This window comes from Pantherophis guttatus, chromosome 2 (genome assembly GCF_059756535.1).
Source record: "Pantherophis guttatus breed Tessera chromosome 2, ASM5975653v1, whole genome shotgun sequence".
Taxonomy (NCBI): Eukaryota; Metazoa; Chordata; class Lepidosauria; order Squamata; family Colubridae; genus Pantherophis; species Pantherophis guttatus.
The window spans coordinates 257137910-257194753 of NC_142064.1; the positions used below are offsets into that span (position 1 = coordinate 257137910).

Below are 56844 nucleotides of genomic sequence, written 5' to 3' on the forward strand. Positions count from 1 at the left end.
ATCTCGCTTCTTATTGGAATACTGGTCATCTGGACACTTTTCACAATGGGCTGCATCTGAGAAAAAAAATGGTTAGCATGAATCTGTTTCTGCAGCTGTAGGAGCATGAAAACTGCATCTGAAATCAGTTATTTCATATTCAAAGAATATTTCTGCCCAGTGATATTATACAACATTAGTTAAAATAATCAATCTTTTTAAAAGCTGAAGATGAATGGGATTATCAGCTCTCAAAACTTGTCCTCTTTTCCAAAACTAGGAAAAAAGTAACAACTCAATAGAAATCAGCAACCTTTCATTATATACTTTAATGCTCTCAACATCATCCAAATTTGGTGATAGTGCCCAATCTTGGAAGTTTGTGGATGCCTTCAAGAAATTTAATGTTTTTCTTGCTTCTTTATCAAATATCCCCTTTATCGAATATTGATTGTATCTTGATTTTTTTGGAGCCACCTACTGTACCTTCTTGCCCAGAGAATGTTCCTTCCATACACAGAGAACAGTCATAGCAGCAAACTGGGGCTCCCTCTCTCACAAGCTTGGCATAACCGGGGCGGCAACTTTCTGTACATCTTGAATAAGGCACCATCTAAACATAAACAGAAAAATTAGTCAGGGTGATATATGAATTAGTAGGATTTACTGAAATCAAGTGGCTTACAGAAGCTCAGGAGCACATTGAGCAAAATCAGTCAAGAAGTAGTGGCATGAACTTTAATTACTCTACTTGCAAGGGGCAAATGAAAGATCATTCTCTTTCTCTATCAATCTCCATTGTAGATCTCAAAACAGTCTCATTACGTTATTTTTCCCCCAAAGGAAAGTAGTTCCATTACAAAAGGTGTTACTCCTGAGGGCATGTGTAAGAATGCTGTAATTTACCATATTTTTTGGAATATAAGACATACTCCCCCCCTCCAAAAGAGTGTGAAAATTTCGGTGCATCTTATATACCGAACGTAGCCAAAAATGCAAGGCACAGAGGAAGCAATGGTCTTCAGCAATCCCTGCAGTCTGGAACAGTTAATTGGGGGTGTTCTGGGAGACCAATCTACCCGCCAATCAGCTGCTCATACTGAATCAGACTGCAATAATGTGCTGAAGCTGACCTGGCTGTTTGTGCAAGGATTGTCAGAGTTTGTAGCAGCAAGGAAAACACAAGCAGAGGAGAGGAGTTTCAGTTTCAGAGATCAGCACAGCATGCAGCTTTAGAACAATTGACCTAAACCCCTCCCAGGCTCCTTCCTTATTGCTCCCACAGCAAATACTGTTTCAGTTTCCAAACAGCTCTCAACTCTCTCACAGACTGACAGGATGCTAGCCAGCTGAATCCTGATGGATGCTGGTAGGCAGATTTTTCTCCCCCTATTTTTCTCCCCGAAAACTAAGGTGCGCTTTATACTCTGCAGTGTCTTATACTCTGAAAAATACAGTATATATTTTTTTTTCTCCATCTTTGCTTTTCAGGAAACCTCCAACATCTACCTTTTTCTAGAGTCCCTACCTTTCTCTCCTACAACTGATCATTATATCATCATATGTAAATGACTTTTTTAGCCTCTTATGCAATTCAGTGGGCTAAACCTTCATATTCTGGATTTTTCTTCCAAAGGTGCTTTTTCAAAAGACAACTGATCTTTCTTTTCCCTTGAAGATGTTTCCCTTCTCATTCCAGGACTTTCTTCAGTTCTGACTGAATGGTGGAGTATGGAAAGATTTATATTCCTTGCAATCATTTGGTCATTAGCAGTCTTTCTGAAAGTTGTTGAGGCCACTTGGAATTTAATTGTTTAGTTTAGTTTAGTTTAGTTTTATTATATTTGTATACCGCCCTTCTCCTGAAGGACTCAGGGTGGTGAACAGCCATGATAAAACAACATACAAGACAAAATTTAAAAAAACATATTAAAACAATTCAAACTTTGGTCAAAATTAAAACTTCCAATTAAAACCATTTTACACCACTTTTTAAACCCAATTTAAACTCATTTATCCTGTTAGACCGGCTTGCTAAAATAATAGGGTCTTCAGAGCACGATAGAAGGCGCAGATGTTGGAGATTCTTCATATGTCCGGGGGCAATTCATTCCATAGGGCATGAGCCCCCACAGAGAAGGCTCTCCCCCTGGAGGTCCCCAGTGACATTGTTTGGCCGACGTCACCCTGAGGAGGCCCTCTCTGTGGGAGCGTGTCGGTCGGTGGGAGGAACACGGTGGCAGAATGCAGTCCTGTTAGTAACCAGGTCCTAAGCCATGGAGCACTTTAAAGGTGGTAACCAATACCTTGAATCGCACCCGGAAGACCACCGGCCAGTGAAGCTCGCGCAACAGGGGTGTTACATGGGAGCGACGAGTCGCCCCCAGTATCAGCTGTGCAGCTGTGGACCAGTTGGAGTTCTGGATGCTCCTCAAGGGGAGCCCCATGTAGAGAGCTTTACAATAGTCCAGACGGGAAATGACAAGGGTGTGAGTGACTGTGCGCAAGGCATCCCGATCCAGAAAGGGATGCAACTGGGAAATCAGGCGAACCTGATAAAAAGCCCCCCTGGCCACGGCCTCCTGGCCACGGTCCCCTGGCCACGGCCAGGGGCCATGGAATTTATCTGTACCCTCAGGGTCACGTGAATAATGCAAATGGGTGTGGAACCTGCCTGCAATTGCTGAATCTATATCCTGTTTACAACACAGTCTTTTCAGCAGTTCCAAATCTTTCCATTCTCCACCATTCAGTCAGAACTGAAGAAGTTTCTTGGATGAGAAGTGAAACATCTTCAAGGGAAAACAAAGTCCAGGTGCCTTTTGAAAAAGCACCTTTGGCACAACTGTGACCTGGATGACTGAGAATCTCCATAGACATTCTGGATTATCTCTTTCTGAAAACAAGATAATTTCATGTACTATAAATTGTGGCAATATATTCCAGTTTAATAATGTAGATTGTGAATCCCGCAATACAATGCAGCAGGTTCCAGTGTGTGTTAGATTATTGTAAAACCTCTGAAGTAAAATAATATCTAATGAATTAATGAGGATTAAGGTCTCTTATTTGGAAGTTAGCACAATTGGCCTCAATAAGAATTACTTCTGATCAGATGGAGATAAATAGATGAGCAAAATCCAAGCAGCCTCAACTACTTTGTTAAATAAAGTTGGCCATTGGATAGCACTTTGATTGACAGAAATCTTGACTTCCGAGGAGGCTTGTCTTTCTACATTCCCAATTTTCACCCCTGCGTCTGATTTGTTCAAAACTGATGTCCACTGCATGATATCAAAGTCACCAACAGGAACTCCATTTTCATCAAAAGAAATCCCATCTTGGGAAATATTGTGATGTTGGAAGTTTCTCAGGAACTTATGAAGCTGCAGAAAAAAAAACATTTCAATTTGAGCCTTTATTCAATATTTTTCTTGCTATTATTTCAGATTAGAGGTTACTCTGAATAATTCAACTTCTTCAAATCACCACTACAGTCTGAAACAGATTGATTCAGCATTTCATGGGAAGCTTTTTTCATTCTCCTGTATTTTACAGTTCTTTTTCAAATATTTATAGAATAGAATAGAATAGAATAGAATAGAATAGAATAGAATAGAATAGAATAGAATAGAATAGAATAGAATAGAATAGAACAGAGAAGAGAAGAGAAGAGAAGAGAAGAGAAGAGAAGAGAAGAGAAGAGAAGAGAAGAGAAGAGAAGGGAAGAGAAGAGAAGAGAATAACATAGTTGAAAGTGACCTTGGAGGTCTTCTCGTCCATCCCTCTGCTTAGGCAGGAAACCCTACACCACTTCAGACAAATGGCAATCCAACATCTTCTTAAAAACTTCCAGTGTTGGAGCATTCACAACTTTTGGAGGCAAGTTGTTCCACTGATTAATTGTTCTAACTGTCAGAAAATTTCTCCTTAGTTCTAGGTAGCATCTCTTCTTGATTAGTTTCCACCCATTGCTACTTATCCTACCCTCAGGTGCTTTGGAGAATAGCTTGACTCCCTCTTCTTTGTGGCAGCCCCTGAGATATTGGAACACTGCTATCATGTCTCTCCTAGTCCTTCTTTTCATTAAACTAGACATACCCAGTTCCTGCAACCGTTCTTCATATGTTTTAGCCTCCAGTCCTCTAATCATCTTTATTGCTCTTCTCTGCCCTTTTTCTGCAACATCTTTTTCACATCGTGGCAACCAAAACTGGATGCAGTATTCCAAGTATGGCCTTACCAAGGAATTATAAAGTGTTATTAACACTTCCCGTGATCTTGATTCTATCCCTCTGTTTATGCAGCCTGCAACTGTGTTGGCTTTTTTGGCAGCTGCTGCACACTGCTGGCTCATATTTAAATGGTTGTCCACTAGGACTCCAAGATTCTCCTCACAGTTACTACTATTGAGCAAGGTACCACATATACTGTACCTGTGCACTTTGTTTTTCTTGCCTAAATGTAGAACCTTACTTTTTTCTCCATTGAATTTCATTTTGTTAGATAGCGCCCAATGTTCAAGTCTGTCAGGATCCTTCTGTATCTTAAGCCTATCTTCCGGAGTGTTGGCTATTCCTGCCAGCTTGGTGTCATCTGCAAATCTGATGAGTTTCCCATCTATCCCCTCATCCAAGTAATTCATTATCTCACATTCTTGAAAACATGGAATAGATAACACCACCATCAGGTGGCTTTGTAACTGGCTAACAAATTATATTCAACATGTAGTCCTCTGGGGAACCTCATCCACATGGAGGAAAGTAAGCAATGGGGAACCCCAAGTTTCCATTTTAGGCCCAGCACCCTTCAATATCTTCAAAAAAGATCTAGGTGAGGGAATTGAAGGGGAACTCATCAAATTTGCAGATGACAGTAAGCTGGCAGGAATAGCCAACACCCCAGAAGAGAAACTCACGATCCGAAAAGATCTTTACAAATTGAACATGGGCCCCTACCTAACAAAATGAAATTCAGCATAGATAAAAGTAAGGTTTTATACTTAGGCAAGAAAAAACAACTGTATAGGTACAGACTACGTGAAATTTGGCTTAATGCCAGTAATTGTGAGAAGGATCTTGGAGTCCTAGTAAACAATCACTTAAATATGAGCCAACAATTTGTGGCAGCAGACAAAAATGCCAATGCAATCCTAGGCTGCATTAATAAAGAGATAGAATTAAGATCACATGAAGTTCTAATATAGCTTTACAAAGCCTTAGTAAGACCACATTTAGAATACTGCATCCAGTTCTGGACAACACAATATAAAAAAGATATTGAAACACTGGAAAGACTGTAGAGATGAGCAACAAAAATGATTAGGGAGGTGAAGGCTAAAACATACCAAGAACAGTTACAGCAGGGGTAAAATCCTTCTGGTTCAGACCAGTTTGGGAGAACCGGTAGGGATGATTGCCATCAGTTCGCAGAACCATAGCAATCATCCCTGGTTGCCCGCTTGCCTCTTCTGGCTCACTTGCTACTTCTAGCTGTTGGGCCCACCCACCCACTCCCACCCACCCACTCCCACCCACCCACTCACTCCCACCCACTCACTCCCACCCACTCCCACCCTATATAAATTCCCTTTGCCATGTGGCCCAGCAGCTTGCCTCACCATTCGCCTCACCTGCTCAGCTCACCAAAGGTACGCAATGCATGCCGCCTGCTTGCCCTTCGAATTGGGTTGGGTGCTGTGGCCCAGGTCCGGGCCCAGGGACATGCGATTCCCTGAGACCCTGCAGCTGCCACCCACTCTCTGCCCACCGCGACCGGGTCATGGAAATCACCATTCCATGTCTCCGGCCTTTCCATAGAGCCACCACCTGCTTGCCGCCCACCTTGACCGGGTCAGGGAATGCATCATTTCCTGGCTCCAGCCTTGTCCTGGAGCCGCTGCCTACATGCTGCCCACTGCCTGGTCTCCCTTTGCCATATTATGTGTCCTTAACTTCCTCTCACGGCTTGCTGCCAGGGAAGGCAAGCCAGGGCTGAGACATCGCCGCTGGGCTGAATGCCAGCTCGCATCTTGCCTCACCCCCCCCCCCCCTTGTTGCAAGATGCCTGCAGCCGCAGCCTTTTTTTTTGGTGCACCTGGAGATGCTTCTTGTCCAAAAAGATGCAGCAGCTGCAGGCTTCTTGTAGCGAAAGTTTACAGAGCCGCTGCCCTTCTTAAACATGTCGCTGCCATCGCCACTCTGTTCCATGTGCTGGGTGTAGATGCACACACATTTACTTATTCATTCATCATGTATCAGCTGCAGCAGGCAATGGTGTGCGCATGTGAATGGAACAGGATGGCGATGGAGGTGGCACATTTAAGACGGGGAGCAGCTTCCTGTAACTTTTCCTACAACAAGCCTGCAGCTGCTGCATCTTTGTCTGAAATGGTGCAGGGTCTCCTGCTCAATTTGTGGGTTGGACTAGAAAAACCTCTGAGATCCTTTCAAACTCTTATTATTCTATGTTTTATGTTCTATGTTTTGCTGCTTCACCATCACAGCCCCATCTGAGGCAAGACCATTTGCAGATATGGGAAAACATGTAGTGGGAGAAGAGGGAGAATACAATTTTGCCATCAGACCTGATCAAGATGAAGTTAGCGGAGTTATCTAGCAAAGTTCAATCTTAATCCAGAACAAAGAATCCAGTTGAACTCCTTAGCTTGGAGACCACTTTGTGATCACAATAACGGGTTGAGGATTGCTGGAATATTCTGATGCTTGTTTGATTTGGAAAATTGTCACTATAGAGTTAATTCTGTCACAAAACCATCCCAAACTAGCACAGGTTGTTTAACTTTGGAAGATGTTTCTCTATCATCTCTCTCTATCTCACCTTCAGTTTTCCAAGTAATACACCCATAGCAACAGGACTCTGAAGCAAGCAGGTTCCTCAAATATCAATTTTATTGGACATATCATAGAGGCATAGGCTGGTGAAAACTGACTCTAAATGTTCCCAAAGTTTTCACCTAATTAAAAGTAAAAGTTTTCCTCCTCTTTCCAAATAATCAGTCACATGGTCCAATTAAGGTGTCATTCGGTTGCCTGGTGACTTCATTCATCCTCCTTCTGGCCATTGGTGGGAATGTCCTTGGTTCCCAGGAGAAAGTATTTTGTTTTGGCTACAAAACTCCAGCTATGTCTATTTCCAACTCCCTCTCTATCCCTCAGCTCCAATGTGGCAACACTGAAGCATCAAAATGGCCTTGGTCAGGTCAGCTTCAGGATTGACACCCACTCTCAACTACCACAAACTGGGCAACTGGTCTTTGGAATCTAATTTAATTTAATCTACATCTAATTTAATATTGAGGAATTGGAAGGGGAGAATCAATGGAACCTCAAAGGAGAAGACTTACCTGCCATGGCTGTACAATCTGGGGTGGTTGATGGTCTCCAACTTGCATTCTCCTCTTACTCCGTTGGGAGGAAGAGGCAGCACTGAGGACCCAGGCCACAATTTGAATTATTTTGGAAATACTGGAGGAGTCCTGAGACAGGATTCTTGCAATCACATCATGAGTTGGGAATTCCCAATTCTCTTTTTCTCTGCATTTTTTCCAGACTTTCTTAGATAACACAGGACTTGAATAAGAACATTGGAACGCTTCATTTCCATACGATAAGAACATAGATTCATAAGATTTAATGTCGTCATACTGAGTCCTTCTCTTTGTCTGGATGAGGAAGGAAAACAAAGCATATTTATTTTGGAGATCAACCAAGAGGTCAAAAATATCTACACTTAAAGCTGTCAAAGTTGTTGCAATCCACACCCTTCCCACAATGGATGTATCAATCGTTTTTATTATTGTTGCTAAAATTCCTGAGGCCTGAAAATCCAGTTGGAATACTATAATTTTTATTTGACTCTTGATAAGAGAATGGAACTTTTCCCTTTTTTCTTGCGTGAGAGTTTTTCCAGCACTTGTCGGCACATTTGCTTCTGGGACAAATCCTGAGAGGACAATGCAAATCCCATTTTTTAGAGCGAGAACTTCCAAGCGTCGTTTGAATTTTTCTCCTCTTTCATTGTCCTGAGAAAGGAGGCCGATCCATGTCCATTGGAAGTGCAGGAGCAGCTTGATGATTGCTGAGTAAGGAGGTTCTTGGTTTGGGGTCATCCGATATGAAAAAGGAAAATGATGATTTTGCTCAGCCATCTGGTTGATGACATTACAGTTAATCTAAGATAAAAGAGAAGGTATTGGTAGTGTAGGAAGTTAGCACCCACCCCCTCCTAGGAAAATGAGTTATTTTAGGAAATATTAAAAGGAAAGAATATTTCCCTTAAAAGGGAGGCAGAAACTCACCCCCCCCACACACACACCTTTGTCAATGAGCCATTAAGCCCTGAGCCAATCTATTCTACACTCTGATTTATGACTGTCTGACTGTAAGCTTGTTGCGGGTATCCTTAAGATTTATATTGACTGTTTCCCTATGACTATCATTAAGTGTTGTACCTTATGATTCTTGAGGAATGTATCTTTTCTTTTATATAATCAGAGAGCATATGCATCAAGACAAATTTCTTGTGTGCCCAATCACATTTGGCCAATAAAGAATTCTGTTCTGTTCTGTTCTGTTCTGTTCTGTTCTGTTCTATTCTATTCTATTCTATTCTATTCTATTCTATTCTATTCTATTCTATTCTATTCTATTCTATTCTATTCTATTCTATTCTATTCTATTCTAGCACCATCCAGCAAGGCTCAACCAAACTTGGACTCAAAACACATCCTACAGAGTTGCCTCTGCATGGCCCCATGGGAGTCTAACAACCAATCAGAACACAAGCTCAAATTCAAAAGCCCAGAGAGGGCATAAAACTCAGGCACTCTCAGCATCTCTTCCCTTTTTTTCTTCACCCAACATCATCAAGGCATGTGATCCTGTTCACCATTAAAGCCATCTCTCCAAGCAACTTCCATGAATCCAGTGTCTTTCCCCCCACTTGGAACTGAAGAAGGAAGAAGTTGTAAAAAAAAGTGCTTCTAAAAGGGAAAAAAAAGCCTCTGATGATTGTGCGGTTCAGCTGGGCATGGTGGTGGTGGTGGGGTGTTAAGGATATTGTTGTTGTGTTACCAAACAGCAGAGTGTAGAGCACAGAGAAACGTTGCTGAGAGCAATGAATAAGAGATGTGCAAACTGGTTTATCAAAAGCTTAGTTTATAGTGAAAAAACAATCTCATAGTCTTTAAATCAATCCAAGTCTTTGCCAGTTAAATCAGTCCAGTGATACAGAAATCTTCTTACCACACAAACAGTAGTTGGTTAGAATAACAAACTCACTCTGGTTCACAAACCACAAAGGTAACAGATCCATCCAACGATGATAGCACAATGGATAGCACTCCTCACACAATGGTAGCTTAGCATCAATTGAATACTTTACAGTACCTTCCTTAAATACGTTCACAACTAATTACAGCATGACTCAGCATTATAATGAATCAGCAGGAAAACTTTAAAGTCACACAATACATATTCATATTAAAGTCACAGAACACATATATTGCCTGGACAACTTGTTAGGCTCAAACCATATCCTAACAGGGGGAGCAGGGATTTTCGGGCGATCCAGTCTGAACTGGGAGCATCTCACCCCTGTGTCTGACTCATCGTGACCCCATGGACAATGTTTCTCCAGGCCTTCCTGTCTTCTACCATCCTCTGGAGTCCATTTAAGCTCACGCCTACTGCTTCAGTGATTCGATCCAACTACCTCGTTCTCTGTCATCTTCTTCTTCTTCCTTACCCAGCATTAGGCTCTCCTCCAGTGAGTCCTTCTTTCTCATTAGGTGGCCAAAGTATTTGAGTTTCATCTTCAGGATCTGGCCTTCTAAAGAGCAGTCAGGGTTTATCTCCTCTAGGAAAGTGGTCACCAACTGATGGAGAAAATTTAGGTGGTCCTCAGAAAAATTATTTGCATTTTTTATATTGCACTAAATCAGGGGTCCTCAAACTACGGCCCCTTGGTCAGATACGTCCAATGAAAGTTTGTGTTGCTGCAGAATCTCCCCCTTTGGGGTCTTGTGTGGGTCAGAGGGGGGAAGAAATTCTGACTTGGGGTCTGTTTCAGCCCCCTGGTGCGGGGCTTTGGGTGAAGGCATGAAGGAAGTGCTGCTGGTGGCAAAGAGCCGGAGGGCCTTGTTCCAGTGAAACTGCTTCATGGCCTGGAATTGGCTGACCATCTCAGTCTGCTGAGCCTCCAGGTACCAGTAACTGGCCTTGTACCCCCGCAGGTCTTTCCTCTGCTTGGAAAGCCTATGCTCGTAGTCCTCAGTGAGGTGCTTCTGCTGAGCCTCCTTCTCGGTCAGATCCAATTTGAACTGAGCCAGATGTTTTGCCAACTCTTTCTCATGGTGGCTGCTTAGCTCCAACAACTGCTTCCTGTTGGGGCCCTAAGGAGCCCAGGCGGGTAGGTGAGGAGGGGCAAGTAGAGGCTGGCAAGGTGCCCCTCAATGTGAGTGACATCAAGTTGGCCACACCCACCCAGCCGGTCATTAGGCAGATCATATTAGTGGTCCGCGGGATTTAAAATTATGAATTTAGTGGTCCCTGAGGTCCAAAAGGTTGGGGACCCCTGCTCTAGGACTAACCGGTTGATCACCTTGCAGTCCAAGCAACTCGCAGGAGTCTTCTCCCACTACCATAGTACAAAGGCCTCAGATCTTTGGCGCTCAGCTGTTTTTATGTACACTATTTTTTATATATATACTAGAGAAAATATGTAAAAGCTGCTTTCTGGAGGTGCCTTCTACTTATCTTGACCTAATCATTGTTTTTTCATATCTTTCTTTTGAATTTTTTACTTCAGTCTCAACATTATAAAAATGAGGAATTCCTCACTGTGAGAGTTATGAAGAGTTGGAACAGCCTGCCTCCTGGAGCTCCACTGCTGGTTATTTTCAAGGAAAATTTGGACAGCAATTTGTCTGTAGTGGTCTGACCATTCCTCCTCTGTGTAAGGAGTTGGACTTTTTATTCTATGGTTCCATGAAAAAAAATCTCTTTTGTATTGGTCACTAAATTTTCAAAACGTTTAAAAGTCACTGATTCAACCCTCATACATTCTATGACAAAGTCTTACTTTTCGAAAGTCATAATTTTCAAAATTCCCAATGGTCACACCCAGACTTTTTCTACTACCAGAGGCCTGCTGGCCACATGGCCCAAAGCCAAAGTATGTATATACATACAGTGGTGGACTGCAACCGGTTTAAAAAGTGGTTCTGTGAGCTCACACTTTGCATTTGTGTACAGCTCTCAAAATACACCAATATCAAGCTCTATAGCTTACCTTCTAGTGCTGCCTTCTAGGCAAATCTGAACATTTTACAACCCATAATTAATTTCATTTGGCTTTATACCTGTGGAATTTTATAGATGCTCAGGACATTGGAAATATGATCAAAGAGTTCAGAATCCATCTCTTCAAGAATCGCCAGCAGATTCTTTTTTCTTCCACATCTGTAGTTTGGGATGTTCTCCTGTCCTGTAGACAGCACATCCAGCATGGCCTCATATGTCATTCTTGCACTGAAAAAGGTCTCATAGAAGTTGTAGCCCAGGGTGATGTTGGGTAAGAGCCTTGAATTCTGGTTGACTTCATGAACAGCCAATAAGAAGGGCAGAATGTGGTAGAAGGTGTTCTCACTGCAATGTAAGAAATTTCATCATCTTTTTTTTTGCTCTATATCAACGATTTATGTGACCAACTTAAAAGGAATTGCATTCTTTTTGCTGATGACATAAAATTATTCAATTCTACAGATAATTCTGTTGTTTTGCAAAGTGATCTCAATTATGTTTCTGAATGGTGTCTGAATGGTCATCTATTTGGCAACTTCAAATTTCGATTCATAAATGCTCTGTCTTATATATTAGTAAACATAATCAGAATGTCAAGTATAAGAAAAGTGGCATTGATCTAGCACAGTGGTCACCAACTGGTGGTGGCTGCTTAACTCCAACAACTGCTTCCTTTTGGGGCCCTAAGGAGCCCAGGCGGGTAGGCATTGAGTGGCAAGTAGAGGCTGGCAAGGCGCCCTTTGACGTGAGTGACATCAAGCTGGCCACCCAGCCAGTCATTAGGCAGATAACATTAGCAGTCCGCGGGATTTCAAATTATGAATTTAGTGGTCCCTGAGGTCCAAAAGGTTGGGGATCTCTGATCTAACAGATGACCCTCACCTTGTTAAGGACCTAGGTGTACTTACTGTATCTCTGACAATTTATGCTCCAACGCTCATTGTAACAGCATTGCTAAAAAAGCATTAAGAGTTGTAAGGTTAATTTGATGAAGCTTTTTTTTCTGGAAACATTGTATTGCTCATTAGAGCTTATAAAACCTATGCTAGACCAATCTTAGAGTATTGTTCAACTGTTTGGAATCCCCACCATATATCTGACATCAGTACAATTGAGTGGGTTCAGAAGTACTTCACGAGAAAAGTCTTGTACAATTCTTTACACAATAGAATTCCCTATGCTACTAGGCTCAAAATTCTCAGTTTGGATAATTTAGAACTGCGTCCCTTGTGGCCAGGCCTAGGTATTGCATCCAAAATTAAACAGTAATATTTTACCTGTAAATGACTTTTTCTGTTTTAATTGCAATAATATGTCTGCGAACAACCACTTTAAATTCCATGTAAATCATTCTAAACTTTACTGTAAAAATATGATTTCTGTAATAGAGTTGTCAAAGTCTGGAATGCTCCACCTGATTCAGTTGTTTCAGCTACAAATTTTCACAGTTTCAGTCACAAATTGACTTCCATGGATCTTACTTCATACTTAAGTGGTCAGTAGAGAGAGCATGTATAAGTGCACTAATGTGCCTATCGTCCAGGGGTAAAATCCAGCAGGTTCTGACAGGTTCTGGAGAACAGGTAGTGGAAATTTTGAGTAGTTTGGAGAACTGGCAAATCCCACCTTTGGCTGGCCCCAGGTGTGGCGTGGGAATGGGGATTTTGCAGTATCCTTCCCCTGCCACACCCACCAAGCCACACCATGCCCACCAAGCCACGCCCACAGAACTGGTAGTAAAAAAAAATTAATTATACCACAGCTATCATCCCTGTCATTGTATTTTTGTTCTCTTATTCTTGTTCTCAATTTTTTTTAACAAATTCCAATAAAGAAATAAATAAATCTTCAGTTTGGATTTTCATGAAAGCATATCATATTTACTGTAGCTTTATATCTATATCTATATAGTGCAATGCCAAAAAGATAATCAACTTCTCATTATTCACATGTCAGGGATCTGACTGATGCCTAATTAAATCATGAGCCTTGAGCCAAGCTTCAAAAGAAATCCAGTTATTTATTATGAGCTTTATGTCGCCATGTTCCCAAGTGAAGCCAAATCTGACCCCACATAATTTACATCCCAATCATGACCCTCCCCCCAGGGTGTGTCATCAATTACATTCACCAATGGAGCAATTTCACGGGTTGTAGAGATCACTCCTCTCCATCCTCTGTGCTAACACTGGGATACAGCCTTGAGAGGGATAAGTCTGGAATGTACATCTGTCTTTGGCTGCTGTGCTGTTTTGTCGGTTTCCCATCCCTCTTGCTTATGGCAACTCAAGAGCAGTCCAGGGATGCTTTGCGAGTTGACATTTCAATTAAATTATTCAATTTATTTGAACTTTGCAACTGATAGACATTTTTGAAATTTCTATGAGAAGAACAGTCCCATGGACACCACTAGGAGCTTCTTGCCAAAAGAAATATCAGGGAGAGATAGCATGCTTGTTATCTCAGGATCAAAGGAATCCTATCAAAATCACCAGAACTGATTCTGCCTATCATTTTCTCCACATTATGACTTGGGAGGAAAAAATGAGGAAAATTATTCTTATAGTTCAGTAGCCAGGTAAGGAAAATGGTTACAATAGTAAGAAACCTCCAGACCTTCTTCTACTCAAAAAGAAAGTGTGAAGGTTTCTTACTATTGTAAGTGTTTCAATCTGCTTAGAATAAACTTTTTGCAAAACCAAAGCATTTATTTTATTTACTTACCTATTTACAAAGCTAATATATCTCTCGTATCAATTCACAAAAATCCATAAAATGTAATTAAAATCATACCACTCAGGTAGGAACTAAATCATATCCCTGATGAATATACAGTAGAGGTGAAAAATCAGGGGTGGTTCTAAATTTTTTTACTACCTGTTCTGTGGGTGTGGCTTATTTTGTGGGCATGGCTTGATGGTCATGTGATAATGGGCATGGCTTGATGGTCATGTGATTGGGTAGGCGTGGCTAACTCAATGTCACTCACGTGAAGGGGTGCCTCGCGTGGCCTCTCCCCTCCCAGCCATTCCTTCTTACACCCAGCCTCAATGTATCTATAGTTCTCTAAAAGGTTGTTCACCTTTTTTCAACTTTATTATCTACATACTATAGATGTACTTTCATGGACCACTGAAAGGAGGAAATGGCTCACATGCTTTGCTCAAGAGTGTGATAGGCTTTTAAAGGGCTCACAGAAAGAAGGGAGGGGGGAGGAATGTATTTTCCAAAGCACTAGAAGGCAAAACAAGAAGTAATGGATGGAAACTGAACAAAGAGAGAAGTAAACTAAAACTAAGAAGAAACTTCCTGACAGTATGAACCAATATAGGTGCAGAAATATTTCAGTCATAATTTCATATATAAAATAGCCATTTGTGTAATACAACCTGCATATTGTTCAAAACAGTCATTAGGATTATGGCTGATGTTTGACAACAAGCCTAAAAGTCAAAGATTACAAGAGTGCTTCTTTCTCTGTATGTATACAAAACACCACATACCAGGAATAGCATATTAAGGTGGACTTATGCAGTGGTGGGTTTCAAATTTTTTTACTACTGGTTCTGTGGGTGTGGCATGGTGGGTGTGGCATGGCAGGCATGACAGGGGAAGGATACTACAAAATCCCCATTCCATCCCCACTCCAGGGGAAGGTTACTTCAAAATCTCCATTCCCTCCCCACCCCACTAACCTGCTCTGAAAAAGAATCAAACTCCCCCCTCTTCGTTTCCCCAAATAAAATATTACTCATAAGAAAAGCAAGGAAAAATCAATCTGCTAACCTGCCTGATACTCATTCCACATTCCTGCCAGCTGCATAAAGGAAACTTTGCAAGAAGAAAACAGCTACCGGTGCTTAGAGATAATAGAAAGTGGAAGCCAGAAGTTCAGTTCCATTTACAAGCAGACAGAAAACTCATTCAAGACAGGATATTTCACAATGGAAATCGCCCAAACCATTTTAGAAACACAAAGTCCATGTTGCACAAACCCCAAAACTTCAAAAACATAGAAACATATAAGAATCCCTCCTTTTATGCAGTTTGTTGTTCAGTTGACCCAGAAACAAACTGCTGAATGTCATTTCGCTTCTGAAAGCAAATACCTCCCTCCAGCAGCTGCTTCTTGGCTTGTCAATTTAAAGTGATGGCATCTTTTTCCCCCCCTTCTTCTTTGCCAAATGATCTCCTGGCTGAGAAACGAGTCCTGATTTTTTCCCTCTAGCCGATCAGCTGGGAATCGGGAAGCAGCAAATAGATTGGTGCCGGGTCTAGGAAGAGGTGGTATTTACCGGTTATCTGAACTACTCAAAATTTCCACTACCGGTTGACAAGAACTGGGGAGAACTGATACAACCCACCACTGTGACAAATAGATTTAAGGAATTAGATCTGATAGACAGAGTGCCTGAAGAACTATGGACGGAGTATCACAACATTGTACAAGAGGTAACAACTAAAACCATCCCAAAGAAAAAGTAATGCAAGAAAGCAAAATGGCTGTCAGAGGAAGCTTTGTAAATAGCTGAGGAAAGAAGGGAAGCGAAAGGCAAGGGAGAAAGAGAAAGATACACCCCATTGAATGCAGAATTCCAGAGAATAGCTAGAAGAGATAAGAATACCTTCTTAAATGAACAGTGCAAAGAAATAGAAGAAAAGAATAAAATAGGGAGGACCAGAGATCTCTTCAAGAAAATTGGAGATATGAAGGGAACGTTTTATGCAAAGATGGGCATGATAAAGGACCAAAATGGCAGGGACCTAACAGAGGCAGAAGAGATTAAGAAGAGGTGGCAAAATTACACAGAAGAACTATACAAGATTCTTTTCTTCCCAGTCCTCAAGAATGCTAATAAGGGATGCTACCAAATGTACATGTATAGGTTGTGATCATATCATATGATTTCTTCCTGTTATATCACCCTGAAGAGGACTAAGAGTTGGATTCAAGTGCTAGATTAGCAAGCGGTATTACCTATCTGAAGATGAATATCTCTTTAGCAAGTCTTCTTTAGACCTAGAGATTTGCTGCAAAATACTCATGGCTTCCATAAGAAAGGCTGAGCACAAAAGAATTGAGGCCTTTGAACTATGGTGCTGGAGAAGACTCCTGTGAGTCTCTTGGACTGCAAGGCGATCAAACTGATCAGTCCTAGAGGAGATCAACTCTGACTGCTCTTTAGAAGGCCAGATCCTGAAGATGAAACCCAAATACTCTGGCCACCTAATGAGAAGGAAGGACACACTGGAAAAGAGCCTAATGCTGGGAAGGATTGAGGGCAAAAGAAGAAGGATACGGCAGCGAATGAGTTGGCTGGATGGAGTCACTGGCGCAGTCAGAGTGAGTTTAAATGGACTCTGAGGGATGGTAGAGGACAGAAAGGCCTGGAGAAACATTTTCCATGGGGTCACAATAGGCTGGACACCACTTTGCAACTAACAACAACAACATTCATGGCTTTAGAGTTATTGTCCTATATTCTACAGTTAACAACAGTTAATAGGATTACTCTGCGACTAAATATTAACTTGTCACATAAAGTCTCTCCCCTCCTTGAATTTGGTTTTTAAAAAGTATCCCTTTTATTTAAACCAAAAGGAAAAGGAAAGCCACAAAAGAGGCAAAAGTGTTAAAGGGTGGAAAGAAAGAGCAGAGAGGGTGGTAGGAATTATAGAGTAAATGTAAGGAAGGGGAAGAAACAGTGGGGAGAAAATTCAAGAGATCTCACTCTGTTCTAAGGTATCATTCAATCACTTTATTGAGAGTTACTGTTTAACTATTGTTAATAAATAAATAAAATAAATATGAATAAATAAGTTGCTGACTCCGCAGTACCAAGGTAATCATTTTGAAAGCAGGCAGAACCCCATCCAGGGAAAATTCATTGAATTTAAAAAGAAAATTTGCAACTCAGGTTTCACAAAATCAACAGGTTCCCCAGGAGCCTTTCCTCTAAAGCAAATTGGGATGAGCATTAATGACTTGCCTTTCTCAAGGTGAGGAATAGGGGAAAGGAAATCATTGCTAGAAAAGACATTGGAGGTATGTGGTTGGAGAAGATGACACAGCAACATATCAATTTAAAACCTGAACTGTTCCTGTTGGGGATTCTACCAGAAGCTTATAGTAAAGAAAATGTATACTATATTATTCATGTAATAACTGCAGTTAGAATTGTATTTGCACAAAATTGTAAAAGTGAATAGAACCCTATGGATGAAAATATGATTAAGAAAATATTAGAATGTGCAGAAATGAATAGAGTAGAGTAGAGTAGAGTAGAGTAGAGTAGAGTAGAGTAGAGTAGAGTAGAATAGAATAGAATAGAATAGAATAGAATAGAATAGAATAGAATAGAATAGAATAGAATAGAATAGAATAGAATAGAATAGAATAGAATAGAATAGAATAGAATTCTTTATTGGCCAAGTGTGATTTGACACACAAGGAATTTATCTTGGTGCATACACTCTCGGTGTACATAAAAGAAAAGATACATAGATAGATAGATTAACACTTGCAATCAAAGGAAAGGAAGAATCTAATTATTATAATATATGGGAGTTATTATATCAATGGTTGGAGAATAAATATGAAATCAATGAATTATAAAGGCAAATAAGTTAAAAAGATAAATCTTATAATAGTAGGTATGTTAAATATTAGCAGTAATATAAGAATAGATACAAATAATGAATATGGTGGTAAATTTTAATTGTTATGAAACAAAAACATGTACTCACTGTTTATTGAAAGAGAAAATGTTTGTATTAAAAGAAATATATATATACACATATACATATATACATATATATACATACATACATACATACATACATACATACATACATACATACATACATACATATATATATATATATATATATATATATATATATATATATATATATATATATATATATATGGAAAAGACATTGGAGCACAATTACGTTTTCAGTTGGTGGGCTGGAGGCTCGGAGAATGAAAATTGGTACAATCGAGCTATGATTTCAGACATTATTCCAGTAATCCAGTAGTCTCCTGGCTTGTAGTAATGGAACCACTCCTTTTCTTCTATGATCACCTTAAATGGACATTTCATCAGTGTACTGGCACAGGGAATTTGAGACAGAAACTGAAGCAGAAAAAGCTGTATATGCAGCAGCAGCAACATTTGATATACAGTATATTGCAGGAGATCCTTCCTGGAGTTCTTTCTTCAGCACAGAGTTAAAGCTCAGAGATCACAAAAAGACCACAACTGCAGTGAAGAAGGTCCAGTTTGCCCCCAGATTTGGAAGAACTATCTGCAATTTCAGACTGCTACAGTATTTGCTCAGCTTTACCCCAAACTCTGATCTCATCACAGAAGGCAGTTACAAATCAGATTATCACATGCTGTTTATTCCATTTGTTGTCACATTGATTGACCACTAATTGTGCTGGTGGAAATCCCTTAAACCTTGTTCAATGGAGAATAAATAATCATGATTTTGATAATTAGAAGGGGAATTGGAAATGATCCTTGGCCATAAAAGTGTGCCGTTGGAGAAAAGAATTTTCTTTGACTCAGGAGAATAATCCTAATTTGAGAGTCGAGAAAGGAACAATTCAGGGACGTTTGATTGTTTTTTAGACTCCAAACTTATTCTTGAGATTGTAAAGATTAAAATGTGGAAAAACAGTTCAACACTCTTGAACTAGGCAGTGGGCCATTATAATTCCTTCTTATTTTGTCTGGGGTGGATGAGGCCATCTTCTTCAGTGAAGGTTTGATACTCCAGAATGAATTAACTCCAGATCATGACATATTGAACCACCTATTATTATTGTTGATGATGAGCCACGGTGACGCAGTGGTTAAGTGCAGTACTGCAGGCTACTTCTGCTGATCACTGGCTGCCAGCAGTTTGGCAGATCGAATCTCACCAGGCTCAAGATTGACTCAGACTTCCATCCTTCCGAGGTCAATAAAATGAGGACCCAGATTGTTGGGGGCAATATGCTGACTATGTAAACTGCTTGGAGAGGGCTGTAAAGCACTATTTTATTTATTTATTTATTTATTTTTAAATTTGTATACCGCCCTTCTCCCTGAGGACTCAGGGTGGTGAACAGCCAAGTAAAAACATAAACTACAAACATTAAAATACAATTAAAAAGATATATATAAATTTGGCCCCATGATTATGAAGTGGTATATAAGTTTAAGTGCTATTGCTATTGGAGCCCCCTGTTAAATGTCTTGTGTCTTTCAAAATGTAGCAGAGGCTATCAGTTTTCATGGTTACAAAGAAGATCTTGTCAAAATTCCCTGGGGCATTAATCTGAAACAATAGCCCATTACGGACTTCTTCACGATAGCAATAGCAGACTTAAATACCACTTCACAGTGCTTTATAGGCCTCTCTAAGCAGTTTACAGAGTCAGCCTATTCCCCCCAACAATCTGGGTCCTCATTTTACCGACCTTGGAAGGATGGAAACTGAGTCAACCTTGAGCCGGTGAGAATCAAATTGCCAAATTGCAGGCAGCCAGCAGGCAGTAGAAATAGCCTGCAATACTGCATTCTAATCACTGTGCCTCCTTCTCCTATATGATGTCATTTGCTGGCTCTTATATAAGGAATCTAGTAGGGAACCAAGAGATGATGCTATATGAGTACATTGCCACAATGGCTGAAGGTGAAGGGCTAAACAATATTTGAGGACCTGAGCCCAGGGACATTGCTATATGACAATGGTGGTGAACCTTTTACTCACCGAGTGCTGAAGAGGTACACGCTTTGCACGCTTTGCCTGAACGCTTGCTATTCGCGCTGTTGTGAGTCCGACTCCCAAGCCTGTCCTCATGGAGGAAGAGGACTCAGAAGGTGAGGGGGAGGAACTGGCAAGGCCTCCCTCTCCAGGACCTTCCTCTCTGGCAATGCCTCAGGTTCCATCCGAAGGCCAGGAGGAACAGCCTGGGATGTGCCAGGAGGAAGGCATTTCGGAGCACCCATTGATAGAGAGTGATACTGATGAATCCTGGCTTGATCCCAGGCAATATCAGAGGGAGAAGCATGCACAAAGGAAGAGATGTACGAGATTGCCTTCTGCCACCGATAGCTTCCCACCGACCAATACTCTCCCACAGAGAGGGACTCCTCAGGGTACCGTCGGCCAAACACTGGTGACTAGCGACACCCAGGGGGAGAGCCTTCTCTGTGGGGGCACCTGCCCTCTGGAATGAACTGCCCCCGGATATTTGCATGATCCCCGACTTACATACCTTTCGCCGTGCCCTTAAGACTCTTTTGTTTCAACAGGCTGGCCTGGCTTAGAAAATGAATTTTAATTAGGTGTTTGTAGTTTTTAATATAAGGGCCAAATTTTTAATATATTTTAAACTGGTTTTAAATTTTGTGGGTATACGTTGTTTTAATATGGCTGTACACCGCCCTGACTTCTTCGGGAGAAGGGCGGTATAAAATTTTTAATAATAATAATAATAATAATAATAATAATAATAATAATAATAATAATAATAATAATAATAATAATAATAATAATAATAATAATAAAAGAGGTGTGGGAGGACCATGGATTGAGCTGAGTCACTGAGCCACGCCCCACAAGAGATAAAAGGGGGCGTGATTGCTCAGCAGGCTTTGTGATCGACAAACATTTAAACTCTAAAGAGTCACATCGTGAATCCTGCACTTCAGCTCAGATATATTTTGGACTAAACTCTTGTGGATAAATTGTTGCTCTGGAAACGAACTGCAGATAAGGCCTCTCCTGTTTTTTTGGGAGTACTAATTGGATTTGGCAGGCGTTTTACAAGTAGCTGCCAGAACTCTTGTCTGCCAGGAATTCTGGTCTGTTTATACAATGCATTATTGGCAGATGTGTTGGATATTGCATTTGTCTATGTGAGGACGGGGGACAGAACACGCACTAATGTTCAGCTTTCATACAAGCGCCCCCATGTGCTGCTTGTGAAATCATGCAATCTGAGTTCCTGAGACCTCTCTCCATTGCATCCTCCAAAACCATTTGATGGAGTGTAAATTAATAAATAAATTAGCTATATATATATATTGCCTGGACAATCAGTAGATTCAAGGATGAACATTAATCTGAAGCTCTGATGCCAAAGATTAGTCTCCAAAGTATGGACTCCAAAGATATGGGCCAGCTGTGCAGTGGTGGGATTAAAAAAAAAATTACTACTGCTTCTGTGGGCATGGCTTGGTGGGCGTGGCAGGGGAAGGATACTGCAGAATCCCCATTTCCTTCTGATCAGCTGGGACTTGGGAGGCAGAGAAGAGATGGGGCGGGGCCAGTCAGAGGTAATATTTACTGATTCTCTGAACTACTCAAAATTTCTGCTACCCGTTCTCCAGAACTGGTCATAACTTGCTGAAACCCACCTCTGCAGCTGTGGCTCTTGACAGAATCCACCTGTGAGCTCTGTGCTATGAGGCTCCCACCAGGTTTGAAGACAGGTGTCCCAAAAACTGATAGAAAACCATGCGTGGCTTGACAGAAATCATTCACACAGTTATTATTACAATGGACTTTTAGTCTCATATTGTGTTAGACTCTGTACTTTGGAAGACTACCACCACCATTACAGTCTTGGCCAGCAAGTAAGACACAGCAACTGAAAAAACAACGCTGAAAATGGTTTGTTGAAGGAATCAGGTCACTTTCATGGGGCAACAGATGAATAGAATTGTTGTTGTTGTTAGTTGCAAAGTCATGTCTGACCCATCGCAACCACATGCACAATATTCCTCCAGGCCTTCCTGTCCTCTACCATCCTCTGGAGTCCATTTAAGCTCATGCCGACTGCTTCAGTGACTCCATCCAGCCACCTCATTCTCTGCCATCCCCTTCTTCTTTTGCCCTCAATTTTTCCCAGCATTAGGCTCTTCTCCAGTGAGTCTTTCCTTCTCATTAGGTGGCCAAAGTATTTGAGTTTCATCTTCAGGATCTGGCCTTCTAAACAGCAGTCAGGATTGATCTCCTCTAGGACTGACCAGTTTGATCATCTTGCAGTCCAAGGGACTCGCAGGAGTCTTCTCCAGCACCATAGTTCAAAGGCCTCCATTCTTTGGCCCTCAGCCTTCCTTATGATCGAACTTTCACAGCCATACATTGCAACTGGGAAAACCATAGCCTTGCTATACGCACTCTTGTTGGCAGGGTGATGTTTCTGCTTTTTAGAATGCTGTCTAGATTTGCCATAGCTTTCTTCCCCAGGAGCAAGCGTCTTTTAATTTCTTGGCTGCAGTCCTCATCTGCAGTGATCTTGGAGCCCAGGAAAATAAAATCTGTCACTACCTCCATTTCTTACCCATCTATTTGCCAGGAGATGAATAGAATAGAGGTCAAGAATGAAAGCAGGAGTGAAACCAGGAGGATGTAGTTGAATGTACAATTGTTGACTTTATCTGTGGGCGTTTCTCAGTATTTAATGAAGATTCCCAGGATAAAGGCAGCAGTTCAGTGGTGGTTTGCTCCTGGTTCGCCCTGGTTCGCCCCAACCGGTAGTGGTGGCGGTGGAAAGTTCCGCTCACCTGCCCAGATGTAATCAAAAATGCTCTGCGCATGTGCAGATGCTTCTGCACACGCTCAGAAGTTCCACACGCTCTCAAAGCGCCTGTGCGTGTCCGCGCGCTACCGATAGCCAACTGGTAGCACCGGGATTTGAAACTCACTACTGCAGTAGTTATGGATAAAGCAATGACAAAGAGAGTCAGAATGATACCCAGTATTTCTTTGTAAGATACGAAAATTATAACTTTAAGGAAACATTTGTCAAATGGGGATGTCAAGGTTCTGACTGATGAACTCAACCAAAGCAAGAACGATCAAGATGGTTCAATCTCATTATGCAAACGTTTATTGAGTACATCATTTCAGCACATTTGAAGGCAAAAACCAGACCTAGATCTTTCCTGCGCTAACCTCTATAGTTAAAGTCCAAATTTTATCACCCCCTCCCTCAATTAGCTCAGGTCACATTGCCCAATAAGGTATATGGATATTGTTGTGCGAAAGGTTTTTTTGACTTCTAGAAACACCTGATGAAATGTCCTTGATTCTCACGCCAACATCTTGATGTCTGGGCCATTTTCTATCTCCCTCTCCCTCCCTCATAGAACATTGGCAAGCTGAGTGTTAACCCTGAAGCCCATCCAATGAATTGTTCTTTGAGGAATATACCTGCCTCGGAGTTCTGCTGTCAATGGGTGCATCACTTGGAATGCTGACACTGAGATATGATAATAGTTGCAACAGGAAAAGTCTTTTGAAGCTTGACAAGGGGATCTTTAGATTGTCTATAGCCCTTGAGGCAGCCATTTTGTCAGAATGCCTCTCACCTCTTTAGTGAATATATCCACCAATCTGAAAACTTTATCGAAAAATGGTTATGGTTGTTGTTGTTTGAAGCTAAATGCAGCTCTTATGATGGGAAATCAGACTAGAAGAGATTGTCATGGTTTCCTTAATACAGAGGCAGTCCAGCTGTGGCTTCAGTGCAAAAATGACATTTTCCCCAGCATAGTCCCTGCTTGAAATCCCAGCACATGATCTTGGTGTCCCAGGAGAAATCAAAGAATGAAATAAGATTGGTTTGGCATGATCTGTTTTTAACAAACTCATGCTGGCTACTAGTTATAACTTTATTTTTGTCTATTCCATGCTTAGGAGGGTTTTTTTTATCCTTTGCCATCAGTTTTTTCATGTTTCACTTGCTGCAAATTTTAACACTATATATTTAAAGATAAATACTGACAATATTCCCAGACCTTCACCAATGGAAGAAAAAAACCATGACTGTGATTTTTATAATTACAAGGGGTGTCATCAGTGATGGGATTCAGCCAGTTCTCACCTATTCAGGAGAGATGGTTGTCAACTTTCTAAGCAGTTTGGAGAACTGGTTGTTGGAAGAAATCTTCCCCCCCACACACACACTTTATAGGGCTAATCCTGTAAGGAAGGCAGGAAGGAACCATTCTGGTGTTGTTTCTAGCCTAATCTTTATTGCCTTGCTTACAGAAACTGCCTCTCTGGTTAGCCCTTATTACATTGTAACAGCTAAGGCGAAGCTCCCATAGACGTTGAGTTGGCCATGCCCATACGGTCACATGACCACCAAACCACGCCTACCCAGCTGGTCATTAGGGCAGAGAACCAGTTGTTAAATTATTTGAATTCCACCACTGGATGTCATACTACTGCCATGTTCTTAACTTGCTCCTGTACAATAACTGGAGAATAGCTAAATAGCTGAAGAAACCATGCTGCAGGGACTTGCCAATGTGAATATATGTATTTTTATGCTGTGCTGTGAGGCAAAATTAAAGAGGCTGTTTCAAAACACTGCACAGAAGTGAGAACTTTGCTTACTGCTAAATTAAGAATCCTGCACAGAATCTTAGCTAGAGGTTCTCCTGAACCCCTGCAAACCTCCAGCATCCCAACCCTGCTTTCATATCATAAAATAGATTGAACTTCTGCTTTTTCCTCTTTGACACCAATCTGTCAACCAACTATTTGACCCATCAACTACTAGGTGGCTGATTAGTGCTGCTGAAGATTTTTGTCTGGGGAGCTCTACTTAGCAATTTCTAGACATGAGATAAGGGGGAAAACACCACTTCCACAACTGTTTAAAGTCATCCTTGGACTATCTGAGGGGGGTGGATGGAAATGCAATAGCAGTTGTGGGCACATGGAAATCTCCTCCAGGAATAGCTAGAGGGAAAAGCAAAGCAGCGGTGTGAATGCAATCAACGAATAGCCCATTAAACCATCCTTGGGCTAGGTGTGTATCAGGAAGACACTGATATAAAATGTCTTCCCTGCCTTGAGGTCTTGGCTGGTTCCACATTCTACACCAGCTGGACACATCTCAGAGAGAAGAACACCCCAATCTGGGACAGGCCGAACTGGATGATGCACATCAGTCACCTTGTTCCTCCCCAAGAAGGTCACAAATGAGGAGGGGCCTTGTTGTTGAACAATCTGGCATTCATCATCATCAGCTGAAGGCTTGGAGTGCCAAGGATTTGTTGTATTCAAGCAGATTCAAAGATTTGATCAAGCTTTGGAACAGTTTCTCCCTAATTCCTTTTTACAGCAGAGTGGCACCAAAGATAAATGCTGAAATGGAAGAATATGAGCAACATCTTTATTAAGGGCATAGATTTACAATGCAAAATTGTTTGCTGTAATTCTAGGAAACCAGATAATGAGTTCCTAAATCTTCTACAAATTAGAAGTGAGGCCAAATTATGAAAGATCAGGGTTTCTCATGCAAAGAGATGACCTGTCATATGCCTTAATTAATTAATTAATTAATTAATTAATTAATTAATTAATTAATTAATTAATTAATTAATTAATTAATTAATTTGTATACCACCCATTTCACTATCAAGAAGCTCTAGGACCATGATGGCGAACCTATGGCACGCATGCCACAGGTGGCACGTGGAGCCATGTTGCCTGGCATGCAACATGGTGCACGGCCATTCCTCTTCCAGGTTCACAACCCAAAGCTCAGATTATCAGACTAGCCGGCCAGTGCACATGCATGCACCAAAAACTGAAAGATCATTTCCCAGCGTGTGCATGCCCACTGGCCAGCTCCTCCTACCATGTGTGCGAGGCTGAAATTTTGGCTGCTCTCTTATTGCTCTCCTCGCTTGCTATTGGCCTCTGCTTGCCCGGACCACGTGGCCCAGGCCCAGCTGCTCTGCTCCTCACCCACTTGACTGCTGTTGCTTTCCTAATTTTTGGTAAGTTGCAGGTGGGCTGCCACGGAGAGGGGAAGCCTGTGGGGTGGCAGGCCTGGCTGGCTGGCCGGCCGCCGCCAGTGCCATGCCACCCAGGATCAAGGTGGGTTCCGGGGGGTTGGGGGCAGCAGGCCTAGCTGGCTGGCTGGATGCATACTAGCCTCTGGGAAGGCCTCTGGTGACATCAGGGTCTGCGACAAAGCTCCCAATTTCACCAAATGCCTCTTTGTTACCATGGTAAGGGGACGGGCTAAGGTACATAAACTTCAGCAGCTCTTGCACCGCCACCTGCACTGCTTGCTTGGAGCTGGTCTGGAAAGGGAAAAAATGCAGCTGAATTAGGTGGGACATGCCCCACTCAGATCCCTCCAAATGGGTCTCCCTACTGTAGCCTCCGCACTAAACTACGTGGCCTGACTGTCAGCCTCCGACCTTACTGCTTTGGCTGCCATAAGAAACGGGTGGGAGAGAATTGGAGAGCGTGGGGGGAGGAAGTGTGCTGGAGGATTTTGAAGAAACGAAACCTAATCTCCGAAGTGGCTATCGGGTCAACCGTCATCGCGTTCCTGATTGATGACGATGCCAGACGTGCTTCCACCTGACCTCTGGGAGACCTTTGGATTGGGTGATTGATGATGGACAGTGGGAGGGGATGCTTTCTATATGCAACTTTCGTGCCTATTGCTTTAGTTTCAGCTTTTCCTTGGTAGCGTTCATTTCATTTTCCAGTAAAAGTACATTACTCTATAAATAATGGAGTTTGGCTCATTCTTTCCTGAACTTTGAAGGAAGCACACCTGACACTGACAGTGATTGCTCACCCAAACGGAGCCCACTCTTCCGAGCGCCTGCTCTTTCCTGCAGCAAATGAGCTAAGGGCGTGAAAAGCACTTTCCGTTTCTCTTCTACCTGTATGCTGTTACTGGCTCTGCACCCCCCCACAAGACCAACAAGACACCACTACCCAGGGACACCGGCCGCTACCTGGGTGCAGAGCCAGTAACAGCATGCAAGTAGAGGAGAAGCGGGAAGCGCTTTTCAGCAGGGAGGCTACTGCAGGGAGACCCATTTGGAGCGATCTGAACGGGGCATGTCCCACCTAATTCAGCTGTATTTTTTCCCTTTCCAGACCAGCTCCAAGCAAGCGGTGCACAAACTTTAGCAGTGCTTGTGCCACCACCTGCACTGCTTGCTTGGAGCTGGTCTAGAAAGGGAAAAACACAGCCAAATTAGGTGGGACACACCCCACCCAGATCCCTCCAAATGGACCTCCCTATGGTAGCCTCCCCGCTGAAAAGCTTTCCTGCTTCACCTCTACCTTCATGCTGTTACCTGCTCTGCACTCAGCAGTGTCTTGTTGGTCTTTGGGGGGGGGGTGCAGAGCCGGTAAAAGCACAATCTGAGCTCCCCAGACAAAAATCTTCAGTAGCACTAATCAGCCAACTAGTAGTTGATGGGTCAAATAGTTGGTTGACAAATTGGTGTCAAAGAAGAAAAAGCAGAAGTTCAATCAATTTTATGATATGAAAGCAGGGTTGGGATGCTGGAGATTTGCAGGGGTTTGGGAGAACTCTAGCTAAGATTCTGTGCAGTTTGGAGAACCCCCAAATCCCACTCCTGGCTGGCCCCACCCAACCCGCCCCTCAACTTCCAGGAGTCCCCACGTGATCCGATTTGGATGCAGGTAAGTGCAGGGCACTCACGGAGGCTCAGGGAGGGTGAAAAATGGGCCTACCAGAATTTGGCCTGTTTCCGGCCTTCAGAGGGCCTCTGGATCCTGGGGAGGCTGTTTTTGCCCTCCCGGAGGCTCAGGGAAAGTCTCCAGAGCCTGGGGAGGGCAAAAATGCCCTCCCATGGTGCAGGAGGCTGACTAGATCATGCCCACCATGGCCACGCCCACCCAGCAACTGGGCAGAGAACCCCTTGCTAAAATGGAAGGTGATATATTAGAGTCCCTGCTCATTAAGGTGGCAGAAATGAGAAGGAGAGCATTTGGAGCTGGCATTTGCATAGGAAAAAAGATCTGGGGAGCATTAGAAAAGACAAACTTTAAGGAATACCAATGTTTACTTCATAACTTCATCATATTGAAACCAGCTTTGTGTCTCACTGCATCTCCAAAGATATTGTAGAGCAGGAAAAGAATAAAAAAGAACAGCCAAAATCACCCACTAGGTCCCACTTGGGAACTTCCCAGAGGCATTTAGTTCAGCTACCATGAAAACAGAATTCTTACTTTAACACTAAGCAAAGTTCTCACTTCCGTGCAGTGTTTTGAAACAGCTTCTTTAATTTTGCCTCAGGGCACAGCATAAAAATACATATATTCACACTGGCAAGTCCCTGCAGCATGGTTTCTTCAGCTATTTAGCTATTCTCCAGTTATTGCACAGGAGCAAGTTAAGAACATGGCAGAACTATGACATCCCTTGTAATTATAAAAATCACAGTCATGGTTTTTTTCTTCCATTGGTGAAGCTCTGGGAATATTGTCAGTATTTATCTTTAAATATATAGTGTTAAAATTTACAGCAAGTGAAATATGAAAAAACTGACAGCAAAGGATAAAAAAAAAAGCTCCTAAGCATGGAATAGAAGCAAATAAAGTTATAACTAGTAGCCAGTATGTGTTTGTTAAAAACAGATCATGCCAAACCAATCTTATTTCATTCTTTGATGTGTCCTGGGACACCAAGATCATGTGCTGGGATTTCAAGCAGGGACTATGCTGGGGGAAATGTCATTTTTGCACTGAAGCCACAGCTGGACTGCCTCTGTATTAAGGAAACCATGACAATCTCTTCTAGTCTGATTTCCCTTCATAAGAGCTGCATTTAGCTTCAAACAACAACAACCATAACCATTTTTCGATAAAGTTTTCAGATTGGTGGATATATTCACTAAAGAGGTGAGAGACATTCTGACAAAATGGCTGCCTCAAGGGCTATAGACAATCTAAAGATCCCCCTGTCAAGCTTCAAAAGACTTTCCCTGTTGCAACTATTATCACATCTCAGTGTCAGCATTCCAAGTAATGCACCCATTGAAAGCAGAACTGAGAAGGTTGCACTACCTCATTCGTGTCTTACTGCAATTCAAATGCTCTTCACCATCTTGGCTTCCTTCACCTTCTTCTGGGTGAGAGACTCTAGGGCAGTGTTGATGAATCTTTTTGACACTGAGTGCCGAAACGGGGCCATGTGCGAGTGTGTGCTAGAAACGAGAAGAGTGGCAACCCCATGTGCCTGCACGCATCGGGAAGATGGTCTTCCAGTTTCTGGTATGCATGTGCGCATGAAGATCAGCTGGCCAGTGCATGCATGCGGCTCTTCTGGTTTCCGGTGCTTCCCCATGCATAAAGACCAGCTGACTGTTGCACTGGAACCCAGAAGAGCAATGGACAATAGCTCGCATGCCCGGAGAGATGTCTCTGTGTGCCACTTCTGGCACATGTGCCATAGGTTCGCAATCACAGCTCTAGGGCACCGGGCTTTCAGAATAGGCAAAGGATTATGTTTAAACTTCTTTTGTGACCTAAATAGAGCTCAGAGACATTGCCAAATGCCAAATAATACATTGATATCTATGTCTACAAAATCAACGAGGAAGCTCTTGAGTGAAAAAGTGGTGGAAAATGATTTACCAGCTTCCCTGGTGGCTTCCCTGTTGAATTTGCTTGTGGGGAGCCAGAATGAAAGCTTGCAAATGGTGATGATGTGACTTACTTATGTGACATAAGTGAGAGCCAGTTGCCAAGTGCTCAGATTATGAGCATGTCACTGGGGCAGCCATAAAGTTGAGAGCTAGTCCTGCCTTTGAATAGTTACTGTATGAGTGTCATTCTTCAAAAACTACCTGTATTTAGATGTTATTACTCATATCTAACATGGATGGACAAATATTGTTTGGAATACCTACAAAGAAGATTAATTACAAGGCTTATTATATTATAACACCAGTATGTTACACTAAAATAGTTTCTAAAATCAGGAGCACTCCTAGTTTTTCATCATTAGATATTCCTTGGTGTTCATGTCAGGTCTCAGGATAATAATGAAGCATTTGGGGATAAAGATGCAGCCCAGTAAGCCCAGACTGGAGGCCAGGATGGAGAAGATCTGCACAGCTACCATGTATTTCCCTTTGGTGCTCAAGTAGGTGGGGACAAAGGAAATCCAAACAGTGCAGAAAACTAGCATGCTGAAGGTGATCCATTTGGCTTCGTTGAAGGTCCCAGGAAGCTTTCTGGCTAGGAAAGCCAAGAAGAAGCAAATGGCAGCCAGAAAGCCCATGTAGCCAAGGGCAGAATAGAACATGGTGACTGAGCCTTCATTGCACTGTAGTACAATGTGTCCTGGTTGAGAAAATAGGTCAGAATCTGGGAATGGGGGAGAAATTCTCAGCCATATGAAACAGATGCCAACCTGAACTCCAGAACAGGACAAGACAATTGAGGTGGACAAACCTTTCCCAAGCCATTTTCTCATCCTGCTGCCTGGCATTGTGGCCAGAAATGCCACCACCACCATGACAGTCTTGGCCAGTAAGGAAGACACGGCAACTGAGAAAACAATGCTGAAGGCGGTTTGTCGAAGAAGACAAGTCACTGTGTTGGGGCAGCCAATGAATAGAAGTGAAGTCAAGAAAGAAAGTAGGAGGGAGATCAAAAGAACATAGGTGAGGTCCCGGTTATTGGCTTTGACTATGGGGGTTTTTCGGAATTTAATGAAGATTCCCAGAACAAAGGCAGTAGTTATGGATAAGGTAAAGGCAAAGAGAACCAGAGTGAGACCCAAGTTTTCTTTATAAGACAGGAAAGTTATAACTTTGGGGATACATTGATTTCGCTTCTTATTGGAATATTGATCATCTGGACACTTTTCACAATGGGCTGCATCTGAAAAATATTTATTGCATGTGTTTGTTTCTGCAGCTGTAAGATCATGACAAATGCAGATGAACCAATTTATACCACAATACATAAATTATTTTTCTAAAAGTGATCAAGTAGAAGGAAATATTGAGATCGGAGGAGATTAGAAAATACTTTCTGACTTTACTTGATTAAGGCCTTACTTAGATGGTGAAAAAAACATATTAATGAAGGATGAACGAAGAAATGAGCAGTAAGTGAGGAAGTGCTATGGAACATGCAGCCGAGTATAGCCTGAACAGTGAAAAGGTAGTGCAACACTGTTGTTTAAATCCAACATGAAGAATCGGGTCAGAGCAAGTCTAGAACTTTGGCTTTAAATAACTTAATTATTGTTGAGATGTGGTTGCTGCCTCATTAGCATGCATATTTGATGATGGCAAGGGATGCTGTTTGGGCTGTTATACTAGGTTCACTCATTTGATTGTTCCAACAAGTAGAAGAGAATTGTTGAATATAGGGATCGAAATGGTATTAATTTTAACCATTCATGTCTAATGTAAGCTGGGAAAAAAATTCTCCATTTTCATTATGGAGTGTGGTTCTTAGGACACCACATCTGGATTGTGACAAGATAAGAACCCATGCTGGAACTCAGTTGTCCACCAGGGAGACCCATATCACAGTGATGTGCACATGACAAAGGAATAATTCAATATTTCTTTCAGATATATTTACAGTAGTGGCCAAAATTGTGGAAACCTTTAGAAAAGTGTGTTTTCTAAAACTAGCTAATAACATTACTTTTTTGGGAATGTGGGACTAGTACCATAAAATTATATATCAATGGAAAGATAATTTAATCAAGAATGTAATATAATAATTTTATGAAGGTTTTGCTATTAGAATAGCATTTACAGTATAAACAAGAAAAGTGAAGAACGTAGAAAAAAGTGAGATATACAAAAATTATCACCATAGAAAAACAAGATATACAAAAATTATTACCATGTCACTTCATACTTAGTTGGGTAACCTTTAGCATGAATTACGGTCTTAGGACATCTTCCCATGGAGTGAACCAAGTCTTTTAGTTCTGCAGCTGTTCTACTGTGAAACCAAAATTGAATGAATGCTTCTATTAACTGGGTTTTATTGCTGGGTTGCTTTTGAGTATTACGTTTCTTTAGTCAGCTCCATAGATTTTCAATTGGGTTAAGGTCTGGGCTATTCCCAGGCCAGTGGAATATGATTATCTTGAAGCTCCAAAAAAAAGGTGGTGTTATTATCCATCAAATCTCAAAAATATACTTTTCCCAAAAGGTTTCCACAATTTTGTCCACTAGTGTATAGGACCCAGCATTAATTAGAAACAATCATCCCATATTTAAAGGCTGAAAAGCAATAACATGATCAATACTCATAAGACCTGTCTTCTTTCCTGAAACCAAGTAAGAAGATAGCAACTTGAGATATTGCACCAGCTTTTCATTTTTGATTTTAATCGCAAATTGAGGGATAGTAACCAATCTTTGAAAAGTTTGTGGAACCTTTCGAGAAATTCATTTTTCTTGCTTCATGGAATTATGAAAATCCTATGATACTAATTAGGTCTATAACTAGACCTAATAACTAGAAAGGAAAGAACTTTAAAAATGTAGCCAGAAAAGCAGGAATGAATTTTGATTGCATCCCCAATTTCTCTCTCTCTATCTCTCTCTTTTTAACAGCCACCTACCTTCTCGCATAGAGAATGTTCCATCCATACACAGAGAACAGTCGTAGCAGCAAACTGGTTCTTCTTTTCTCATGACCTTGGCATATCCTGGGTAACAACTTTCAGAACATCTAGAAGACGGCACCGTCTAAACATAAAAATAGAGCTCAGCCAGGGCAGTGTATGAATAAGAGGGGTTTACATCAATGAACTGATTTCTGGAAGCCAAGGAACACACGGAGCCAACTCATTATTCAACCAAGGAATAATGACATAGTAGTTATCCAGTGGTGAAATCCAAATTTTTTTACTACCAGTTCTGTGCGTGTGGCTTGGTGGGCATGGTGTGGCTTTTGGTGGGTGTGTCAGGGGAAGGATACTGCAAAATCTCCATTCCCACCCCACTCTGGGGCCATCCAGAGGTGGTATTTGTCGGTTCTCTGAACTATTCAAAATTTCCACTACCGGTTCTCCAAAACCTGTCAGAACCTGCTGGATTTCACTCCTGTAGTTACCCCATATTCTTTCCTTTTTTAATCTGTTGGAGACATACATAAAGTAATATTGACCTTTTACAGAAAAGGTCATATATCACTTTATCACATCAGCCCATCCCACTGATTCAGGCAGGGAAATCAGGCTACAGGCCCCGTCACTCAAAGAATTCTGACTGGCAAGTCCTAGGAAGAGGGCATTTTCTTCCACTGTCCCTACATTGTGGAACATCTTGTCCTCAAAGGTGAAGAAAGTCCCCAATGTCTTGGTCTTCTAACCGAGCAGTCAAAACTTAGCTGTGTAGCCTTGCGTGGGGGAAACAGAAGGGCCCACACAACCATGGGGCTGGTTGCAGAAGTGTGAAAGATGATAGCTAGATGGATGGATGGATGGATGGATGGATGGATGGATGGATGGATGGATGGATGGGTGGATGGATGGATGGATGGATGGATGGATGGATGGATGGATGGATGGGTGGATGGAAGGAAGGACAGACTCTGTACAGAAACAGCAAATGAAAGCTGATTCTCTTTCTCTAATATCTCTATTGTCAATCCAGAAATGTTCCTTTGTCTTGTTCTTCATTCTAAAGGAAAATCATTCCATGGCAAATGGTGTTTCTCTTTTTGGGTATATGTGGGAATGCTATATATTCTATCTTTCCCTTCCTCTTTGCTTTGTCAGGAAACCTCTAAAATCTGGCTTTCTGTTTTGCAGAAAGAATGTCTATGTTTTTCTTCCTTATGGCTGAACCCCATATCATATAAATGATTTTATTGAACTGCTCATATTCCCCTCCCCTCACTCTCAACTTAACAACTTTTGCTTATACAGTTCAGTGAGCTAGTCCCTTGAAACTTTAGCTTTTCTTTTATTGAAAATCAGGTTATTTTATAGGATTTTAATCATGGTTTCATATTCCGGTTCAATAATTTACACTGTGGAGGCCCCCGCACAATTTATGATATAACAGTTTCCAGTTTGTGATTAAGCTACAGAAGAACCACTAAAGATACATAATATCTATGGAATTAGAGGTGCTATAGGTTTTCTTATTTGGTGGTTATCTCAATTGTCCTTGATATGAATTATGTTGGAGCAGAATACATGAGGACATAAATGGAAACCAGAAAGCAAGCAGCAAGAGCTACCTTGTGAAATGATGTTGGCCATAGGATGGCACCCTGATTGATGGAGACCATGAATTTGGAGGAGGCTTCTCTTTCTACAGTCCCAACTTTCACCCCAGCAGTTGACTTATTGGCAAAAACTGTCCAGTGCATGATATCAAAATCAGCAACAGGGACTCCATTTTCATCCAAAGAAACTCCATCCGTGGAAATATTGTGAAGCTGAAAGTTTCTCAGGAACTGATGAAGCTGCAAAGACATAGGTGCAGCTTACACAATTGAGCATTCATTGAGTGCTTTATTCTGGCTGTGATTCTAGATTGGAAGTACTCTGAATAATTCAACCTCTTTGGTTAATCACTTTGATCTGAAAAAATATTCAGGATTTCATTGGAAGCTTCGCTCCCTCTTTCTCCATGGAATACTAGCTCTTCTTCAGATATGTCTTCCATTTCCTTGGAGGAATCACTATATTGTCCTACCAAATATTTTAACATAAACTAAAATTACCTAAGGCTGAAATTTCAAGAATTAATTGAACTTTGTTAGACATCCAAGTGTTTTCCTATGAAATCATTAATTGTAGCCTGTTTCCTACTGTCTAAAAGGATTTCTGAACAGGGAGCAAACCACACTGTCAATTGCTTAGTAGATTGAAAGCATCCTATTTCAGCTTTTCCCCAGTCTTCAGACAGCATAGCCAGAACCAGCAGTTGGATGTGGAGAGTGAAGAGATACTCCATATTTTTCGGAGTATAAGACGCACCAGAGTATAAGACGCACCTTAGTTTTTGGGGAGGAAAATAAGAAAAAAGCTGATTAGCAGGTGGATCGGCCTCCCAGAATACCCCCAATCAGCTGTTCCCAGAGGTGAATTTTAGCAACAGGTTGGTTGGTTGTGAGCTCTGTGCCTTGCTTTTTTTTTTTTTTTTGCTTTTTTTTTTCTGTCTCTGAAACTTCTGAAACTTTCAGAAAAAACATTTTTTCTGCCTCTGAAAACCTCCGAAACAGAGCTTCAGAAAAAAAGCCTCTGAAGCTCTGTTTCTGAGGCTTTTTTTCGGAAGCTCTGTTTGGAGGCTTTTTTTCTGAAGCTTTTTTTCTGAGGCTTTTTTCAGTCTCTGAAACCTCTATTTGAGAAGCTGGGTGGGGCTTCATTTGGAGTATAAGATGCACCCAGATTTTCACCCTCTTTTTTTGGGGGGGAAAGGTGCATTTTATACTCCAAAAAATATGGAAGCTGTAAAGTCAAAATGTGGGGGGGGCAAAATGTTGGCTGATTATAGGAGAGGTGTGGTGGCTCAGTGATCTTTATTCTAGCAGTTCAAGTCCTAGTGCTGCATGAGGAGGTGAGCTCCCATCACTTGCCTCAGCTTCTGCCCACAGAGCAGTTTGAAAGCATGTTTTATGTGAGCAGATAACTAGGTACCACTTTGGTGGGAAGACAAGTTAGAATCCTGCTGAAATTAAACCTTCCTGGTTGTGATACCCATTTGCAAGGTGACTTCAGAGGAGGGAGAGGGCCTTGGAGAATGCTACAGGAAAAGTCACTTGTCATTCTTTCTGGCACAGAGCTAGCTAGCTCAGTGCACCCTGAGAAACATGCAAACGAGTACCTAACAGAGCTGGCAAACAGGCAGCCAACTACTACTCTCCATTAGCATTGTAGTCTCTTGGCTAATGTAACAAGGGCATATGCTAAATAAATAAATGGTCATGGTCATGGTAAAGGTAAAGGTAAAGGTAAATGTAAAGGTTTCCCTCGCACATTCATGCTAGTCGTTCCTGTCTCTAGGGGGCAGTGCTCATCTCCATTTCTAAACTGAAGAGCCAGCATTGTCTGATAACAATTCCATGGTCATGTGGCCAGCATGACTAAATGCCAAAGGTGCATGGAACCTTCCCACCAAGGTAGTCCTGATTTTTCTACTTGCATTTTTACATGCTTCCGAACTGATTGGCAGAAAAATAAATGGTACTCAATGTCAGCACTTCAAGCTGCATTTACTTTAGTGCTGACATAAGAAGGAGAAGCGGAGGCGTCTGGAAAGGGACGTTTGACTTTTCACCTACTTATTTTCCCTGGAGATAATATCCCCTAGGAGATGGACGGGAGGGGGGAAATTCCTTTGAGCTAAAGCAGTAGATTAGGAGTAGAGTGACTTGGAAGATGGCCAATGAGTGCAGAGGAGTGGGGAGAGGAAAAAGAGGTTTTTGGGTAAGGAAGTCAGTGTTGGCTGCGATGGAATCGGAGTTAGAATGTCGTGCTTAATAAATACTTTCATCAAAGATTTTGTTTGAAATGCAATTTATTTGAGACGACCTTGAAACCTGACACTCAGGAGCAAAGATCCGCTAAGTGTCAGATCACTTTCTGGTCTGTGAAAAAGCTGAGCCATAGAGTGGGAACCTTGCTGACCTCCAAAGTGGTTCAAGAAATTCAAGGCACTACTGAGAAGAAAGGAAAGAGGGGTAGCTGCAGCGGAAAACAGATGGGCACAAGGAGTGTTCCTTCTCTTTCCACCACCCTTTATCTGAACTGTAGCAAGAAAAAGCTCTGGAAGAAGGAAGACTAACAGGGAACAGAGAAGGAACAAGAGAAAGAGAAAACCCCAGGGAATACAGATAGAGAAATATGGAGATGAAGTGGTTTGTAATTGTACAATTTGGAGTAGCAGTAGAACAGAGATATTGCAATAGAGAATAGACTGAGTAAAAGGTGTCTAGATCTAAGACCATTGGTTTAAGAATACAGTAGCTGCATCAATACACACACAAATTCAAGAGTATTGATGAAGCCAAAAATAGCTTGTAAAATGAGAAGCTCTACAAAACATCAGGTCTGAACATAGATGGAACCCAAGCAGCCTTGATGGTGCAATGGACTAAAGTGCTGTTAAGTAGCACTTAGCTGCCAGCTGCCTGCAATTACTGCAAGTTCAAATCTCACCAGGCTCAAGGTTGACTCAGCCTTCCATCCTTCCGAGGTAGGTAAATGAGGACCCGGATTGTGGGGGAAATAAACTGACTTTGTATAAAAAGAACACCGCTTGGGGGCCCCCGAAAGCCCTACTAAGCAGGTATATACAAAAGTATGAAGGCTATTGCTTAACACATTGTAAGCCACCCTGAGTCTCCAGAGAAGGGCGGCATATAAATCGAACCAATAAACAATAAATAAATAAATAAATAAGGTGTTTTTTTTTATCAGCCAGTTTGGTATAGTGGTGAAGACAGTAGAAACCAAAATAACAGAATTGGAAGGGATCTTGGAGGTCTTCTAGCCCAACCCCCTCTTCAAGTAGGAAACCCTATACTATTTCAGACAAATTGCTGTCCAGTCTCTTCTTAAAAACTTCCAGTGTTGAAGCACTTTCAACATCTGGAGGCAAGTCATTCCATTGATTAATTGGTCCAACTGTCAGGAAATTTCTCCTTAATTCTAAGTTGCTTCACTCCTTGATTCGTTTCCACCCATTGCTCCTTGTCCTGCCTTCAGGTTCTTTGAAGAGTAGCTTGATCCCCTCTTCTTCATGGCAGTCCCTTAGATATTGGAACACTGCTATTGTATCATACCTAGCCCTTCTTTTCATTAAACTAGACATTCCCAGTTCCTACAACTGTTTTTCATGTTTTAGCCTCCAGTCCCTCAATTATGTTTGTTGTGTTTTTTTTTGCACACTTTCTAGAATCTCAATATCTTTTTTAATATATCATGGCAACCAAAACTGGATGCAGTATTCCTAGTGTGTTCTTACCAACACATCATAAACTGGTACTAACACTTCACATGAATTTATGAGATTATATCTTTCTATTAATGCAGACTAGGACTGTGTTAGCTTTTTGGGCAGCTCATATTTGATTGTCCGCTAAGACTCTCGTAGTTACTGTTATTGAGCCAGATACCACCTATTCTATACCCATTTTCAAAGAATAAACAGAAAATCCAGTTGCCTCTTGAAAAAAACAACTTTGGGACAACTATAACCTGGATGACTAAGAATCTTCATAGAAATTTGTTTATGCTTAACACTGATTTTGCTCTCTTTCAGAGGTGTTATGGCAGATCAGAGTTACCCCAAAATCTAACACAGAATTGGGAAAATATTTTATAATATTGCAAAAATATTATAAAAATATTGAAAAATATTGCAGATTCAATCTCATCTGAGGATTGCTGGAGCATCCTGAAACTGATTTAATTTACCAATAGGAAAAATTTCTTGTTGCTTTAGAACCACTGAATCTCTGCCATTACAACATCTCAACCCAGCATAGGTAGTTTCAATTTGGAAGATTTATCCCTGTAATCTCTCTCTCATTCACTCTTAAATATTACATGCTGGGCAACTGCTGTTTGGAGTATCTCACACCTCCCTACATCAAATATGATTTGGAGAAGGGGTGGTATTCACTCACTTTCCCTACTGGTTTGCAGATGTGAGCGTGTGCTTTGCTCGCAAGTGCCACTTCCCTGCATGTGCAGGGCCTTCTATGCATGTACTTTCCTTGTGCATGCCTTCCGTGCATGCACCCTGCCTCAAAAACGTGCCTAAATAGGATGGCATACAGCTGGAGCGGGTGGTTTTCCCGAACCGGTCTGAATCACCTGAATACCACCTCTGATTTGGAGGCTTTGAAAGAGACGCATCAATGGAACCTTGAAGGACTGATCCTACCTGCCATGGCTGTACGATCTGGGGTGAGTGGTGGTCTCCAATCCACATCCTCCTCTTGCTTAGGTGGGAGGAAGAGACGACATTGAGGACTGAGGCCACAGCTTGGATTGTTCTGGAAATACTGGAGCCATCCTCTGTCAGCATTTTTGCAAGCACATCCTGTGGTGGTAACCCCTGGCTCTCTTTTTCTATGCATCGTTCCCAAACTTTCTTAGACAACACAGGCTTTGAATAGGAACACTGGAATGCTTCTTCTACAAACTGTCTCACAGCAGGGGAATATGAATTAAGGTTATAGTATTGTCTTCTGTTTGTCTGAATGGTGAAGGAAAACAAGACATGCTTCTGTTGGAGATCAAGCCTATAGGAAAATAATTCTATACTTAAAAATGACAGCGTTGTCACAATCCACACTTTCCCCCCAATGAATGTATTCATCTTTTCAGTGCCATATATTATTGCTAATAGCATTCCGATGGCCTGACAATCCAGTTGACAAACTATAATTTTCACTTCGGTATTGGTAAGAAGGTCTACTACTTTCCTTTTTTCTTCCTCAAACATGTCTCCGGTACGGATATCCACATTTGTTGCTGGGATGGCCTCTGAGAGAACGACACAAATCCCATTTTTTACAGCTACAGTTTTCAAGCTTCTCTTAAAGTTTTCTCCTCTTTCGTTGTCCTGAGAAAAGAGGCCGATCCACGTCCATCGGAAATGCAGGAGCAAGTTGACAATTGCAGAGTGAGGAGGTTCTGATTTGGGGGTCATCCGGTAGAAAAAAGGAAAATGATGATTTTGTTCAGGAATGTGGCTAATGACACCATAGCTGATCTAAGATAAAAGAATATATTGCTAGTTTGTGCCAGTTTAATGATAAAAGCCAGAGCCGCAAATGCGCAATGGTTAGAATGCAGTACCTCAGGCTACTTCTGCTGACTGCCTGCAATTTGGCAATTCAAACCTCACCGGTTCACCTTTGACTCAGCCTTCTATCCTTCCAAGGTAGGTAAAATGAGGACCCAAATTGTTGGGGACAATATGCTGAATATGTAAACCACTTGGAGAGGGCTGTAAAGCACTGTGAAGTGGTATATAAGTCTAAGCGCTATTGCTATGTTTCAATGTAAGGGCCTTTCCCACTGCTGAGAAACATATACAGGAAAGAACACCTGCATGAAATGTGCTGGCTCCCTTGGTGTTCTTTCCTCTTCTCCTAGTTCCTTTTGAGTTAAGGGAGCCCTGAGAATTGTCAGCACATTCTTCTGGTCAAATCCTCACCATGTAATTAAGCCTATGTATTAAAGTAGATGCAATGGGGCACTTTTGCATACCAACAGCTGTGACTCACATGAATCCTAAACACTATGTGGGTCACCAACTAATATATTATACTCTGCCATTGATTCTGTTCAGATAGGTGCATAGGAACATCTCCGTAGTCATGTGACGAGCATGATTAAATGCCAAAGGCTCACGGAACACTGTTGCCTTCCCACCAAAGGTGGTCCCTATTTTTCTACTTGCATTTTTTATGTGCTTTCGAACTGCTAGGTTGGCAGAAGCTGGGACAAGTAACGGGAGCTCACCCTGTTATGCGGCACTAGGGATTTGAACTGCTGACCTGCTGACCTTTCAATCGACAAGCTCAGCATCTTAGCCACTGAGCCACCACGTCCCTATTCAGACTGTTAATGATGGCTAAATCCAACACTCCAGTGTAAATCTCCATACACTCTATGAAGCTTCAACATCTGAACATGCTTTTGCCTGGGACTCTGTAAATCAGCAGGAATTTGAACAATTAAAGGCAGGCCTTAGGCAGTTCTCAATTTTGAAACTTCCGGATTATACAATGGGTTTCACTTGTTTGTTGCCAAAAAAAAGAATTATGCACATCTCAACGAGTAGTGTGGTGGCCTAGAGGTGGAGCTCTCACCTCACAATCAGGAGGCTGTGAGTTTGATCCTAGGTAAAGGCAGATATTTCTCTCTCTGGGCATGATGGAAATATATCTGCTGAATATAACTCCACATTGGCGACAGGAAAGGCATCTGGCCAGTAATCACTCAGCTCCATTCAGTTGTCCAGACTCCACCCCACATTATGGGGTCATTAAAAGATGATGCTGTTTTATCTCAACAATATGGAGGCTCAAAAAGGCCAATAACCCATTTGTCCTATAGAGTGGATCCAGTTCCACAGGCTTATCCAACTTGCTTACAAGTAAATTGTAAGTAACAATTTACTTACTGACTGTTACACTGTGCATGGAGCACATGGAGTACAAGCTCTTCTCAATCGTGGGCATCTTCTACCCATCTCTGCATCATGCCTTTCATCTATGATATGCAACATCTGTTGAAACCAGGCATAGCCATTTCCAAAGCTCCCCTTAAAAATCAAGTTTCTGACTCCCAAGATAAAACTTCAGGACAGTTTTTCTTTCATACTAGCAAGATGTAAGTCAAGGGAGGAGTTAAAAGAGGAACACAATTTTAATGCAGATTTTGAATGTTACTGTGATGGTGTAGTTCCATTACAGAGAGACAAGAGCTCAAGGCAGGATACGCAATCACCACAGAACAAAACAAAACAGTATAGAAACTGACACTGTTCAGTCTCTGTTTCAATACAATTAGCAGAATGCCCTAAACTAGGTAGAGATGAAATCAGCAAATATTTATAAAGACTCAAAAGGAAGCCGAGAGGGAAATAATAATAATCATATACAGACAGATTGTCATTTGGAACACAGCACGCCAGATATCACAGTTGTCAAAAACCGAAAAGTACAATTTATTGACATCACAGTACCAGGAGATGCCAGAGTTAAAGAAAAAGAACTGGAAAAAATCATGAAATATCGCAACCTGGCCATTAAAACTACACGGCTATGGATGAAACATGTAACAGTGATACCCATTGTCATCGGGGCACTTGGTATCATGTCCAAGAATTTTACAAAACACATCAAGAAATTACAGCTTCCTGCAATAAAACCAGTGAAACTGCAAAAAAGTGAGCTACTTGGAACATTGTACATCTTAAGAAGGTACTTGGTTGATACTTAGGAATCTGGCAACAACCCATCTCAACCATTTGCACCAGTCAATTGTATTTGTCACACATTTTTAAATGTTCAGTTGACTGAGTTTCATGTTTAATGAATAAAAGAGATAATAATAATAATAATAATAATAATAATAATAATAATAATAATAGTAGTAGTAGTAGTAGTAGTAGCAACAACAATAACAACAACAATAATATAAAAAAATTAATCCACCAGTCATTATGTAAAACATATGACTTACCTGTATCCAAAAAGTCATGGGAACAATAAAGTGGAAAAAGTTATAGAAAAGGAGAAGGTGAAGATCTTGTGGGACTTTCAAATACAGACAGATCATCATTTGGAACACAGCATGCCAGATCTCATGGTTGTCGAAAACCGTAATGTATAATTTATTGACATTGCGGTACCAGGAGATGCCAGAGTCAAAGAAAAAGAACTGGAAAAAAATCACGAAATATCGTGACCTGGCCATTAAAACTACACGGCTATGGATGAAACATGTAACAGTGATACCCATTGTCATTGGGGCACTTGGTACCATGTCCAAGAATTTTACAAAACACATCAAGAAATTGCAGCTTCCTGCAATAAAACTAGTGGAATTGCAAAAAACCGCACTACTTGGAACATTGTACATCTTAAGAAGGTACTTGGTTGATACATTATACATCATTTTACATTAGTACCAGTCAATCGTATTTGTGATTGCAATTGCATGTTTACCAACCAAGACACATTCTTGCAACAGAACACACATTCTACTATTCCATTTCTCCAAGCAAGAAATGGTCTTAATGTTTCTCCATCTTTACCCAACTTTAATAAACATTCTACCACTGGACCAACATTCATTTATATGTTGTTTTGTTTCTTTGAAGAAAAGCTCTTCAGCAGCAGAAAGGGAGAAGGCATTCTTTTCAAGCCATGTTGTGGTATGAATATATGCATACGTACATTTAATAGAAAGAAAATTATTTCAGGTCTTTCAATGTCTACTCTCTGCCTCCAGATTTATTTGAAGGTATAAATAACATGTGCCTTCTGAGCTAATTGGAAAAATTTACAACATGGAATTAAGTTCATTTTAGCTTCATACCTGTGGAATTTTGTAGATGCCCAAGAATGTAGAAATGTGATCAAAGAGTTCAGAATCCATCTCTTCAAGAACTGCCAGCTGGTTCTTTTGTCTTCCACATCTGTAATTTGGGATATTCTCCTGCCCTGTAGACAGCAAGTCCATCATGGCCTCATATGTTATTCTTGCATTGAAGAAGTTATCATAGATGTTGTAGCCCAGGGTGATGTTGGGTAACACCCTTGGGCACTGGTTGATCTCAAGAACAGCCAAGAGGAAGAGCAGAGTATGGCGGAACATTATTGACTTGCTGCAAAATAATAGGCTATCTATACAACGACTCTAGGTTGCACACAACCATCCCAAAAACATTGTTTGAAACATGCTTTTCATCCCCAGAAGCCAAACCAGGCATTACCACATCACAACCCCCTATCCTAACCCAATGCTTGGGAGGAAAAGTTAGGTCTTCACAGCCCTTCAGAATAGAATAGAATAGAATAGAATAGAATAGAATAGAATAGAATAGAATAGAATAGAATAGAATAGAATAGAATAGAATAGAATAGAATAGAATAGAATAGAATAGAATAGAATAGAATTCTTTATTGGCCAAGTGTGATTGGACACACAAGGAATTTGTCTTTGGTGTATATGCTCTCAGTGTACACAAGGAGAATAAAATACATTAATCAGGAATAAAAAGATACAACACTTAGTGGTAGTCAAGGTTACTAATAAGCTATCAAATCGTACTAGGAAACAAATAAAAACAATATAAATTGAAAGATACAAGCAACATGGTTATAGTACTAACTGGGAAGAGATAGATACTAATAAGGAAAAGAAGAATAATAGTAATACAGCCTTAGTAAATTATTTGACAGTGTTGTGGGAATTAGTTGTTAAGCAGAGTGATGCTATTCATCATACTAAAGAGGAGTGCTAAAACCAAATGTTGTAAAATTTGACAAAATATACCCATTGTCATAATATTATATTACTTTTTTAGAGTCAAGAGGTAACTAATAGCTGGATTCAAGTGCTGGATTCACTCTTGAGAAAATGGTATCACCTATATGGAGATGATCCTTGCCTCAAAAAAATCTTTGTTAGACCTAGAGATTGGTATGCTGCAGAATATTGATGGCTTTGGAATTTATGTACTATATTCAAAAATCTTTAATGTGATTCTCTGCAGCTAAAACATTAGCTTATCAGGTGAGGTCTTTATCCTTCTTGGGTTGAGGTTTTTGAAAGGCATGCCTTATATTTAAAGCAAAAATAAAATGGAAGTCAGAAAAGCTTTTCAAATATGTCATGGTTTGGAAAGTAATGTTGGAAAGCGTGGAAGGAAGGATAGAGTACAGTGTAGGGAAGGAGAGGAGATTACGGGGAGCAACTTCAAGAGTACTCCTTCTGCTGAAAGGCATTGAGTTACTTGATTATGAGACTGTGGGCAGCTCTATAACTATGGCTTGCATATAAATAAATAAAAATAAATATCTGCTGACTCTCCACACTACCAAAGTAATCATTTACTTGGTTTGTAATCAAACTTTACATGGTTTGGTTCTGCAACCCAACAAAACAGACACAGACTTCAGAGGATAATTAGAACTACAGAAAAAACAGTTGCTACCAACCTGTCTTCCATTGAGGACCTGTATACTGCACGAGTCAAAAAGAGGGCTGTGAAAATATTTACAGACCACTCACATCCTGGACATAAACTGTTTCAACTCCTACTCTCAAAACGATGCTATAGAGGACTGCACACCAGAACAACTAAACATAAGAACAGTTTTTTCCCCAAAAGCCATCACTCTGCTAAACAAATAATTCCCTCAACACCGTCAAACTATTCACTAAAGCTGCATTACTATTACTATTAGTCTTCTCATTGTTCCTATCACCCATCTCCTCCACTTATGACTGCATAACTTTAACTTTTTGCTGTATCCTTATGAATTATATTGATTGTTTCCTAGTATGATTTGATTGCTTATTTGTACCCTATGACTATCATTAAGTGTTGTTCCTTATGATTCTTGAGAAATGTATCTTGTCTTTTTATGTACACTAAGAGCATATGCACCAAAGACAAATTCCTTGTGTGTCCAATCACACTTGGCCAAAAAAGAATTCTAACTATCTATCTAAGGACAGACAGAACCTGTCATCGGGCAAGAATCATCTTTGAAGAGTGCTACCAAATTGCCCAGTGTTGAGATTGATCCTTGTGGAGGAACTTAAAAGGAACTTTGCATGCTCAGCTTTCCAAGAATTATGTGCCTTAGAAACCTTCTTTTCCTTAAGCAAATTAGGAGAAGCAATCATGACCTGCCTTCCTCGTGGTGAGGAATTGGGAAAAGGGAAAAACATTGGAGGTGGCAAGCTCAATCAACAAAATCCTGTATTTGCCCACGATTACCTTTTCAATCTGTGGGTTGGAGGCGTAGAGAAAACATATGGGTAGCGTCGAGAAAATATTTTAGATGTTATTGCAGTAATCAAATAATCTCCTGGCTTGTAATAATTAAACCTCTCAAATTCTTCTACTGTCACCTTCAATGGACATTTCATCCGCATCGTGGCACAGGGAAATTGGGACAGAAACAGAAACAGGAAGAAATGTGTTTTCAGCAATAGCATTTGACAGATATTGATGGAGATCTTTCCTTAAATTCTTTCTCTGGCACAAAGTTGAAGCTCAAAGATTGCAAAATAGCTCATCCACAGTGAAAATCTACCCGCTTGCCCCAGATATGGAAAAGAGACCTGCAATTTCAGATGAACATAGTCCCTACCTAATTCCACCTCTTCCCTCAGCAGTGCTGGAGATAGTTACAGGTCAGATTTTTCAGTTGCTGACATCCCATTTTTAATCCCATCGTTTAAAATGAAAGATGGTGGTGAAAATTCCATAAACTTGTTTCAAAATAAAATGAATAACCATGGTTTTAATAATTAGAAGGGGAATTGGAAGTGACTGTTACATCAGAACTGTGCAGTTGGAGAAAACAATTTTCTATGGCTCAGGGGCATAGTCCAAATTGAAGAATCATAAAGGGAATAAATACTTCAGGGAAGTCTGGCTGTTTTTTTACTCTGTAAATATATTTTTGAGACTTAAGATTGTCATGTGGTAAAACTTTTTCACCACCCAGGGGAGACATTTTAATTTTTTCTTATTTTGTCCTGTGTGGATGAGACCATCTTCTTCAATGAAGGTGAGATATTCCAAAATGCTTACTTCTAGGTAACATCACTATTGTTTTGAATGATCTTTTTCTGAATGTTGCATTCTTTAGGCCTATATAGGGAATAAATGGATATGGATTGATTATCGACTGTCGTGTGGGCATCAACATCTACTGACACCATAGCTGGACCATCTTCAGGGTGATCTGTCATTAATTTAGGCCTTCATATATCTCAGTGACACACACTTCGACACTAGTTGAGTCTATCCACCTTGGTGCTGGTTATGTTCTTCTTCTTCTTTCCTTCTACCTTTTCCCAGATCTGTCTAGTACATCTTTTACAACACAATCTGGAGTAACAGGAACTTTCCAGAGTAACTCAAGCCCTTTCCCCCCTTTTCTGGACTACTTCAAAATGCTGTACATGGGTGTTTCTTCAAAGACCATTCAGCAGTTTCAATTGGACTAGAACGCAATTACTCAGCTTTTGGTAGGTCAAAGGGATTCTGCGCTGACTTCCTTTGGTCCTTATTAGCTTCTAAATGCAGTTCAAAGTGTTGGTTTTGACCTTTAAAGCCATACATGAGAAACTGGTACTGTTGCAGAAGACTGCTGCTGTCAAACTCCGCAATGCTGCCACTGCTCTGTCCCCTACCCTCAATGCTGCCCGCTGCTCCCAACACTACCATGAGCCCCATCCCTGATGCTGCTGCCACTCTGCCCTTGGTGCCACTCTGCCTACCTTGCCCTCTCGGCCAGTACCACACTGACACCCTGGCCCCCAACACTGACATCCTGCCCCCAATGCTACCAATGCCCTGCCCCCCAACACTGATGCTGCAGACATTGCAGGCCAGACTGGGACCACCTGTAGGCCCTAAAATGACCAGGTCTGGACTAATGTCATTACATTTCCACAGTCTAAATCTAATCCCTTTTAACTTCCATCGACCTTATCTAATGACTGTTTTCCATTAATGGAAGGAACAATCTCCACCCAGGAAGGTAGGTGGCTAAGGAGCAATGAAAGGATACTATTCAAATCCATATCACATCCGATCCTGTTTAACCTCCTAGGCTGTCATAGACTTCCATGTTCTGGGGGACCTACATTGCTATTAATTTGCCAGTTTTGTCTCCCACAAAGTGCCCTAGAAGCCCGGACATTTCTAATGGAAATGTTTTCTGAAAAGTTTTTATCCCAGAGCTATAATTGCACTCAACAATGAACTAAAGGGCCACAATCAGTGAGCTGTTGGACAGTATTACTTGATGTGTTGTGTGGATGTTTGGGTGGTTTAGGGATGGGGAATTGTGGTGGGTGGGAGTGTGTGTGGGGATTATGTGTGTTGGACCTGGTCTTTGGGTGTTAAGGAAATTTCGTTGTATGTGTATACTGTGTATACACATACAATGACAATAAAGTTTATTTATTTATTTATATAGGCATTCCTGAGTGCAGAAAGCAGATCTTTGCAGAAATTAGTGCAGCAGAAAATTCAATCAATCCTTTAAGAAAAGATCAGGCAGTGTGACAATGAGACAGCCTAAAATAAATCTTTAAGGTTATGTTTATGCACACTAGAAAATTGTGGGATTTGTGGGTTGCTTGTGTTTTTCAGATGCACCCATTGTGAAAAATGCCCAGATGTTCAATATTCCCAATATGAAGCAAAATAAATGTTTCCTTAAAGTTATAATTTCGTAATCTTACAAAGAAATACTGGGTATCATTCTGACTCTCTTTGTCATTGCTTTATCCATAACTACTGCAGTAGTGAGTTTCAAATCTCAGTGCTACCGGTTCGCTATCGGTAGCGTGGGGGCATGCACGGGAGCTTTGCAAGCGTGTGGCACTTCTGCACATGCGCAGAAGCATCTGCACATGCACAGAGCATTTTTGATTACATCTGGGCAGGTGAGCGGAGCCTTCCACAGCCACCGCTACTGGTTGGGGTGAACCGGGACGAACTAGGAGCAACCCACCACTGAACTGCTGCCTTTATCCTGGGAATCTTCATTAAATACCGAGAAACTCCCACAGATAAAGTAAACAATGCAATTGTGCATTCAATTTCATCCTCCTGGTTTCACTCCTGCTTTCTTTCTTCACCTCTATTCTATTCATGTCCTGGCAAATAGATGGGTAAGAAATGGAGGTAGTGACAGATTTTATTTTCCTGGGCTCCAAGATCACTGCAGATGAGGATTGCAGCCAAGATATTAAAAGACGCTTGCTCCTGGGGAGGAAAGCTATCGCAAATCTATTTTTTTTAAAAAAAAATTTAAATTTTTTTATTGAAAATTATTAAAAAAATACAGAAAAAAATATAATAATATGGATAGAATTGCAGAGAGTAATATAATACATATAGAGTTTTAAAGTATCAATTTTCGCCTGGAGAAAGTACAAACTTCCATTAAGCTAACTCATCAAAAGAGAGAAAAGTTTAACTAGAAAAAAAAAATTCTCAATTGTCATGCAATACTCCTGTAAATATTTACCCACGTTCACATTAAGATTAATATTTTCATTTTTCTTAAGATTTCTTTTTTTGCAGCCAAGCATACCATCTGTCCCAGCTCCTATATAACCCCGACTCTTGTCTATCTTGCAAAAGTCCAGTAAGTTTGTCTGCTTCTGCACAGTCCATGATCTTTGCAATTAACGTAGCCTCCGATGGGATATTTTTGGATTTCCATTCTTGCGCGAATGAGATCCTGGCTGCAATGATGATGTGAAGAGTGAGATACCAATTAGATTTGTTTAAGTTCTCTGGTTTCATGCCTAGTAAAAACGTTTCCGGGTTCAAATCTATTCTACATCCTATGATTTCTAAAATCCATTTTTGAATTCTAGCCCAATATTCTTTTGCTCGGGGACAGGTCCACCAACTATGAAAGTAAGTTCCCATAGCGGCGTTGCATTTCCAGCAAACCGGAGAGGTCCCCAGGAACATCTTCGATAATCTAGCCGGGGGCAGGTGCCATCTATACAGCATTTTGTATATATTTTCCTTATAGGAAACTGACATTGTTAATTTTAAGGTTGTCCCCCAGATTTCTTCCCATTTTCCGAGTTCAATCGAGTATCCCAAATTTCTCCCCCAGGCAATCATTGAGTCCTTAATGACCTCCTCTCCAATCCAATCCATTAAGAGGAATTGATACAGTTTGGATAATACCTTCTCATCCTTCCCCAACAAGATCTTATCAAGTTCCTGTAGAGAATTATAGATTCCTCCTTTATTTTTATCCTGAGCTGTCCTAGATTGGATCTGATTGTATGACCACCAATCTAGCTCATAGCCTAATTCCACCAGCATATTTCGAGATTTTACTTTGCCTGAAGGATCCAACAGAGCTTGGTAAGTTAATGGTTTATTTCTGTTGTAAAGAGTCGGGTGTATCATTGCCTCTAAAGGGGAAAGCCAAATCGGAGTCATCAGGTAAAATTTATTTCTTATTCGATCTAGACAGCATTCTAAAAAGCAGAAACATAACCCTGCCAACAAAAGTGCATATAGCAATGGTTTTCCCAGTTGCAATGTATGGCTGTCAAAGTTGGATCATAAGGAAGGCTGAGGGCCAAATAATTGAGGCCTTTGAACTATGGTGCTGGAGAAGACTCCTGCGAGTCCCTTGGACTGCAAGGCAATCAAAATGGTTAGTCCTAGAGGAGATCAACCCTGACTGATCTTTGAAGGCCAGATCCTGAAGAAGAAAGTCAAATACTCTGGCCACCTAATAAGAAGGAACGACTCATTGGAGAAGAGCCTAATGCTGGGAAAAATTGAGGGCAAAAGAAGAAGGGGATGGCAGAGAATGAGGTGGCTGGATGGAGTCACTGAAGCAGTAGGCATGAGCTTAAATGGACTCCAGAGGATGGTAGAGGACGGGAAGGCCTGGAGGAATATTGTGCATGTGGTTGCGATGGGTCGGACACGACTTTGCAACTAACAACAAGAACAACAATTCTTTTCATCTGTTACCCCATGAAAGTGACCTGATTCCTTCGACAAACCATTTTCAGTGTTGTTTTTTCCAGTTGCTGTGTCTTCCTTGTTGGCCAAGACTGCAATGGTGGTGGTAGTCTTCCAAAGTACAGAGTCTAACACAATATGAGACTGAAAGTCCATTGTAATAATAACTGTGTGAATGATTTCTGTCAAGCCACGCATGGTTTTTATCAGTTTTTGGGACACCTGTCTTCAAACCTGGTGGGAGCCTCATAGCACAGAGCTCACAGGTGGATTCTGTCAAGAGCCACAGCTGCAGAGGTGGGTTTCAGCAAGTTATGACCAGTTCTGGAGAACTGGTAGCAGAAATTTTGAGTAGTTCAGAGAATCAGTAAATATTACCTCTGACTGGCCCCACCCGATCTCTTCTCTGGCTCCCAAGTCCCAGCTGATCAGAAGGAAATGGGGATTCTGCAGTATCCTTCCCCTGCCACGCCCACCAAGCCATGCCCACAGAAGCAGTAGTATTTTTTTTTTGAATCCCACCACTGCACAGCTGGCCCATATCTTTGGAGTCCATAGTTTGGAGACTAACCTTTGGCATCAGAGCTTCAGATTAATGTTCATCCTTGAAGCTACGGATTGTCCAGGCAATATATATATATAACTAATTTATTTATTAATTTACACTCCATCAAATGGTTTTGGAGGATGCAATGGAGAGAGGTCTCAGGAACTCAGACTGTATGATTTCACAAGCAGCACATGGGGGCGCTTGTACAAAAGCTGAACATTAGCGGTGTTCTGTCCCCCGTCCTCACATAGACAAATGCAATATCCAACACACCTGCTAATAATGTATTGTACAAACAGTCCAGAATTCCTGGCAGACAAGAGTTCTGGCAGCTACTTGTAAAACGCCTGCCAAATCCAATTAGTACTCCCAAAAAAACAGGAGAGGCCTTATCTGCAGTTTTTCCAGAGCGACAAATTATCCACAAGAGTTTAGTCCAAAATATATCTGAGCTGAAGTGCAGGATTCACGATGTGATTCTTTAGAGTTTAAATGTTTGTCCGTCACAAGGCCTGCTGAGCAATCACGCCCCCTTTTATCCCTTGTGGGGCGTGGCTCAGTGACTCAGCTCAATCCATGGTCCTTCCACATCTCAATAATAATAATAATAATAATAATAATAATAATAATAATAATAATAATAATAATAATAATAATAATAATAATAATAATAATAATAAAATTTTTATACCGCCCTTCTCCCGAAGGACTCAGGGCAGTGTACAGCCATATTAAAACAACATATACCCACAAAATTTAAAAACAGTTTAAAATATATTAAAAATTTGGCCCTTATATTAAAAACTACAAACACCCAATTAAAATTTATTTTCTAAGCCAGCCCGGCCTGTTGAAACAAAAGAGTCTTAAGGGCACAGCGAAAGGTACGTAGGTCGGGGATCATGCGAATCTCCGGGGGCAGTTCATTCCAGAGGGCAGGTGCCCCCACAGAGAAGGCTCTCCCCCTGGGTGTCGCCAGTCGACATTGTTTGGCCAACGGCACCCTGAGGAGTCCCTCTCTGTGGGAGAGTATTGGTCGGTGGGAAGCTATCGGTGGCAGAAGATGATCTCGTACATCTCTTCCTTTGCTGTGCATGCTTCTCCCTCTGATATTGCCTGGGATCAAGCCAGGATTCATCAGTATCACTCTCTATCAATGGGTGCTGCGAAATGCCTTCCTCCTGGCACATCCCAGGCTGTTCCTCCTGGCCTTCGGATGGAACCTGAGGCATTGCCAGAGAGGAAAGTCCTGGAGAGGGAGGCCTTGCCAGTTCCTCTCCCTCACCTTCTGAGTCCTCTTCCTCCATGAGGACAGGCTCAGGAGTCAGAGTCACAACAGCGCAGATAGCAGGCAGTCAGGCAAAGCTTGCAAAGCGTGTACCTCTTCAGCACTCAGTGAGTAAAAGGTTCACCACCATTGTCATATAGCAATGTCCCTGGGCTCAGGTCCTCAAATATTGTTTAGCCCTTCACCTTCAGCCATTGTGGCAATGTACTCAAATAGCATCATCTCTTGGTTCCCTACTAGATACCTTATATAAGGGCCAGCAAATGTCATCATATAGGAGGAGGAGGCACAGTGGTTAGAATGCAGTATTGCAGGCTATTTCTGCTGCCTGCTGGCTGCCTGCAATTTGGCAATTTGATTCTCACCGGCTCAAGGTTGACTTAGCTTTCCATCCTTCCAAGGTCGATAAAATGAGGACCCAGATTGTTGGGGGCAATAGGCTGACTCTGTAAACTGCTTAGAGAGGCCTGTAAAGCACTGTGAAGTGGTATTTAAGTCTGCTATTGCTATCGTGAAGAAGTCCGTAACGGGCCATTGTTTCAGATTAATGCCCCAGGGAACTTTGACAAGATCTTCTTTGTAACCATGAAAACTGATAGCTTCTTCTACATTTTGAAAGATACAAGACATTTAACAGGGGGTTCCAATAGCAATAGCACTTAGACTTATATTGCCCCCAACAATCTGGGTCCTCATTTTACTGACCTCGGAAGGATGGAAGGCTGAGTCAACCTTGAGCTTGGTGAGATTCAATCTGCCAAACTGCTGGTAGCTGGTGATCAGCAGAAGTAGCCTGCAGTACTGCAATTAACCACTGCGTCACCATGGCTCATCAACAACAACAATAGGTTGTTCAATATGTCATGATCTGGAGTTAATTCATTCTGGAGTATCAAACCTTCATTGAAGGAGATGGCCTCATCCACACCAGACAAAATAAGAAGGAATTATAATGGCCCACTGCCTAGTTCAAGAGTGTTGAACTGTTTTTCCACATTTTAATCTTTAGAATCTCAAGAATAAATTTGGAGACTAAAAAAACAATCAAACCTCCCTGAATTGTTTTTTTTCTCGACTCTCAAATTAGGATTATTCTCCTGAGTCAAGCAAAACTTTTTCTCTAACGGCACACTTTTATGGCCAAGACTCATTCCCAATTCCCCTTCTAATTATTAAAATCATGATTATCCTTTGAACAAGGTTTATGGGATAGACAGCATGTGATAATCTGATTTGTAACAGCCTTCTGCGATGAGATCAGAGTTTGGGGTAAAGCTGGGCAAATGCTCTAGCAGTCTGAAATTGCAGATAGCTCTTCCAAATCTGGGGGCAAATTGGACCTTCTTCACTGTAGTTGTGGTCTTTTTGTGATCTCTGAGATTTAACTCTGTGCTGAAGAAAGAACTCTAGGAAGGATCTCCTGCAGTATACTGTATGACAAATGTTGCTGCTGATGCATATACAGCTATTTCTGCTTCAGTTTCTGTCTCAAATTCCCTGTGCCAGTATGCTGATGAAATGTCCATTTAAGGTGATAATAGAAGAAAATGAGTGGTTCCATTACTACAAACCAGGAGACTACTGGATTACGGGAATAATGTCTGAAATCATAGCTGCATTGTACCGATTTTCATTCTCCAAGCCTCCAACCCACCAACTGAAAACGTAATTGTGCTCCAATGTCATATTATATTATATTATATTATATTATATTATATTATATTATATTATATTATATTATATTATATTATATTATATTATATTATATTATATTATATTATATTATATTATATTATATAATTTTTTAAATTTTATTTTTTATTTTCTTTTAATACAAACATTTCCTCTTTCAGTAAATAGTGAGTACATATTTTTGTTTCATAACAATTAAAATTTACCACCATATTCATTATTTGTATCTATTCTTATATTACTACTAATATTTAACATACCTACATTATAAGATTATCTTTTTAACTTATTTGCCTTTATAATACATTGCTTTCATATTTATTCTCTAATCATTGATAGAATAACTCCCATATATTATAATAATTATATTCTTCCTTTCCTTTGATTGCAACCGTTAATCTATGTATCTTTTCTCTTATGTACACTGAGACAAATTCCTTGTGTGTCCAATCACACCTGGCCAATAAAGTATTCTATTCTATTCTATTCTATTCTATTCTATTCTATTCTATTCTATTCTATTCTATTCTATTCTATTCTATTCTATTCTATTCCATTCCATTCCATTCCATTCCATTCTATTCCATTCCTTTCCATTCTATTCTATTCTATTCATTTCTGCATATTGTAATATTTTTAAAATCATATTTTCATCCATAGGGTTCTCTTCACTTTTACAATTCTAGCTGCAGATATTACATGAATAATCAAGTATACATTTTCTTTACTATAAGCTTCTAGTAGAATCCCCAACAGGAATAGTCCAGGTTTTTAATCGATATGTTGCTGCATCATCTTCTCCAACCACAAACCTCCAATGTCTTTTCTAAGAATGATTTCCTTTCCCCTATTCCTCACCTTGAGAAAGGCAAGTCATTATTGCTCATCCCAATTTGCTTTAGAGGAAAGGCTCCTGGGGAACCTGATGATTTTGTAAAACCTGAATTGGCAAAGTTTCTGTTTAAGTTCAATGAATCTTGCCTGGATGGGATTCTGACTGCTTTCAAAATGATTACCTTGGTACTGTGGAGAGTCAGCAACTTATTTATTCGTATCTATCTTATTTATTTATTAACAATAGTTAAATAGTAACTCCCAATAAAGTGATTCAATGATACCTTGGAACAGAGTGAGATCTCTGGTATTTTCTCCCTACTGTTTCTTCCCCTTCCTTTCATTTACTCTATAATTCCTACCACCCTCTCTGCTCTTTCTTTCCACCCTTTAACACTTTTGCCACTTTTGTGGCTTCCCTGTTCCTTTTGGTTTAGATAAAAGGGATACTTTTTAAAAACCAAATTCCAGAAGGGGAGAGACTTTGTATGATAAGTTAATATTTAGTCGCAGAGGAATTCTATTAACTGTTGTAAACTGTAGAATAGAGAACAATAACTCTAAGGCCATGAATGTTGCTTTGTTAGTTGCAAAGTCATGTCCAGTCCATTGCAACCCATGGACAACATTACTCCTGGCCTTCCTGTCCTATATGATCATATATATGTATACTTGGTAGCATCTGTTATTAGCATTCTTGAGGACTGGGAACAAAAGGATCTTGTATAGTTCTTCTGTGTAATTTTGCACTTCTTAATCTCTTCTGCCTTTGTTAGGTCCCTGCCGTTTTTGTCCTTTATTATGCCCATCTTTGCATGAAACATTTCCTTCAGATCTCCAATTTTCTTGAAGAGATCTCTGGTCCTCCTTATTCTATTGTTTTCTTCTATTTTTTTGCACTGTTCATTTAAGAATGTATTCTTATCTCTTCTCAGTGTATCTCTCAGTGTATATCCAGCTATTCTCTGGAATTCTGCATTCAACCTGAGTGGTATGATTTTAAGTACATTTTATAGATTGTTGTGAATTGATACAAGAGATATATTAGCTTTGTAAATAGGTAAGTAAATAAAATAAATGCTTTAGTTTTGCAAAAAGTTTATTTTAAGCAGATTGAAACAGTTACAATAGTAGAAATCTTCACACTTTCTTTTTGGGTAGAAGAAGGTCTGGAGAATTCTTACTATTGTAACCGTTTTCCATACCTGGCTCCTGAACTATAAGAATAATTTTCCTCATTTTCTCCCCCCAAGTTATAATGTGGAGAAAATGATAGGCAGAATCAGTTCTGGTGATTTTGATTGTGACATAACAAGTTTGATATCTCTCTCTGATATTTCTTTTGGCAAGAAGCTCCTAGTAGTGTCTATGGGACTGTTCTTCTCATAGAAACTGCAAACATGTCTATCACTTGCAAAGTTCAAATAAATTGAATAATTTAATTGAAATGTCAACTCCCAAAGCATCCCTGGACTGCTCTTGAGTTGCCATAAGCAAGAGGGATGGGAAACCGACAAAACAGCACAGCAGCCAAAGACAGATGCACATTCTAGACTTATCTCTCTCAAGGCTGTATCCCAGTGTTAGCACAGAGGACGGAGAGGAGTGATCTCTACAACCTGCAAAATTGCTCCATTGGCGAATGTGATTGATGACACACCCTGGGGGGAGGGAGAAAAGAGGGTCATGATTAGGGTGTAAATTATGTGAGGTCAGACTTGGCTTCACTTGGGAACGTGGCGACATAAAGCTCATAATAAATAACTGGGTTTCTTTTGAAGCTTGGCTCAAGGTTCATGATTTAATTAGGGCATCAGTCAGATCCCTGACATGAATAAAGAGAAGTTGATTATCTTTTTGGCATTGCACTATACAGATATAAAACTACAGTAAATATGACATGTTTTCATGAAAATCCAAGCTGAAAATTTATTTATTTATTTATTGGAATTTGTCAAAGAAAAATGAGAACAAGAATAAGAGAATAAAAATACAATGACAGGGACGATAGCAGTTGTGAAATTCAAAATTTTTTACTACCAGTTCTGTGGGCGTGGCTTGGTGGGTATGGTGTGGCTTGGTGGGTGTGGCAGGGGAAGGATACTGCAAAATCCCCATTCCCAACCCACTCTGGGG

General features: G+C 40.8%; 1 protein-coding gene across 1 annotated transcript; it reads right to left on the bottom strand.

Annotated features, from left to right (window-relative positions):
* Positions 1–30102: 30102 nt before the first annotated feature.
* LOC148115636 (vomeronasal type-2 receptor 26-like) lies at positions 30103–43455 on the bottom strand. Its single transcript, XM_087885193.1, has 6 exons — positions 43177–43455; positions 39515–39685; positions 39002–39262; positions 34344–34571; positions 32716–32842; positions 30103–31037 (listed from the first exon to the last, which is right to left on the bottom strand). Exons 1-6 carry the CDS (start codon positions 43453–43455, stop codon positions 30103–30105), a joined length of 2001 nt encoding a protein of 666 aa, XP_087741319.1.
* Between the last annotated feature and the right edge of the window lie 13389 nt (positions 43456–56844).

Excerpts from the sequence above, each read along its gene's own strand:
- LOC148115636 (XM_087885193.1), bottom strand. The coding sequence starts at position 43,455 with ATGTTCCGCCATACTCTGCTCTTCCTCTTGGCTGTTCTTGAGATCAAC. Across the intron at positions 39,263-39,514 it reads ACCTTCTTACCAATACCGAA|TTTGTAGAAGAAGCATTCCA; the intron begins GTGAAAATTATA and ends GCTGTGAGACAG. Across the intron at positions 34,572-39,001 it reads AGATCGTACAGCCATGGCAG|CTTCATCAGTTCCTGAGAAA; the intron begins GTAGGATCAGTC and ends ATGTCTTTGCAG.